The sequence below is a fragment of the Cyprinodon tularosa genome, unplaced genomic scaffold, assembly GCF_016077235.1.
Source record: "Cyprinodon tularosa strain WSP-4 unplaced genomic scaffold, ASM1607723v1 ctg607, whole genome shotgun sequence".
In the NCBI taxonomy this organism is placed as follows: domain Eukaryota; kingdom Metazoa; phylum Chordata; class Actinopteri; order Cyprinodontiformes; family Cyprinodontidae; genus Cyprinodon; species Cyprinodon tularosa.
In genome coordinates, this window is record NW_024039349.1 from 702,251 (window position 1) to 774,339 (window position 72,089).

General features: G+C 38.2%; 2 protein-coding genes across 2 annotated transcripts; one reads left to right on the forward strand and one right to left on the reverse strand.

The window, feature by feature from the left end:
• Window positions 1-292: 292 nt before the first annotated feature.
• LOC119798012 (protein Dok-7-like) lies at window positions 293-33,811 on the forward strand. Its single transcript, XM_038307325.1, has 11 exons — window positions 293-458; window positions 581-626; window positions 1,334-1,416; window positions 5,930-6,080; window positions 7,400-7,600; window positions 20,228-20,347; window positions 25,704-25,814; window positions 26,117-26,967; window positions 30,892-31,045; window positions 31,955-32,149; window positions 32,747-33,811. The coding sequence occupies exons 1-11, from the start codon at window positions 405-407 to the stop codon at window positions 32,881-32,883; spliced, it is 2,103 nt and encodes a 700-aa protein (XP_038163253.1). The 5' UTR covers window positions 293-404; the 3' UTR covers window positions 32,884-33,811.
• A 311-nt stretch (window positions 33,812-34,122) lies between these two features.
• lrpap1 (low density lipoprotein receptor-related protein associated protein 1) lies at window positions 34,123-57,004 on the reverse strand. Its single transcript, XM_038307296.1, has 8 exons — window positions 56,729-57,004; window positions 51,061-51,205; window positions 47,847-47,977; window positions 45,165-45,285; window positions 42,611-42,766; window positions 37,998-38,080; window positions 37,485-37,661; window positions 34,123-34,406 (listed from the first exon to the last, which is right to left on the reverse strand). The coding sequence occupies exons 1-8, from the start codon at window positions 56,984-56,986 to the stop codon at window positions 34,338-34,340; spliced, it is 1,140 nt and encodes a 379-aa protein (XP_038163224.1). The 5' UTR covers window positions 56,987-57,004; the 3' UTR covers window positions 34,123-34,337.
• Window positions 57,005-72,089: the final 15,085 nt, after the last annotated feature.

Below are 72,089 nucleotides of genomic sequence, written 5' to 3' on the forward strand. Positions count from 1 at the left end.
TTTGTCTGTCTATATGTCTCCTGCCAGCTTTAGCAAGTTAACATTTATTCACACAGACAGAGCTGAGCCTCAGCAGATCAGTGCTAGGCTACACAAATCCCTGTCTTACAACCGGCTGAGAAAAAGCAACAGGAGTTAAGTGAAAGGTGTGCAAGTTATGCGCTTTTAATAAAATTAGCTACATTGCAGACAATAAGCACTTTAAGTGGATTGACAACTGTACCAAGTTGGCAGTGGGCTGTTGACTCTCCCTGTCCCGGGGTCTTAATGAGAGGGAGGGAAAGTGTCTGCTGTCTGGACCCTGGGCTGGAAAGGCTATTTTGAAAAGTAGCCCCCTCTTTTTCTCACTCTCTCTTGGACAGAAACACACATGCACACACAGCTGCTCGAAACCATGGTAGAAGATGACGGATACAGTTATCGCAGAGGGTCAAGTCAAGTTTAGAGATGGAAAAAAGGTTAATTCTTCAAGTCTTCATACGTTTATTTATTTATTTTGCTTTGAAATGTCTTCTTCCCCCCCAGCCCACAAGAGGATAAAACGTATTGATTTATTGTTTCTGAACAAACTTCTCCACAGTGGAAGACTCGATGGGTTGTTCTTCAGAAGCCCTCCCCAGTCGCAGGTAGGAGTTAACAGTTGATGTCAATGCAGCAGAATCCACGCATTTTCACACAAACGCAGATCTTTTCATCTGCTTCATCACCCAGCACTGATCTGTTCAAATTTTCTGCAGTTAAATTAAGCACAGCATGCCAATTGATCCCATGATGCATGCCTCGGGATTCAACACTTTAGGATGTTATTCAAGCTAAACTAAGCAACAAACTGATTGGTTTCCATTTTGATTTCAGTCCTTCCAGTTTCACACACTGTTTGTGTTTCTCAGGAATGAACTCAGATTGTTTTTGAAAAATTTTTGATCACTTAATTTGATAAAAATCATAAGCGTGGCTAAAGTGTGAAAGCCAGGTAGGACATTCTTGTAATTGCTTTTGAGTAGAAAATAATTTGGTATGTTATAAGGACTGTCTGAAAATCGTTCAACACAGATAGAAATGTAGCCCTGCATGTGTCCTTGAAGAAACTGGCAAGAGTGGTGGGAAAAACCTGAGCTCCTCTCCACTGCTCTCAGTGTGCATTACGCCATGTGAGCATACTTCTAGCTCAACTTTTATTTTCAGCTGTGCAAGTGGATCAGTTCTGCAGTTTGGGTTTTTTTTCACAACACATCGGTAGACAGGCATGGGCGGCTTTTAGCAAACCAAATGATCGCATTTCATCAGAAAAATCTGTGGCCTTTTTAAGTTTGTTTCTTTATGTTTCCCTTAGACTGCTTGACTTTACTTGTGTGTAAAGAGAAGAAGAAAGGGAAAAGCAACGGACACAAGGAGAGGCTCAATGTAACACTGGAGGTATGTTCAGCATCAGGTCAAAGCTGTACTCCATCTGATCTCTGGCTGAAGATTTCCTTTGTTTTTTCATTTCATTGCAAAAACACTAGAGCTTATTATTCATATTTAAGATACCCTAAATATGTTTATCACAAGGTAGGGAAGGAGGAATAAAGTCCTAGATTATCTTTTATCCAAATAATAAAGCTGACAATAGTTTGAAGGATCCTATGTCACATTTAAATGCTCCTCAGTGTTTATCTGATTGAGGAACAAGATTTCCAATGATTTTAAAGGTGGAAACATAAGAAGCGTGGCATGCACCTGTTTACAGTTCCTCTAGGTCAATTTTTTACAGAGCCAGATTTGCAGTTTCACATCTGGAGTGTTTCATCTGGTTTTAAACATCTATTTGCAAAAAAACAAAACAGCCTTTTCATGATAGATCCTTTCAGATTTGATAGAGAGCTTCTGTGAACATACATTTAAAACCTGAACACAGTAAATTCAATTCAATTCAATTCAGTTTATTTATATAGCGCCAAATTCACAACACATGTCATCTCAAGGCACTTTACAGTTCAACCAGATCATACAGTCAAATTGATACAAAGTTTTCTATCTAAGGAAAACCAGTTGATTGCATTGACTCATTGACTCAAATACAATCCCCCACACTAAGCATGCTTGTAGCGACAGTGGAGAGGAAAAACTCCCTTTTAACAGGAAGAAACCTCCAGCAGAACCAGGCTCAGTGTGAGCGGCCATCTGCCGAGGCCGACTGGGGTTCAAGGAGACAGAAGCAGAGATACAAAAAGCAGCTGTAAAAGGCGGCCCCGTCCAGGAAACACACAGCCAGGCAGACGAGCTCCAAGGCAGCTCCCATGCCAGAGGACGAAGAGAGCACATCCACTCAGTCACGGTCAGAGAAACAGGACCACACTGGAAAACAGGCCGATCTCCAACATCTATTAACAAGGGTGTTGATAGAAGCAGCACAGCTGATGTTTTTTTCCAGGATGACGTCACAGCCAAACAGGAACAGACGAGGCAAAGCTACTCTGAGGAAAAGCAGAGAGAGCAGAAGGTTAGAGATTGAACTAACAGATTCTGCAGAATAGGAGAACAGAGAGAGAATGAAGCAGAATGATGAAATGGGGGTCCCTATGTCCTCCAAAAGTCTAAGCCTATAGCAGCATAACTATAGAGATAGCTCAGGATAACCTGAGCCACCCTAACTATAAGCTTTATCAAAAATGAAAGTTTTAAGCCTAGCCTTAAAAGTAGACAGGGTGTCTGCCTCACAGACTAAAACTGGTAGTTGGTTCCACAGGAGAGGAGCCTGATAACTAAAAGATCTGCCTCCCATTCTACTTTTAGAAATTCTAGGAACCACTAGTAAACCTGCAGATTGAGAGCGAAGTGCTCTGTAAGGAACATAAGGAACAATCAGATCTCTGATATAAGATGGAGCTTGGCCATTTAAGGCTTTATATGTGAGAAGGAGGATTTTAAATTCTATTCTTGATTTAACAGGAAGCCAATGAAGAGAAGCCAGGATAGGAGAGATATGATCTCTCTTTTTCATTTTCATTAGAACTCTGGCTGCAGCATTTTGGATCAGCTGAAGGCTTTTAACTACAGTTTGTGGACTTCCTGATAGTAAAGAATTACAATAGTCCAGCCTTGAAGTAACAAATGCATGGACTAGTTTCTCAGCATCACCCCTGGACAGGATATTTCTAATTTTTGCAATGTTCCTCAGATGAAAGAAGGAAATTCTAGAAACCTCTTTGATATGGGATTTAAATGACAGGTCCTGATCAAAAATAACACCAAGATTTTTTACTTTATTATCTGAAATCAGTTTAATCCCATCCAAATGTAGTGACTGGCTAATCAGTTTCTTTTTCAGAGACTCTGGTCCAAAGACTATAACTTCTGTTTTGTCTGCATTCAGAAGCAGAAAGTTAAGAGTCATCCAGGTTTTTATGTCTTCAAGACATGCCTGTAATCTATGTAATGGGTTAGCTTCATCTGGATTTATAGACAGATATAGCTGGGTATCATCAGCATAACAGTGGAAATTAATCCCATGCTGTCTAATAATTCTACCAATTGGGAGCATGTATAAAGTAAAGAGAATTGGTCCTAGCACTGATCCCTGTGGTACTCCACAGGTAACCTTTGAGCGTGTTGAAGATCTATCATTAACATGAACAAACTGAATTCGATCAGATAGATAAGATTTAAACCAGTCTAGTGCTGTTCCTTTAATTCCAACAAAATATTCAAGTCTTTCTAAAAGAATATTATGGTCAACTGTATCAAATGCAGCACTAAGATCCAACAGGACGAGCACAGATACAAGTCCATTATCTGAGGCCATGAGAATATCATTAGTGACTTTCACCAGAGCTGTTTCAGTGCTATGATGAGCTCTAAAGCCAGACTGAAACTCTTCAAAAAGTTCATTATGGTGGAAGTGATCGCAAACTTGTTTGGCAACTACTTTCTCAAGAATTTTGGATAAGAAAGGAAGATTGGATATAGGTCTATAATTGACCAAGTCATCTGGGTCAAGAGACGGTTTCTTAAGCAGAGGTTTAATTACAGCAATCTTAAAAGCTTTAGGTACATATCCCTGTAACAGAGATAGATTAATCACATCTAAAATGGAGGAGGAGATCAAAGGGAATACCTCCTTAAATAACCTGGTTGGAACTGGATCTAACATACAAGTTGAAGGCTTAGATGAAGACAATAATTTTGCTAATTCAGAGAGTTCAACTGGATCAAAGCAGTCTAAACCCGGTTCAGATTCCATGACTACCTCAGGTACAATCGCGGATAGAGGAGTGCTTATGATCTTATTTTTAATAAGATCAATCTTATTTATAAAGAATCCCATAAAATCCTTGCTGCTAAGAGCAGGTGGAATGGACGGTTCAACAGAGCTATGGCTCTGGGTGAGTTTGGCAACTGTATTAAAAAGAAATCTAGGATTATTCTTATTCTCCTCTATTAATGAGGAGAAGTATGCTGCTCTTGCTTTACAAAGGGTCCTCTTATACAGCAGTAAACCATTTTTCCAGACTAGGAAGGACTCTCGCAGGCCTGTGGAGCGATATTTTCTCTCCAGTTTCCTAGCATTTTGCTTCAAAGTACGCAGCTCTGCATTAAACCAAGGAGCAAGCTTTCTATTTTTAACGGTTTTCATTTTCAAAATCAGTTGTATTTAGGCCCTGACTTTGATTAGGACATTCTACCCCCTGAGTATATATATATATATATATATATATATATATATATATATATATATATATATATATATATATATATATATATATATATATATATATATATATATATATATATATATATATATATATATATATATAAAAACTACTCAATATTGCTGTGGCTGTTTGTTAAGGTAAACCTTAACCCAGTTTTTAATCTTCTGCAGCCTCTAACAGATTGTCTTCCAGTGTTGGGCTGAATTCAAACAGCTCACCTGACCCTGCGTAAGAAAAGCACAAAGCCTAGCATAGGAAGGATTTCCTTTGTTTTCCAAAAAAATAATTTGGATAACATTTTTAATGTAGGTCGGAGGGTTAAAACTTGACTTCCTGAGCATCTTCTTCGACATATTTGGATTGTTCCTTCAGGGCTTATGACAAAGCTAAAAACAAATTTCTTCTGGGTTTCATTTAATAGCATCATTCTCTTTGCTCTACCATGAAGGGTAGATTTATGTAGTGTATAACGGCTGGTTTTCATGTCTTGGATGTCCTGGCAGAGTTTGGATTCCAGAGTTATCAAAAGCCCCGTGGCTGATTATCTGATTAATGCTTTCCTAAACCATCAGCCTACTGTCTTTTTACATTGGCTGTTATTTATAAGGGTTACGCAAGATGCTGGGGGAGAGGAAATATTCAGAAAAACATATAATATCTATATCTGTCAGGGTTCTGCCCTTAGTTAAGGTTTATTTTTAATTTTATTTTTATTTTGTGTCTTTGAAGATGCTTTCTGGCAGTGTTGTGTTTTCGTGTTACTCTCTGTTGCCCCCTTGTGCCAGCTTCCTTTCCCCTTGGCTTCCTTCTAGTTACTTCTATCCACACCTGCTCCCCATCAGCTCATTAGCCCATTCTCTGTTCTGTTCCACATATATACACCACCTCTGCACTTCCTCATTGCTGGTTTCTTGTTCCTTTGTTGTAACTCGGCTCACTGTGTGTGTTTCTCCCTGGCATCTCCTGGTTTTTTGCTTTTCTGTATTTTGCTTTTGGATTTTTGCCTCTGTTGCCTCTGGAACTTTGAATTAAATCTGCAAACTCATCTCTGAATTTGGTCCTCAAAAACCTCTACCAAGACAACATCATGTTAGAAACGTAGCTGTTTGAGGACACCAGGGGAATAATTGGTTGTGATTTCAATTATATCACCACCACACCAAAACACACACAACTCCAAGGGTGATGTGGTCAACCTGCTCTGAATCTTTTGTGTCATTTACTTCTGCTTTCAGGGGATTTGTGGTGTAGAGCCAGGGCCTGGGTACGATGGTGTACCCTACACTCTGTCCATCCTCTGCCAGGCAAGAACACTCATCCTGGGCTTTAGAAACAGAGACGCAATGCTGGCCTGGGATGCCAGGATCCGCTACAGCTTAGGCGAAGGTCAGTGGCTCAGCCTCATGTTCATAACACAGTCCCAAAGTTATTCTAAGTCTCTGTCTGTCTGTCTGTCTGTCTGTCTGTCTGTCTGTCTGTCTGTCTGTCTGTCTGTGAGACTAAAAGGTTTGAGACCATTGGGATTATTCTTTAATATTCATGAACACGTTTGTGAAACTCATCAATACCTAGCTCTTTAAATATGGCAGATTTCCATACAATAAATGTAGATAGATTTTTCTACCCATAGTATCATGTTATAAGATATAAATTATAATGTTATATTTAATCCTCCTCAGGAGTCAAATTGTTTGAAGCTGAAATCCCTTTTTGTTTTGATAAAAGTAATCATCTTCACTGTGTAAGTCACAGTGTCAGGGAAATAGAATGGGAACATGTGGCGTAACCTAAATAGATATAATAGTTTATATAGATACTAGATAATAAACAGGGCCAGGATGACAAAAGGGAAACATCTTCAGTCGTAACTGGAAGAGCAGAAGGCTGCTTAAAGCAAAACTGGACTTTTAGCATAATGACACACCCTATCAGATCAACCTATTGATCAGATAGACAAACACGCTGTGAAAGACATGTTAACAGATATCACTATAACAAACTGCTAAATTAGTAGTTTTTTGGCTTACATTGATTATTTTTTATGCCAGGGAAAACCTCTGACAAATGTTTATTTCGTATGCCTAAATTAGATAAAATTATCAAAGTTTAAGACCTGTTTAAGGACAATATACAGTAAAAATAAGTGTTACTGGTATAAAGAGTGGTTGCAATGAATGAAGCAATTCAAAAAAGGAAAGTAAATAAACAGTACCAACAATATTAGTTCCTTGATGAATCTAAACACGAAGTAAAAATGTCTTTATGAGACATAGGTAAGCATTAATTAGGTTTATCTCTGCATAAGCTATGTCAATAAAAGGGGTTGCTCTTAGAATAGGGTATTTTTATGACAAATGCACGGTGGGGGAAATGTTAGCAATGTAAACAGTGTAACCATGGTATAAAGTTGATCTCTAGCATGATAATGATTACCTATGTGGTGACATAGGAGACCCATATTATGGATTTGCAGGAGGAAACCTGCCTTTATTCTTAAACAAAAAGGAGAAAATGTTCCTGGAACCAATGTATGACATCGTCTGTTTTCATCTCCATCTGAGGTTTTATGTAGGTCCTTTTCTTAAAGGTTAATGACTCATTAGTTACCAAAAGCCTTTTGTGACTTGATGACAAGGTGAAACTCTTAGGTTTTTTTTTTATTTTTATTTTTTATTATTATTTTAAATTCCTTCTGGTCTCCTTAGTCCACAGATTCCTTGTCAGTGTGGAACCAGGCACCCAGCTGGATAGTGGTCCTGCCAACCTTCATCTTTGCAACAACCAGTTGGTCCTCAGCAGAGGCCTGCCTCCGGTTGTTATCGGTTACTGGCTGCTTTCGGCGCTGCGTCGTTATGGAGCTGTACCAAATGGCTTTGTGTTTGAAGGAGGGACACGCTGTGGAATCTGTAAGTGAACACTAACTAGGAAACTTTCACTACTAACCTTTAACGGTGGCTAATAGTACAGAAGGAGAAGAGTTAGAGCAACTGGATTTAAAGTCTGATGATAATACGGGTAAACTAAAACTTGCAAACTTCTGTTTCTAAGAACATCAGTAAAGATTGTCATTCAGGCTTGGTTTACGTTAACCAAGATAAGGAATTCAGTTGATTACTTACACCTTGCTTGACAAAGCCACACCTGTGGAGCCTGGTTGGGTGTTGGTGGACAAATGAAGCTTGGACACACTCCTCATGCTAGGTCAAGCCTGCCCTCAATCCTGCAATATCTGAGTTCAGCTTTTGTAAAATAGGCTTCTGATTTCAGATTACTGGGCAGCTGTGAAAACAACACCATGTCATTTTATTTCATTACTAGTTTTGGACTTGAAACCTCAGCCTAACCATTGAATTACCTCTGTCACCTGTTTCTAATGATACTACATCCATGTTTGAAAAACAGGACTTATGATAGAATCATGGTGCTGATTTATCCTTATTTCAAAGATAGTTTCAGTCAGTACTATCCTTTAGATGTATTTGGGAAAACCACACCAACTGTCAAATTAAAGAGGGACTTTGAGTAAAAGAAAAAACAAAACAAAGTATTTTCTTTACATTGTTAAGAAGTAAAACCTAAGAACAAGAGTCCTCTTCATTGTTGGAATACAATTTTTGTTATGTTGACAAATGAAAGCCCATTTAATATCTGTTTAGCTCTCATAGAACTGTCACACCAGCACCAATAAACTGTTATTTATTGCAGCCCTTTTTATAGTTGTATATTTCAGGAGTGTCTTTGTGTGTCTACCAAAGCCTGTGGTGATTGTCGTTTTTGCCAGGGTTCAGGAATCTCCTGAATGTCAAACTGATGGTGGGCATGAATGTGAAGAATGTCAAACAGCTTCATATATTTAGAGAAGGGACTGGAGCATGGCTGAAATGTCAAATTAAGGAGAAACTTAAGTTACTAACAGCTGCCAACCCTACTTTCTTTGGTCCCTTGACAGAATAGGACTATTCTTCTCGCTGTAAGATGAATCTAGAGATTTAGAAACTCTTTTTGCCATGCCAGTCACTTTTGCCATGTCACTTTTGCCATGCCAGTCTTTTCCAGCGGGTGAGTTCAGGTGTGAGAGGACACGAGAATAACCATGATGTTTTCAGGCTTGGGTTACAATGTTCTCATGAGAGACAACTATAAATATCAGAGCTGGACCTTCAGCCAATCACAAACAGCCTTGTGGCTCCGTAAACAACCGCAGAGTCCTTCTTCATTTCATCAGAATATTCCCCAGCAGAGATTAGGGGGAGAGGGCAGACAGACCTCAGCGTGGCGGCAGAAGCCAAAGTGAAAGAATCAGAAAGGTTTAGTTGGAATTTAAATGTGACATTCCTTGCATGACTTTTAGGCTGAGTGTTAGTTGAAATGTTTATTTGCATATCTGGAGTCATGATGTCACATTCCAAATGTAATAAATTGCTTAAGAAAGGAAAATTAAATGCTTAACAAGATGTGGACATGACTAAATCTTTTGCATTTCTCAAATTACGGTAATAAAAAAGTATGCTGTTAACATAGCACCAACACACAACAATTGCATTTAGCCTGAAAGCAGTAGCAGAGAAATTACTTCACCCAACTCAATCTAAAGTCATGTCTATATCTCTCTTTTCTTAAATATTTAATAAAATAGTTTGCTGATAAGTGTTTCTCTTTGTTTTTACACCAATTAGTCTAAAAACTGAGAAATAAACTGGCTCAGTAATTCCTTATTATACGTTTTATTTCACAGCTGTTTAATCTCCTTTGAGACCTCATTTGCTCCAACAAACCAGTTGGTAAATCTGTCATTGCTGTACTTTGCATTTGCAGCTGGTCCCTTCTTTTTTATTTTTTTTAATGCTAAATAAAACCAACAGCAGCTCCCCTTCATGTTGTAGTTTCTTTATGCAGATAAAGATGATGCCAATGATACATCGATATCACTTTTATTGCTATGGAGACATGCAAACACATACATACACAGCGAGTCATCCCATCCTTTGTGACAGCTGGGTGCTATACTGTACACTAGATGGCAAACACTTCAGTTCAGGGTTGCTCTGTAAACTGTATCTAATATTTCCTTCTGGGTGTGTTGATACATCCAAATACTCTTTAGAGATACAGTATCTATACAATCGTTAAAATCAAGTCATGATACATATTTATTGGCATTTATTGGGCTTTAGCCTGAAACATTCAATTGAAAAACTATTTTGAAAAAAATGTTTTTTAATTCATCTTCCTGTCTCCCTGAGTTCACACCAGCTGCCATTAATTCAGATAAACCTGAAATACAATCCAAATCCTACTGTAGCAATTTCCTGCCAAAATTGTACATTTTCCTGGTTCAGCTAAAGCCTGCAGAGAGGCTCTAAATACGTGACAAACAGAGTCTGAGATAACAGTCAGAAGATTAAGAAAGTTTCACAGCATCAGTCTCTCTGAATCACCCTGAGTAATCAGTAGATTTTTTTCCAACCAGGTTTCCCTGTATAGGTGCTACTCTGCCTCTCACCCAACAACTGCTAAAGATTGACATCAGCCTTTAACACCCATGCAAAGAAAAACATTTGTTTAGACAATGCAGGGGTGTATGCCATAAAAAACAAAAAAACTGATTTCACCAAATGAAAACCATGTTTGTATAGCACTCATTCACAATAGGTACAGCAAAGCTTAATTATTTGTAGGCCTATTGCACATTTTAGTAATCGGGCGTTTTAAAGTGCTGCACATAAACAGAATATAGAAAAACAAAACACAGGAAAGTAAATTGCAGTGGCATAATGAAGGCAGTAAAAATTTAAATGGACTACAATGGACACTTTACATAAAACGTTCAGTGTAGGGTTTCAGCACTTAAAAAAAAAAAAAAAAGGTTATAAGAAAATGGATTTGACTCCTTTGTATGGATCCAAACCAACAGAACTAAAGCTTCTAATCTAAACTAAATCAGATGGAGATCATAGCAAAATTACTCATAAAACCATAGGGGTCACAGTTTGAGATATAGGGATAGATGTTGCTACTTTATTAATTTTACATTCCATTGCTTAGTTTAGTAGCTTATTTGCATGTATATATCACATCAAAAACAGAACATCCATGTACCGTTCCTCCATCCGGCTCACAGGGACTGATATCTACAGTATCTCCAGCCGTCTATGGGTGAAGGGTAAAGTACATCCTGGAAAGGTCAACAGTCCATTGCAGCACAATGCACAAACTCCTGAGGTCAATTTAGAGACACCATTCATCCTAGCAGTCATGTTTTTTTATGACTGTGGGAGGAAGCCTGGGAGGAAGCCGGGGTATCCAGAAAGGACCCATGCATGCATGTAAAGCACAGGCCAGAGAAAGCTCTCGACAATTCCACAAAATTCAGCAATACCGACCAATACTATTAGCCTGGAGGGCTCACGCTATGCTGTACCAACAGAAAGAAGGAACCCAGCAGTAACAGTCGCGGTGGTGGGCTCTGTGTTTACATCAACAACAGCTGGTGTAAAAATGCTAGATCGGTCGCCAGCTTCTGCTCTCCAGATATTGAGTTTCTGACTGTTAACTGCAGACCTTTCTATCTGCACAGAGAGTTCAGTGTGGTTAGCTTTACTGCTGTTTATGTGCCCCCCCAGTGCTAACACTAAAGAGGCCATGAGGACTCTACAGGTGCTGGTCATAAAATTAGAATATCATGAAAAAGTAGATTGATTTCAGTAATTCCATTTAAAAAGTGAAACTTGTATATTATATTCATACATTACATACAAACTCATATATTTCAGATGTTTATTTTGTTTAATTTTGATGATTACAAATGACAACAAATGAAAATCTCAAATTCATCATATCAGAAAATTAGAATATTGTGAAAAGGTTCAAAATTGATGGCCCCTGGTGCCACACTCTAATCAGCTAATTAACTCAAACCACCTGCAAAAGCCTTTAAATGGTCTTTCAGTCTAGTTCTATTGGCTACACAATCATGGGGAAGACTGCTGACTTGACAGTTGTCCAAAAGACGACCATCGACACCTTGCACAAGGAGGGCAAGACACAAAAGGTCATCGCTAAAGAGGCTGGCTGTTCACAGAGCTCAGTGTCCAAGCACATTAATAGAGAGGCGAAGGGAAGGAAAAGATGTGGTCGAAAAAAGTGTACAAGCAAGAGAGATAACCGCACCCTGGAGAGGATTGTGAAACAAAACCCATTCAAAAATGTGGGGGAGATTCACAAAGAGTGGACTGCAGCTGGAGTGAGTGCTTCAAGAACCACCACACACAGACGTATGAAAGACATGGGTTTCTGCTGTCGCATTCCTTGTGTCAAGCCACTCTTGAACCACAGACAGCGTCAGAAGCGTCTTGCCTGGGCTAAAGAGAAACAGGACTGGACTGCTGGTGAGTGGTCCAAAGTCATGTTCTCTGATGAAAGTAAATTTTGCATTTCCTTTGGAAATCAAGGTCCCAGAGTCTGGAGGAAAAGAAGAGAGGCACTTCATCCACGTTGCTTGAAGTCCAGTGTAAAGTTTCCACAGTCAGTGATGGTTTGGGGTGCCATGTCATCTGCTGGTGTTGGTCCATTGTGTTTTCTGAGGTCCAGGGTCAACGCAGCCACATACCAGGAAGTTTTAGAGCACTTCATGCTTCCTGCAGCTGACCAACTTTTTGGAGATGCAGATTTCATTTTCCAACAGGACTTGGCACCTGCACACAGTGCCAAAGCTACCAGTACCTGGTTGAAGGACCATGGTATCCCTGTTCTTAATTGGCCAGCAAACTCTCCTGACCTTAACCCCATAGAAAATCTATGGGGTATTGTGAAGAAGAAGATGCAATACACCAGACCCAACAATTCAGAAGAGCTAAAAGCCACTATTAGAGCAACCTGGGCTATCATAACACCTGAGCAGTGCCACAGACTGATCGACTCCATGCCACGCCGCATTGCTGCAGTAATACAGGCCAAAGGAGGCCCAACTAAATACTGAGTGCTGTACATGCTCATACTTTTCATGTTCATACTTTTCAGTTGGCCAACATTTCTATAAATCCTTTGTTTTTATTGGTCTTCAGTAATATTCTAATTTTCTGATATGATGAATTTGAGATTTTCATTTGTTGTCATTTGTAATCATCAAAATTAAACAAAATAAACATCTGAAATATATGAGTTTGTATGTAATGTATGAATATAATATACAAGTTTCACTTTTTAAATGGAATTACTGAAATCAATCTACTTTTTCATGATATTCTAATTTTATGACCAGCACCTGTATACCAGGCTATCTCTGAGCTCCAATCTGAACACTCAGAGGGCATTTTCATAATTGCTGGGGATTTTAACCTGGCTTACTTGAAGGCTGTGCTCCCTCATTTCTACCAACATGTGGACTTTGTAACTCTGCCTTCGCAAGGCAAACGGGCGATCACAGACTACAACACCCCTCCCCCTGGTAGATGCAGCAAATGCTGACTTCCTGAATGAACTAAACCTCCTCAGAAGATTTGAGGCACTAAACAGCACTCCAGCAGTGAAAGCTGTACCAAACCAGGGGGAGGAGGTTCTCAAGCTTGACGTAGCTGAAGTGAGGAAAACTCTGAGTAAAGTCAACCCAAGAAAGGCCCCTGGCCCAGATAACATACCTGGGCGGGTGTACAAGGAGCATGTAGATAAGCTGGCTGGTGTCCTCACAGACATTATTATCACCTCGGTGGACCAATCAGGTCACCTCACTAAGTGATTCCTGGCCTGTCGCACTGACTCCTATCATGATGAAGTGCTTTGAAAGGCTGGTTAAAGAACACATCATCTCCAGTCTCCCCCCAACATTTGACCCGTTCCAGTTTGCCTATTGACTGAAAATGCCATCTCCTCTGCTCTTCATCTGAGCCTAGAACACCTGGAGGAGAGAAACACCGACATGCAGATGCTGATTCTAGACCTAAGCTTTCAACACCATTATCCCAAAACATCTGATAGACTTAGTTAGTCCGGGTTGGACAGAACACCTCTGATGTCATCAGTCTAAGCACAGGCTCCCCTCAGGGCTGTGTCCTGAACCCCTGCTCCCTGATGACACATGATTGCGTCCTCAGGTTCACCACATATAACACTGTGCAGTTTGCAAACAACACCATGGTGGTTGGCCTCATCAGAGAGGACAACGACCAGGACTACATAGAGGAAGTGGAGCAGCTGGTGGAGTGGTGCAGAGACAACAACCTGATCCTGAATGTGGAGAAGACGAAGGAGATCATTGTTGACTTTAGGAAGAACCGTCCTAACCAGGCTCCACTGGTCATCAACAGCTCAGCTGCAGAGGTGGTCAGCAGCATCAAATTCCTGGGGGTGCACATCACAGACAACCTCACCTGGACTGTAAACACCACCTCACAAAAGGGCACAAAGCGCATGGAATTCCTGCAGAGGATAAGGAGAGCCCACCTGCCTCCACCCATCCTCAAGACCTTCTACAGAAGTACCATAGAGAGCCTTCTGACCAGCTGTCTCGCTATGTGGTGTGGAGGCTGCAGCGCCGCAAACTGGAAGAAGGTGAGGAGAGTAGTGAGAACAGCAGAGAAGGTCATTGGGGCTCCTCTTCCCTTCATTAAAGACATTTCATCCCAGCACTGCCTGTCCCGGGCCCGTAACATTATCAATGAACCTCACACCCCCACCATGGACTGTTCTCCCTGCTTCCCTCTAGGAAGAGGCTTCACAGCATTTAATGCACGTCCGACAGATTCCAAAACAGCTTCTCCTGCACCAACATCAGACAGTTGAATGTTGAAAATAATTTTTACGAAAAAACTGAAAAAAGACTGAATGTTGAAAAAACTAAACCATGTCACATTCTCTGCATTAAACTGACCACATTAATGTTTTTTTGCACCATGTTTATTTTCTCCCAGTGTTTACATTTGATCACTGCTGCACTTTAAGAAATGGAAAAATGGAAATGTCATGAGATCTGTACAAAATTAAATTTCGTTTTGTGTACACTCTGTGTATACAAAATGATTATAAAGTTTGTCTAAGTCTAAGTCATAAACACGGAGAACATGCAAACTCCATGCAGAAAGACTGCAGGCTTGAAATTGAACTACGGACGTTCTTGCTTCAAGGCAAATGTGCTACAAACTGCACCACCATGCAGCCCCAAAAGCAGGACATATTTTCAATCAATGTCCAATTTGTTCCTTTGTTTTTCCATTATACCTGAGCCAATGGCTGCAGATTTTGATTGCCTCTCAGATGTTTTCAGGTCAGTGTTCTACAATGACCCGATAAAGATTTTCTGGGTTATGGGGTCCACATGTTCTCATTTCAACCCGCATAAACGTTTTTAGAACTCACATGGTGACCTAGTAGTAATCCTCCACAGAATCTGGTCATCAATCAAGTTCCTTGCTCCAAATAAAAGATGTTTAAAGCTTCCAAGCAGAGTTGGCAGGCTTTCTGTGACCCTCAGCAGCTGTAAAACACACATGCCTCCTTTGGTAGTACAATGTTGCACGTGTGAGACCGTTCCTCTTGGGTGTTGTGTATATTTGTGTATATATATGTGTATATATATTTAGCATCATTTAGATGGCATCTACAAGCTTAATCCAACTAAGCCCCACTTTTGCCAGGTCATATTAAAGTGTGAGTGACCCACAGAGATTGCAATGTCTGACTATCCGCCTGGTTCTAGCTCGAATGGTGAAGCAAACTAGATACTAAAGTTTAGGTTGGAGAAGATGGAAATGAAAGAGAGAAAATTAATAAAGAAAACCTTTCAGGGTTCTTTTGGGGTGTTTTTTCCTCCAATTCCACTGCTCTTATGAGACAAATGTATCATTTCTTCTCCACAGACAAGTTAGGCAAATGCCTGACATTGAGGAAAAAACATTGAAGTGCTTAATATTGAATCTATATATATTACAAGATGATAAAACTTGGAGGTTTCTGACGTTTCTTGATAGTTTGGCTTTTATATTCTTTAATACTGAGTTCTCATTTCCAGCATTTTTACATTGCTCCTCCCTAATAAAGCTTTTGTATGTAAGCAGGTTGTTCTTAAAATTAATACAAATATTTCACAATTAAATTCATAGTTTTTTACAGACTTTTTTCAAAAAGGTTTAAACTAAAATTTTCTTACATACAGTAGTTTACATCTTAGCGGAAATTACATCTTTGGTTTTAAACAGTACTAATCGTCTGTAAAAAAAAAAACCCCATTCTAATCCATTGAGGGGAGAATTCTGCCAGGTTTTAGTGTTCATGCTGGCTTTGGCTCCATGGAGAGTGTAGAATGGACAACCTGCTGTGTCCTCCCACTCAGCGTACTTATAGGTTGCATCATTATCTCAGCTAAAAGTATGATTCACAGAGTCTTCAACATTTATTGGAACTCTTGGTAAAGATGTAAAAAAAAAACTGGAAAATTAAATTAGTATCTTCTTGCAGTTAAATCTAACTACATCTCCAGAACAGCAAGTCTATCTAAGAAGAAAAATACCCCTTCCTTTAGAAATGTTTTCTAGTATAAATAATATACTATTGTGAAGTGGTTTTAATCTTTGACTCAAATGTGAGCTCTGGTTAAATCACAAGGGACATCCAGCATAAAAATGCTGCTAATACCCCTTTCCCACTGGCTTAAAAAACCTGTTTAAACCTGCAAACAATTGGCTTTTAGTGGCAGTGGGAACAGCTCATTGACGCGTGTCTTCCCAGTTCATTCTGTTTTCCTGTTACTGCCTCATATTTTTTTCATGAGAAACATTCATATATCCAAACTGACTGGTAGAAAAGTAGACTTAAGCCTGGAAGTCTATGCTAATAAATCACAACCATAATACAGAAAAACAACTTTTAACTCTACTTAAAACACGTAACTATCTGAAGATATAAACTAAAGGTCCCCAATCAGTTCTTAAAACATCTTTAGATGTTCTTGTTAATCCCTTGAGAACCACCGAACCAGATAAGCACTTTACAAGAAGTTTTCAATCATTCCTTTTATCTAAGCCTATTTACTCGTGCCAGCTGCAGCCAATGCTCTGTCTTACTTTGTGTTGATCAGCTTGGATTATATTACATTTCTTGTCCTCATCTAAAACAAAAATACATCAAAGCGCAATTTTTTTATTAACCTTGGCACGGGCCAAACAAAAACATTTATCACAATGATCAGGCCAATCCAAATCAAATGAACCGATTAACCCACTCATCATAACACAGAACGGCTGCGATCATTTGTGGTAACAAACTTCTTAGTTTTTTTTTAAAAGTGGTGCGCTCTGCTCATGTTAACGTATAGACTGCTTATCTATATGTTAACAGCTGTTTCTGCATGCAACATGCTCAGGCGCACTTTCTACCTTAATAGCAGTCTACATGAAACATTTCCCCGCTCATTCATAAAATGGTAAAATCAGGAACATTTCTGTGGACAGTTTTAGCCAGTGACAGATGGTTCAAAATGGGGACTGTCCCTGGAAATTGGGGACATCTGATCACCGTACACCAGACATGCAATGGTTGGGGGGACATAGGGCCACGCAGCTCTGCAACAAGGGGTTAGATGCAGCTTTTTTTGCTAATGCAAGGGGTTCCAAAGGCCGATTATTAGCGGGCCGACCTATGTTTGAAAACACAAGTTAACACGAGTATTTTTAGTGGAAAAGACGCTAAGTCTGGCAATCTCTGCATGAGGGAGAAGAAAATCCTCCCTCATGCAGAAGGACAAAAACACTTAATAACTAGGTTATTTATTCACCCAAGACCTGAATTTGGTTTGGAAACTGATATCAATGATTATTCAATTGCTTGTCTGCCTTCTCAGGACCTTCTGAACACCTCTTGGCTTCTGCTGCTCCTCTGCTGATCGAGGGGCTCTCTTCTTCTCATTTCGCAAAGCGTATGTTTTCAGCTTGTTGCGGTGTAAAAAAAACAAAACATATATATATATATATATATATATATATATATATATATATATATATATATATATATATATATATATATATATATATATATATATATATATATATATATTTATATATATATATATATATATATATATATATATATATATATATATATATATATATATATATATATATATATATATATATATATTTTTTTTTTTATGTCATTGTTTATTAATGATTCAGAAATATTACATATTTTCTCTAATTAAATTTTCTCTAAACTAAATAAAAATGCTTGAATTAAATCAGAATTAGAACTTGAGTAAAACTGATTAATTTAGCTCCAAAAAATTATAGTAACTTATCAAAGTTGGTTTAATTAAGTTTTTATTTTTATTTAACAGAAGTTAATAAGGTTAGTGATTCAGGCAGTGTTTCGGTGAGGAGCAAAGTGCTCTTCCCATACAGTGGGAAACTAAATGAATCCATATAATTTCAGTTTCTCAGACCTGTTTCATTGGCAGAAGAAAATGTGCTGATTATGAATAATTTGTAGACTTTGAATGCCTTCACAATTTTATGTAATCGTGAGAGTAAATCTCTGACTTTGCTGGATGAGAGCTGACTTTTCTTACAGATACACTTATTTTTTTTCCTTTCAGATTTTGTACTGTGCCTTTGTTTAAAATGTCTCAGTGACATTAACATGAAATTATTCAGACACAGAGCATTGTATTTAAACAAAAGCTATAGTAATCAGACGACGGGCGCCTCCCTGAGACTTATTACTAGAGCGTTTGAAATTTTTTTTATTGCTCATAAGCCTATTGATGTATTAGTCTGTAAATGTCAAAATGATCACATTAAAAAGGCCAACATCATATATGAGTCTTTTATTGCAGCTAAAACACTGAAACTGTATGATCACCAAATCTTCAGTATGAGGCATTGAGTCTTCCCATGATGCTGGGCAGCTTCCCTATTTCAATAAACTGATCAGCTAATGAATCCATCAGATTTTGTTCAAATTAAAGCAATGCCAAAATTTCACCTTCAGGCAGGCGATTCAGGTCTATACGGACCAGAACAAACAGACTCAGGGATAGCTTCTTTCCTAAAGCTGTCACCATACTCAACCTATGTTCGGACTTGCACTAATGTATTGTATATGTATGTATGTGTTATTTATGTGTGCACTTTTACAGAGCTGCTCTACAAATTTCATTGTATTGTGTACAATGACAATAAAGATTTTTAATTCAATTAAATTCCTTCCATCCATCCATCCATCCATCCATCCATCCATCCATCCATCCATCCATCCATCCATCCATCCATCCATCCATCCATCCATCCATCCATCCATCCATCCATCCATCCATCCATCCATCCATCTTCTTCCGCTTATCGTATATCAGGTCGTGGGGGTAACGGCTTTAGTAGGGAGGCACAGACGTCCCTCTCCCCATCCACTTGAGCCAGCTCCTCAGGGGGAATCCCAAGGCATTCCCAGACCAGCTGAGAAACATAGTCCCTCCAGCGTGCCCTGGGTCTCCCTCTGGGCCTCCTCCCCGTGGGACATGCCTGGAACACCTCACCAGGCAGACGTCCAGGAGGCATCCTAATTAGATGCCCGAGCCTCCTCAACTGGCTCTTCTCGATGAGGAGGAGAAGCGGCTCTACTCTGAGTCCTCCCTGGATGACTGACCTCCTCACCCTATCTCTAAGGGAGAGCCCAGACACACTGCGGAGAAACTCATTTCATGCGCTTGTATCCAGGATCTCGTTCTTTCGGTCATGACCCAAAGCTCATGAACATAGATGATGGTAGAAACGTATATCAACTGGTGGCAGCCCTCCATGGGCTCCCACCTTATCAAGGGGTTTGAGTGTCCCAATGACCTTAGGAGCAGCCCAAAGACCCCATATGACAAGCAAAATAAATGGACATAGTGTTCCCTTGCCTGGACGCGGGTCACCGGGCGCCCAACTCTGGAGCCAGGCCTGGGGATGGGGCATGCTGGCAAGCGCCTGGTGGCCGGGCTTTTCCCCATGGAGCCCGGCCGGGCACAGCCCAAAGAGGAAACATGGGTCCCCCTTCCAATAGACTCACCACCTGAAGGAGGGGTCAGAGGGGTCGGGTGCAATGTGTGATGGGTGGCAGTCGAGGGCGGGGACCTTGGCGTTCTGATCCGAAATTTCAGTAACTTGATTATTGAACTCTAACTTGTTATATTTTGCTTTGAAAACATATTTAATTAGCCTTTGTGTGAAATAAAGTAGAATAGATGCAAACATCAGTAAGAGCTGACTTTGTTGCTCCCTCTTTGGTTTATTTGATGCAATACTTTCTAGCGTGATGATTTATATTTTACTCTCGCTCTTTCTACTATTAGTTTTTGCTGCTCTTTTCCACAACAAATAGTGCTGTATAGGCCTCAGCAGCCTGAGAAAAAGCATTAGGAGAAAGGCTTGTTTGTGGCTCAAAGAACAGAATGGCATTCACAACAGCCTCTGCAGCTTAGTGATGATTTAGCCTTGTTGAAACATTAAGGAATGTTAAATCACTATATTTCATTTACCACTCTTTGTCTCTGTCCCTCTGTGTTTCCAAAGGGGCCGGTGTTTTCTTCCTATCATGTTCAGAAGGGGAGCAGATCAGCTTCTTGTTTGATTGCATTGTTCGTGGAATCACCCCCAGCCGGGCCTTGTATGGCGTACCACCTAACCAGCCAGGTAAGCGTTAGCTTAACTCCTGCAAAAAACCCACAGGCTAACGACAGGATGGAATTAAATTGGTTTGTCTACACAAAATCGCAGATGTCAAAGATGAGCTCAACTGTATTAAAATACCAGTATTGTTTTTTTCTTTTTTTTGAGGTTCTTTGAGGTGAAAACATTGGTAAAATGTAAGCTTTTTCTAAGTTGTTATGTAATTAAGTTTAATGACATAGAAGAGAACAAACAACCAACTACATCATTTCATCAGTGCACAGACATAGACTAATAAAATGACATGCCAAAGAACTGATTACACAATTTTGGTAATCTTAAAATCATGACATTTTATTTAAATTTCACACTTTCTGTCTCACCAAGACTTACCTTTAACACTAGGACACGCACTTTTTCACCAAAAACCTTCAGTCACTTTGGTATGTGACTTCTTGCTTCCTGTGACTAAGATTTACTGCCTGTTTAGTGCACTCATGTAGCAATTGTATCGAGGCGCCATGTAAATGGAAACACAACATGCCTGCACCCCCCGTATGTCAGCAGGGAGATTAAAGGGTCACACTTCAGTATGTGACCGATACGCAGTAAGATATTGTTGATTTCAGAGGAGATGAATGACACCAGCAACACACCAAGGAGCTCCATGATAACGCCGTCATAGATTTAGCATTATGTTTCACACAGGAGGAAGTTTACTGTATTTGTTTTTAGTGCTAAAAATGTTCTGATCAAATGTAATGGAGCAAAAAAAAACAAAACAAAAAACAGATGGTTTATTCTGCTGGTAGTGTCTCAGAAGATATTTGATGTGGTTTTGTTATTGTCTAAATCTGAACAACTGAATAGCAAAAGAGGAGGTACCAGCACTGTTTTTTTTTTTTTTTACTGTTCTGATGACTTTTAGGTTTTCTATATTTTCAGATGTAAAAATCCTGCTTATCATCTCTCAATGAAAATCAATCCATATTTTCTGAGGTGGGTTTGTGAAAGAAGGAACAAACTATGGTCATGAAAGACCATAGTAACATCCACTTCAAGTCAGCCCTACTGCCAGAATATTATGTTTTTATACTCTTAACAATATATTATAAATTTGCTCCCAAAATGCAAAAAGAAAAGTTCAAGAAAGGAAAAGTTGTTTTGTGATTCTTACAATACATTTATTTAATATAGTCTAGTACAAACACAAAACCTACTAGACTTAAGAAGAATGTATTATATAAACAGAATATCTGATGTGGTTAGATTAGCCTTAATTATGGATAGAGGAGATAGACGAGACTCACTCAGTGGCAGAAAGTGTTGATAGGGGTGACATATGTGCTCTGATGAGTGGCCGATTCTGAAAAGAGCCAAACCAGTTTTGGACAGTCTACACTAATCAAACTCTAACAACAGCAGAATGAACATGCAAAACATCCATATTTTTTAAAATAAATTACAGAAGACAAAATAGACACACATATCTATACATGTATGCTGTCTAAATTAAGAACCAGTTATGTTTCTGCATCATATATACATTGAATAGGATGAGCAGAGGTTCTTTATCTCTAATAAAAAAAAAAGACTTCTTCAAAACTGCAGAGAAACAGGACTTTCCCTTATTAAAAATAAAGCATAAACATTTCTGAAAAGAAAAAAAATGAAAAATCAGATCAATTACGAAATTCTACCTGAGAGTATTACTACTGCCACCCTTTGTCTAGGAGGGGAACTGCTGGTTTCAGAGGAGGTGGGTTATGTTCTTAAAGGGATAGTTCAGGATTTTTGACATGAATCTGTATGGCATCCCCATCACCAGTGTCATGCAATCACACTGACTTACCCCTGGCAGCATCCTGTGAGCAGAGTTCTCGTCCAGCTTTGGTCAAGCCGAAAGTAGTCCGGCAGGTTTGCTAGACCCAGCGAAATAAAACGTTTCTCTTCCCAAAACACTATGTGTTCAAAAGAGCGATATTTTTGCATCCCAAAAACATTGTAGTGGAAAAAGTCACACGTCGTTATCACTTGGTCCTATTTTCTCTCTGTTCGTATCAGTGCGCGCGACACCATGACCTGACAGCTAGGGCCTACTAACCTGACAACAGCCAGATGCATGTCTCGCTCCGCCTAGCTCCTAGCTAAAATATCGCTCTTTTGAACACATAGTGTTTTGGGAAGAGAAACGTTTTATTTCGCTGGGTCTAGCAAACCTGCCGGACTACTTTCGGCTTGACCAAAGCTGGACGAGAACTCTGCTCACAGGATGCTGCCAGGGGTAAGTCAGTGTGATTGCATGACACTGGTGATGGGGATGCCATACAGATTCATGTCAAAAATCCCGAATTATCCCTTTAAGGAAAAGTCAAATTACCCTGCAAAACTGGCCCCCCTTCTAGCTCCGCCCATGAACCATGAAGCAAAAATAAAAAACCGATAAAATGTCACCATATCAATAGGATATTCTTGACTCATTTAGATGAATTCTGTTTTTAAACTATGGTAAAATCTGTAGGTTGCTTTAATTTCTATATTTTCCCCAGATTATTATAACCAGTAGGCCTCCTTCAACTTAAAACTCATTGTCTGACTGAAAATATGACACTTCTTTATACTTGAAGGTCAAAATCATGCTTTCATCAAAAATATTCCATGTATATATATCTAACATTTTTATTCTTTCTTTACTCAGCAAGTTTACCTTGACATAAATCTGGACCAAATGAGGCAAAATTTGAGCTATTTTCTTATTTAAGTCATTATTTAGTTCCCATGCTCCTTTTCTTTAAGTGTTAGCCCACCTGCACAGTTTTTTCTCTGAATCCTGAATCACTCTGTGCTGAGAAGAAGCTATAATTAGCAAAAGGCAGCAGAGTTAGAAGATGTTACCTGAACCCCGGCATAGCGTAGTGGAGAAACTTGGCATCTAACTTCAGCAGTAGCTGCAGCCCAGAGGCACTGATCCAGGAGTTCAGCTGTTGAAGCACACACACACATACACACTCACACTCGTTCTGCCATTACATTGAGGACCATGTGTTGACTTCAATTGACTTCAGTTGATTTTCAGTCATTTTCAACCCTTTCTATGCCCTAACCCTAAAACTAACCCTAAACCTAACCATTACCAATACATACCTCACCCTAACCCAATTGACATCTTAGCCCTAAACCTAACCATTAGCAAAATAGCATGTGAGGACTGTCAAAATGTCATCACTTTGCAACAACTGGTCCTTAATTTGATGGTGAAATTGTAAAAATGGTCCTCACTCTGACGGCTAGACAGGTTCACTCGCACACACACACACTGACCGACCATAGCATGAGCTCAGAGGCACACACACACTTCAGCAAGTGTTTGTATGTTTACCAGAGATTAGATGTGTAATTAGCTGGGGTTTACTCGATATTGTGCTCTAAATTAGCTTGTTATTAGCCATGGCACCTGGGAGATGTCACATGTACACTTAGAGCACCAATTATACGCTTGCACACAAACATATTACAAGACATTTCTAATTAACACCACAAATGTAGTGTTTTCCTGGTTTTTTTTAGATACTTAACATAAGTTGCAGCAATTGATTCCCTTCCAAAAGAAGGTAAAGCTGTATGTGAAATCACTGCAGTGTATAGATGATGCCACAAAGGTTTAACATTAATCATCAGAGAAAGGAGGGTTCTAGTAGTGCCACAGTACAAAGGGGGGAGATAGAAAGTATTTCAGCAAAATAAACATAATAAATGTAATATAATAAAACTTAAAAGTATGTTTAGGTCTCAACCATTGGTCTTTTCTTGGTTCCTCAGGATGAACCACTTTTCACAAATCCCCACAGATTATGGAGCCATTTTCAAAAAGTTGAAATACAGCAAATGCTTCTTTACATTGACTTTTTAAGAGCATTTCACAGGTTTAGAAATATAAGAAACCTACATTTTATTTGCCCCTCTATTTTGTGAAGCATCAACTACATTGATGGATGTAAAAGATGGAGGTTGTTATGGTTAAACTCATTGAAAGGTGTTAAACTGTGAACTGGTGTTAATGGTGGCTGTTTTGTTACCAGTGTTAGATATGTTGTTGCTATGGTAACATTTTGCAAGAATCTTTGAAAGCATTAAGCTAAACATTTTTTTTTCTTAATGGGTTAGCCGTTGTGTGTGAGTTTGGTGAAGCACTCATGCATACCTACAGAAACGTTTTTTATATTTTGAAAATGTTATAATATGTTATAATAGTTTTATTTGAATTAATTTTTTTTAAGTGTCTTGATTCTTTGTATACAGTAACTGTGAAGTAGAAGATAAAGAAGCATTCATTTTTAAATAATCTATTAGAGTTCTGCTCCCCTGAGTCAACACTTGGGTTGTGCATCTACCAGCTTGAGACATTTAGAGACAGAAATATTTGTCCATTGTTCTTTAGCATGATGGAGATGAGATTAGATGGAGAATTAACATGAATTTTCTGTTCCACCACAGATTATTGGAATGATTTACATATAAACATAGTTTGTGTTATTCCTATATATGGCAATGCTGTCATTTAAGCCCAATCCTTTAAGATTGTTTCTATAGGATTACAGGAAAGTGAACCTCCTCTTAATTTTTAAGTCTTTATTATTTTTCTAAGCCTGCAGCCCTTCTATTCAGGGTCCGTTGTTCTGCATCGTTTAGATAAATCTCTGCCCACACACATTAATCAAATGGCTTTATTAACTTCTCTACATGTAATAACGCTATGCTGAGGCTGCTAGCACTAAAGGATCAGAGTATCCCCAAAGCATAATGCTGCAACCACCATGCTTAGGTCAGGACATCTTCTTCAACATATTTGTGTCTCCAATGTGGGCTGTTGCATACCTTAAACAGGATGGCTCATAGCTCTCTGACATTGGTGGCTTTCTCTTTGCCATTCTGCCATAGTGGCCCTTTTTTCTTAAATGAGGAACTGTAGAGAATCACTGCAGTGAATATGTGAAAGCACGGATCCAGACTCTGTTAGGTCCTAAATTGATTTATCATCTAGAGCAGTGGTTCTTAATCCTGGTGCTTGCATACCTCTGTCCTGTTAGTATTAGGTGTCTCTTTGGTACTACACACCTGAATTATATGAAGGAATGATAAACAGGCTTCTGCAGCACTTAATGGATGCTGAGGAGCTCATGAAATTATTTGAAGCAGGTCTGCTGCAACACAGAGACATCTGAAACATGCAGAGCAGTGGTACTTCAGGACCAGGCTTGAGAACCATTGATGTCTACATTTTTTTATCAATTACAAGAATTTCTATTATTGTTTTGTTTAAAAGCTACTCAGATCAAATATAACATGTTCCTTATGTATTTCTTCTTTCTCTACATAAGCACAGATCCAGATGCAGACCCTGCATCAGCAGAGAAACGCATCAGTCAGGAGACGTCTGACCTGGAGAAGAGGCTCAGCATGTTGTCTCAGTGCAGTCTGGCCAGTAGCTCATGTAAGTCTTGCTACAAACTGTCCCTTTGGGTTATCCTCAGCCAGCACATCACTAATGAACATTGTAGTTTAGGATGTTAGGCCATTTTCAGCAGTGTTATATTTGCATTAGTCAGGAATTTAAAGAAGTCCAACGTTAAATTAATGCTGACTGGCTCCATAGGCATCCTTGCACCAGATGACAGTAATTAAACCTTGTTCTCCTGCATCAGTTGTCTGTAAAGATTACTGTTCTTTTTACTGCCAGCTGTTTTGATTACTAATCTCTTTATCCAGATCAGTTGACTTTCTCCTCCTCTCCAGCCTCCACCTATAGCTGCAGCACTTCTGTTGCCGGGGACGACCACAGCTTCTCCAGCTCCTCATCCAGTCAGTCAGATGCAAGTTATGGAGGCCGGTTTCCGTTTTGGGTGGAGCCATTGGCCCGATTGCATCTTTCCAATGAGATGGCATCAAGTTCCTCCACACTGAAGGCTTTGACCCGGTCAGATGACAGATTGTATGGGGCTTTAAGGGAGGGCTTAGTGGGCCGTCAATCTTCGATGCAGTCCCAGCCTCGTGGGCTCAATGACTGCGACCGGCAGACCTCTTTAGACAGTGGGATTGGAATAGCGGCAGGCAGTCAGTCGTCTTATTCAGGGAGCTATTCCTCATGCAATGGGAGTCTGGACATGGCCAGTCAAGCAGGAGGAGAAGATCGTGATGGTGCAGCCGTCCCTCCTACTCTATTCAATCCCCCGTTTTCACCTCCATCTACACCACCTGCCTCACCTTTTCAGCTCCTGATTACTCAGGAGCACAACTGCCAATCCAGATGTGCCTCCCAAACATCTCGCAAGCGCAGTGAGGAGTACCAGATCCCAGACCTACTCAGACGGTGGTACGATACACCCAGGAGTCTCCTCCAGGCCCTGACTCTTAGGGAGCCGTCTGCTAAGAAAGGCACAACAGACCTGGGCAGCAACACCAGCACAGATAGAGGCTGTAGTCAGGAACAGATGTTAAGGAACGGCCCCAGAAACCGCAGGGCTCAGTGTCAGCTGATGATGCAGGGCTCACTCTCCTGGGGCAGTGAGCGGGCGCCCCCTGTGGACAGTGAGGGAAGGTCCACACCCACGGCTCAGGCAGCCCCTGCTGGCTCTGGAAAACAGCAGGTACCTGATGGTGTGTGTGTGTGTGTGTGTGTGTGTGTGCTTTCTGATTTCCTCTTATTGAAATTGCTCTAATATTCCTGTTAAACTAAACATTGCAACAAAACCATCTGTTTATTGATTAGAACATTAATAAAAAAAGGGACTTTATGTAAGTTGTATATTAGTTCCCAAGAGATATTAAGAAATTCAAACAAATAAGCAAGGATACACAATGTTGGTGAGAGTTGACACAAGACACAGACTTATAAGGCTCAAATTCCCGACCTATAACCAGAGCTAACTAGGCTTTTTAATGATAAATGTCACTGTTTTACATGCAAAAAATCTAAATCCTCAAACTGAACCCCAGAATTGATTCACTGCATCCTTCCTGATATTTTAACATTATTTGATAAGTAGGAAAAATTATTAAAGCTGAAGTATTTAAAGAAACACTTATGAAGACCCTTGTTTGCATTTTCTGTGGTATATATTTAAGCTCCATATGAGTCATCTTTAAACAGATGCTTAATACCTGTGGAAAGCAAAAAAGTTAATGTGAGACTAATAATCTTCAAGGTGTTCAAAAGTATATTTAGCTTGAAAAACATTCAGTTGGAGTTTGAAGTTAGAGCATTGCTGCAAGATGACAAAACACTAAACTTGTTTATCTTCTGTGTGGGAAAAGGAAGCAACTTATCAGTCTTATTTCAGTCTGGATAAATATGAAGAAAGATGAGTGAAAAAAAAACTGCATTTCCAGATGCGATACTTTAGACAGCTTTTCTGTCTGTCTCTGTCTTTTCTTTCAACAGTTTTTCTGTCTCTGTATGTCACTTTCCATCCATCCATCCATCCATCCATCCATCCATCCATCCATCCATCCATCCATCCATCCATCCATCCATCCATCCATCCATCCATCCATCCATCCATCCATCCATCCATCCATCCATCCATCCATCATCCTGCTTATTCCATCAGATTACCAGAAGGCTGGCATCTTTCTAAAATATTGATGTGAAATACACTCAGAGACCCTGGTCATGTTAGATGTTTCCGAATTGTCTTCAGCAATGAATCGGTTTATTCTCTCACTACCAAAAGTTTGGGCATGTAGCTGTCTGGTCAAAATGACTTTGGATGTCTTTGGTCAGAGAACCACAGGATAGGGAGGCATGCTGAGGAGATTCAAACACCGAACTGAGGTGACAGTAAAACAAAGCCAGCCCTTTTGTGTGCTTTGCAGTAACACTGCAGAAGCATAGAAGTAAGAGGCCAGTTATCATTATATGTGCCCATCATCATCCTGCTTGCAGGCCTGGTTTTCTTTTCCCTTTGATACTTTTCTCTAAAACCTGAAAAGTCCCCAGAAGACGTCCCTGCGCTGTCTAATTAATTTTCCACTGGGTTTGTGAACAGACACTTCCTTTTGTCTGTATTAAAAAAATGATCAAAGCAAAACAAGTTTTTAACCTTTTTTTTTTTTCATTTTACCATGTATATCAGCGAGCGTTTGTGTTCGTTAAGCAGAATGTGTGTGAGGAAACAGAAGGTGACTGATGGAGCAAACGAGCGGTGATGAAACCAACAGAAAGTCCTGCTGGATGAAATACTAATTAATTTTCTTTATTTTACAATCCTCAAGTTTCAGCACTTTAATTGAATAAAACAAACCTGTGTGTGACTCCATGAGCACTGTGATGTCTGTATAGATAAACTACGTGACACAGGATTTGGTTGAAGACCTGGCTGGTTTTCTTATTGTGGTTGTGGGAGGACAAAAGGATGAAATTGGCTCGCTGTCAGACAGTTGTCCAGGAGAAGCTCGCTACCCTTTTGTCTCATGTCTGCCACCTCTAAAGCCGTCAGTGCTGCTTTTCAAGTCTGCAGCATCCTCTTCTCTTTACCTTCTGCCCTTTTCCTCCGCCTCATCACTTCTAGCCCCTATTAATTCATTCTGAAGCCCCTTTGTCTACAGCTGATCTCTCCCTCTGATAGTCCCAGTAAACTAAGTATGAGACAAAGAGCGAAAAAAGAAAGGATTTAGTGCTTCAACTACAGCTGTTGCCTTCCTAGTTGGTGCCTTATGTTTTATATCACTAAATTACACCATAGAATCAAACACTGGGAAAAATATACTGCAGTACTGTAGGAAATCTCCCTAAATTATGATGAAAGACTTTATTTAACTGGCTTTACTCAGAGCTACTGAATACCACCATACCTATGGACAAAATAAGTACATACAAATAAATATACAGTATCCAAGTAAATGGTTTCATTACTGACAGTTTTTTTTTTTAACTAATATAATTCTAAAAAGTTCCCTGCTTTAGGACACTAATTTGAAGAGTTCTCACTTGAAATATATGTTCAGGGTCTATATTATTTTTCCTCTTCTAGAGACTTAATTTACCTCAAAATGGGATGGATTGAACATTTAGTTCTAAACATTGATTAATTTATTCAAAAATAAATGTTTTATACTAAAACATAGGTTCTGTTTTGGCTTTTTCCATCTTCCCAATCCCAGCTGTATGAGGCTGTCATCTCCATGTTTCATCGTTGGTGATCTGCTGAAGCTTTTTATATTAGCTTTTAAAATTTTCTTTTCGTTTCTGGAGCATCTTTTTCAAAGTGTTTACTGCATATCCTAGACTATTTGCATCAAAAATTCAAAAATAATTCTCGATACTTCTCCATTACGAGCAAATTTGTGAAGTACACAAATGAAAACAGATTTTCTTACCTTTCTTACCTTACCTGTGGAACTCCTCCAGTGTCACCCTCCTGCTTCTTGGCTACATTTCTCATTAATTCCCACCAGATTGGATTGATATTTTTGTTTCAACTAGAAGACACTTTCTTTCAGTGTGATGCTGCCTTTCCCTGTGTGTGCCACCTTTTTTATGACATTGGTGTATCATGCAACTTTTGAGATTAGGCTCATCTTTAAAAAAGCTGAACAAAATCCTATAACTCTCACAGCCAAAAAACTGTTTTAGTAATTAGGCATTTGCTGAAAAAAGGAACAGTTGCTGTCACTGTGCAGATTAGCTGCAAGAAGAGCTTTGAACTTAAATAATTGCATTCTACCTCACATCACTGTTTCTGATCTGAGAGAAATGATAGTTTGTTTACATGGCAGATTTAGGAAAGTCCAGGTAGCTGCTTCCCGGAGGCAGCTGCTGCTCTGTGGGCAGGATTCAGTAAGATTACTCAGACATGCATGAACCAATCCTAATACAACTTATTTTCCCAAAAGATCTTTGGGTTTACACCCATTTGGACTTTTTTTTACTGATTAGATTACTTCAGAAGATTTTTAGCTTCTCTGGATTTAAGGGTATCAGAGCAAAGGGGTTAAATACACATCAACACCACACTTTTCAATTTATTGCTTATATTTTGGAAATTATGCACATTTTTTTTTCCAAATAAACAACCCAGACTTACTTTGTGATGGTTTATTATGTACCACGTAAGTTAAATATGTTGGAATTTGTTTTTAACTGACTGTAGCTGGTTAAATGGGATTATTGTTCCAGAATAAAGGGGACTTAATACAAATGTACTTTAAACTTTTGAGGTATTTATTTGTTAAAATGTGGTTTCATTTTTTTCCCTATTCACAGCAAAAAGCACTTAAAAGCACATGTTACAATAAAGTTTTTCTCTTTGTCTCATATCTAGGGTAACGGCTCTTCATTAACAGATCTTTCTCCTTCCTTTTCTATAAAAACACAAGGTACAAACCTTTTTTAATTTGTTTATTATATTTAGACAGTTCAATAATAATTCATTAAAATCTGTTTTTTATTTGAATAGAATTTTTCATGTTTTTGGATTTCTTCAGAAACCATAACATTTGAACCTGGAATAGAAAAGAAGAGCTATTTTTGTTTTTTATTTTGACATTTTCTAATGTGATAAAATATTCTCTTGACCGACTCCTGTACAAAAGAGAAACTCTGGGGTAGTGAGGATGTTGTTAAACTCAAAGATCAGAGGAGGATGCTGTCATGTTCACCACCCTCAGTTCCCCCTCCGCCTCCTCCTCTAACGCTGGGTTCTCTCAGAACATCGTCAGCATTTTGTAAGAAATAATCATCTTTGGTTCAATAAAAGTAATGGACTCCATCTGAATACCTCAAATCAGTAAAGACGTTCTATCTAGTAAGGAAGGAAGGAGCTAGAAGGAAGCAGGATGCTTCCTAGCACCAATAATCAAGCATAGGGATCTCCTGATGTTCCCAGCTGTATGGTTGCCCTTAACCTTTTCCATGACAGGAAGTATAGACACAGCCCCTCTGATGAACAGAAATGAAAGATTACTTCATGATGTACACACCTTCTTATGTTCTGGGTTTTATAAAGGAAAGCTTTAGCTGTTAGCTACAGTGTGCCCCAAATTTGACCACTGAATTCATGGGTAATGATGTCCATAATGTTAAACGGTGTCCAGATTCAGCAGAGCAGTCCAAAGTTCCTTTGTTACCCAGGATAGATCTCTTACTGTTGACCCTAAAGGTGAAATGATAGGAATTAGGAGCTACAATTTGAAGCATCAGGATAGAGCCTTGGTTTTGTCAGTTTTCTGAAACAAATTGTCCCACTACCTTTATAGATCTGGAGGTTTATGGACATGTCCCCTGATGTATTTTGTGGGAGTGTTGTAGGAGTGTAGGGTACTTTATTTTAAAGGCTTTCTAGTACTTGTTGACAAAAAGGAAAAGCTGTGTTCGAATTGTGGGCGCAAAGTTCCATTAGTCCAGTGCTGGTTGAACTCTGCAATGAGAGAACATGGAAAACATCTCCCTTAAAGTCAGGATAAACCTTCACATCTCCTGGAATAGGTTGGAGAGGACGGCTTAGGAGAAGATTGTCACTGAGCTAAGATCTTTCCTCCTGGTCTAATTACTGTACAGCCTGATCATAGATAAGAAAACAATGAATTAATGGAAAATACTCAAACATTAACCTTTGATATATACCTTTCCTTCAGCTTTCATCCCATCTGTTCAAGAATCTCATCGGTCTCCATCCTCTGACCTTCACACAGATTATAGTTATAACTACGTTAGAATCCCAAACTCTGCCCTTGAACACACGACCAAAGAGCTGAAACTACACAGCTCCACTCATCAGTCTGGTCCATACGAAGCTGAGAGACATGGCGTCCTGCAGCTCTACAGACACAGTAAGAACAAACACCAGACCAATGCTTTACATCAGTTGCTTTTTCCAGTTCCTAGAAGCACATTTTTCCTCCCCTATCTTCTCTTGTACAGCAATACAGCATGTGAAGGTTATTTGTTTATTGATTTGTTTGAAAATGTCAGGTTCAGTCAAACAGAGCGAGCAACTCAGCAGCTATTTTCCATCCATATTGTAAACTCTGATTATTTTCTAAATCTTTTATATATGACTAGATGATTCACACTGTGTACATTAGTTTGTTGATATAAAGGGTTAAATTACCGCTTAAATATTACTCTGCAAGGGAGATAAAACACAAAATAAGCAGGACACAAACAAAGATATTTAATACTGTTTAATAGCAAAAGTGAAAATGACGCCATTTAAAAATGTAAAAAAAAAAAATTTAAATTTCAAACCAAATGTTTAGGAATAAAACATATCAAAAAATCAATGCATAAATGGAAAAATGCATTTCAGTTACCAGAACAGAAGTGAAGAGTAATTCATCAGAAATAATGTGGCTAAAAAATGTTGCTGTCAGTGAGTTAAAGCATGATGTGAATTAACGCCCGAAATACTCTTCCCCCCCAATCAGAGGATGACTCCATCAGGTACGCCCACCTCGACGTTGCTCCCATGGAAACGGCTCAAAGTGTGGGGGTGGAGCATGTTCAGGGCAGAGAGGACAGGCTGACTCAGCTGGAGAGCAGGTGGCGGGGGCCACCAAGCTGACTCTGCCACGCCAAACTCCAAAAGCACTTCAGAGCAGTTTCCTACTGCAGCTTCCCTCCCGTCCCCTCCTCCGAATGAGCAAGAAAAGCTGCCTGCAATCGGCCATTTGAACCTCTGCTGTAATCAAACACACCCACAGGTTCTCCAGCGTGCTGTCATTTCCACAAGCAATCCATTCCACTGCAAGTATGATAGTGTGTGGGTCGTCTTTATGCTGCTGCTATCTTGTTAAATGTAATTTGTTTATTAATTAGTGTTTGTCTTGGACAGAATGCACTTATAACTGTGTTTTTACATGACTGGTGCTTCAGTAAAAACTGACTTGATTAGGAAGGAATGGCACCAAAGTCATGGTTGATTTAGACAACAAACAGCTGTTTGGAAATTATTTAGACATTTACAAACAGCCATTGTTTGGGTTTGTAGCAAGATGTGATCTCAAGATCAACCCCCCTATGTTTAGTGAAACCAACAGTTGAGTGTAATAGTCCCATCTCATAGAGCTATAATTCCACATCAAAGCAGCAAAGCGCTCTGTTGAAATAAGCGGCTTAGAGTTGGATCTCCATTGCAAATGACATTAATCTGAGCCCGTGTGGGCTGAGCAGGACACAGCCGAGTTATCAGCCGGCCGCTGACATTATTCATCTTAGAAATCAATGCTTCTGCTGCAGCGGCTCTCTGAGGGAAGGCGCCAACGATGGAAAAGGACAATTTGAGCTCCAGCTTCTAAAATTTCAAACATCATTAGACAAACTTTAAGCTATTTAATATTTTACAGCTTCAGTTTTCTACCTAATGTATCTGAGGAAGAGAAGACAAGAAAACAAGTCATGAAAATGTAACACTATACCAATTATATGCTGTTAATATTTTTTTTTTTACTGTAATGCATGTAAATAACGAATTCACTTTATCAAAAAAAAAACAGTTCTTCACATACATTAAATATGTTTAGGACCTCATCTATGTGTACTGCTGGCTTCTTTATTTATGAAAATTAAATGTTGGGACTTTATGTTCTTGTCTGTATTAACCCCTTGTTTCCTTTTATTTACATCTTGTTAATCAAATCAGTTATTTCAGTAGACCATCTTATAATAAGTGCCAGTGATGGTAGCAAAATGTAAATAGAAATATTCTACTGAATAACAAGTATAATGTGGCCCTAAGTGCTAAAATTGCTTTTTTGCATTACTTATTTTATCTTACTAATCACAATAGATTCTATTGGTATGATTGTTTTCCATTAGTAACTTGTTTTATTTGATCATTTAGTTGAACAAAGAATGTGAATCTGATTTGCAAACTGTGTAAAATTATTCATTCATTTACTCATAAAAAATAGGAACCTGTGCATGTTTTTTTTTCTTCAGTAGTTGAGAGGAATGTCTTTCCACAGTTCAAACAGGCTGTTTTAGGTTCAACTGCTCTTTTATGAGCCTTCGGGTCCCTCACAGCTCGTTGTGCTGCAGACCCTGACGCGAAATCTTATTGGACAAGTCCTGCAGGTGTTTCTTCATCTGAAATCACAAAGAGACAGGCACGGGTTAGTGAGAGAGTTTTATCCCTGCAGCACTGAGATTTACAGGGACCTTAAATATCACTTTAGTTTCTACTGTGTTACAACACAGAATGATATATAGATAGAGGGTAAGAGACCACTTGAGATTGTTTTATTCCCCTGGTTTTACTCAGCAAATTGACATTATGTTTAATGATAAAAAAAATGTAATTTTAAACATTTTCTCTGGAACTGACTAAAGCTCTAAATAACAAAAAAGTATTCAGTCCTCAGAGCAAAGAGATCATGTCCGCATTTATTGTTGCACAAAAATTGTACCAATGTTTTTATGTAGAAAGAGTTGCTCAGTATTTGGTAAAATTATGCATAATTCCTTTCAAACCTCAAAGTCGGACTTTGTGACCTGGAAAACCCTAGAAAGGGGAAATTATGCACCAAAAGCCTGACCAGCACAGACAAACCCACCTTCCACATTCAAGATGGCTGCTACACCTATCAGCAGAAGTAAAAGTTCTGAGAGGGGTCTGGCTGCAGACCTGCACAGTTTACTACAGCACTATTTCAACCACTAATTCCTATTTGTGCTATTTTTTTAATTGTTATATGAACAAATATTGTAACACATGGGGTAGCATTTTAGTTATTGTAACAGTGGCTGTAGGGACCAGCTTTAAGTAATGCAGATTGTGGGCCTCCATGTTTTGTTTTTGAACTTTACAAAAGCAGTGAAGTGGGGGATGCCATCACCTAGGAGATTATGTCACTCTGACTTCCTGGCTCTGAAGTAAATGGAAAGCAGCTTAAGCCCCACTTGTAATTACAGCGTTTGGGTTCAGATGATCATCTAATCAGTACAGCATGAAGCAGAACAATGTGAAATACAACATAATGGAATTTCACCCACTGGCTCTTTCTTTTCCCCCAAATGGAGCAGAGTACGAGTACAAAAGAGAGATCTCAGAGGGTAGTCTTAGCCTGCTTTACTCATAACATCCATCCTTACTATGCCACCAAGGAGGCGCCTCCTTTGGTGGCAAAGTAAGTCCAACTGCTGCCTTTATAAATCATCTTAAAACAAGTTAATGGTTGAAAGTAGAAAATCTTTTAAAGCAGTCAACAGATCAAAGAGTAACATGATGTTAAGCCCATAAAAACTCTAATTTAAGAAAAAACAATTATTCAAAAAGCATAAAAAAGAGCCACATTGATCTACCTTTTTTCATTTCAACAACTGACCAGTAACCCGGGCAACACTCTGATGGTGTCTCTAGTGGTAAGATGGATGCTGGGCTGAAGCTGCTAAACATGGGTTAATTTTATATCATGTAACAAATTAAATCCCTAATTGGTGAAAACGTTAATTGATACTAATGAAAATTAGATGTAAAAAATCATGTATGTGTGTTTTAATAGCAGGCTACTCAAGTGTTTTACCACAATGTGTGTAGTGCTCAGTTCCTGCAGAATACAGGAGCCTGGATTTCAGAAACTACCTTCATTTAAAAGGTTGGATGGTTTGTTGGTTCAGACTGCAGAGATTAGATTCTATGACTTTGGGGGCACAAAGGCAGGGTTTCAATGCAGCCTTGAGACTAGAGAAATGTTTGGAGTTTTCCCTTTTTTTAGTTTTTCAGATAAATTTGGTAAATGTTTTCATTTCTTATTTATTCATTCAACCCCTATGGTTAAAAAGATTAAGATGAAACACAAATGTATGCTTTGAAAAAATATTGATTAGTTAAACAAATCCACGTCATAATTGTGACTTAATTGTGATCAAAAAACACTTCAGGAACTAAAATTAAACAGAGACTACAAGAATGTCTTATATAGTCCTAAATTTGAGCGAAACCCCCATAAGACTTGGCCTGGATCTACTTTGTTAAATCTGAATATTGTACTTTAAATAATCTAAATTTGCTAATGCTATTTCAAATGTAAACAGGCTGTTACAGATGGAATTTACCTAGAGAGTAATATTTAGATTAAACCAGAGCCTTATGCCATACAGCTCGATGGGAAGCGTACTACAGCATTGTTTTGTTTCTGGATTCAAAGAGCAACGAAAACATAAAGCCATTCCACACTGCAGTGATTTCTGCAAGCAGAACGGGGAGCTCACTGCTGTGCATTTCAGATGAACACGTTTTCAACACAGAAAACAATCTGCAGTTCACAAACAATAACAGGTAAAGAGTGACATAACAAACTGCTACAACATGTTCTCAGAACACAACTTCTGAATCAGCCTGGGGTGACCATCAATTTTTGTAAAAGTAGACCACTTTGGTTCATGCAGAGCTGCTTCTGGATGCCGTATTGATACTTCCTTGTATCTAGCTGGGTAGAGAGCACCAGTACTGGGGAGAGGCAGTGGCTGACTGGTGTTTGTGCTGAAGGTAAATCAGGTGGACGAGCAGTACTTCTACAGCTAAATTAAAACAGCTTTTTTAAAAGCCACCTAAAAGCCTCTTCAGAGCATTCCGTATTTCACACTTTGTGAACATTATTTCCTTTATATTCCATCCTGACTGGGAAAAAGCTTTGTATCGGCTGCACTTCGTTAACCTATGTCACAACCACAACCAGTCCCTGATTGGTTGCTGTAACGTAATTTAACAGAAAAGTGGAGATTTTAAAACCTCAGCATTCGGCATTCTCTTCTCTCCACGCGGTGCCGCTGTTTGACAACACTTTAGATCTCACTTGATACTGGTGAGAGCGGTCGCTGTTTCGCATGAAGGCTCTTTAATGGGGCACTGCCTACCTTAGAAACACTGCTATATGTAATAAAAAAAAACAATGCCTCTATTCAACAATATTAAGAACTTCAGAAAAATGTTTATCCAGACTTGAGAAATAATAAAACAGTTTTCAGGAGCCCGACTGAACCCAGCGTAGATAATTAATCTCTTGTTAAAACATACAATAATCAGTATGTTTTAAATATAAGGTTTAAAAAGTTCGTATTTGGGCTTGAAAAAATTTCTGCTTTGTTACAAAGGCTCTAACTGGAGTTTCAGAGTAACTCTTTTTCTTTCTTCTTTTATTAAATGAAATGTCCTTTCTTTTTTACCTTGTAGCCCATCTCCCTTGTCTTCTCAGCGAGGGTGTTGTACTTCTCCTGGTTCCTCTTGATGTGCTCTTTGTCACCCAGAGACTCGACATGTTGCAGCTTCTGGTGAGACAGCTGCAGCTGCTCCTGGTAATGGCTGTGCTTCTCCACCTTGGTCTCAAAGTGACGCAGCTCTTCCTGAGTGAACACAGAAAAGAAGGCTATGAACCGAGCGAGGCGAGTTCAACCTCATTACATGCACGGTGCAGCTGAAAAACACTTGATGTATGAATAAAGCAGAAATGCTGGTGTAAACTCCAGCTGAATGTGGCCCTGTGATCCATCTGATCTTGGCTTCGATACCAAGTGGAGGGCAAAGTAATACATTTGATACGGCTTCCACTAAAAGAGCCCTTGAGTTATACGTTTCTAAGCTGAACCTCTTGAGTTAAAATGTGCTAATATAAAACTGTTTCCTAGAGGCAGACTGACACAGAATCATCCCAAACCAGCTAAAAGTGCTGTGAGCCTCACCTTGAGAGACTCCAGCTCATCTTTGCTGAGGTTTGCCCTCTTTGCAGCCTCCCACAGTTCAATCACACGCGGCTCCCGAAACTCTGCAGAGCAACGGTAGAGAGGCAGAAAGATGAAGAGATAATATAGAGAGAGGGTTTAAAACAGCTTTAAAATGGGCACAAAGCTCTGAGCACAGTCAGTGGATGTTTTACTGTGTTTACATTTATTCTGCACATAAATTATGGATGATCAGTGTTCCCAAATATTTTCACAGTCAAAACTTTTAATAACTTCTTGGCTAATATTTAAAGATTTGTTGTTTAGCTTTCCCATCCCACATACAGCATTTACTTTTAATTCACCAGACATACTCATACAACACTGTGGATAAGATTAGAAGCAAATATAAATTGAAAGGTAAAGCAGTACCTATTTGATGAATTTGTTCATTCTGTCTGTTAGAAGGAAAACACGGCAAGATTCTGATTAGGCTTTTCCTGACAGACCGTTTAGGTTTTTAATTTTCCCCCTAAGCAGTAGAAGCAGACATTCTCATTACTGTGATTAAATGTAAGACACAGTGACCATCATAGTGAATCTGTCCTGTAGGTAGTTTAGCAGAGGTTGTCATTTTGAATCCAACAGAATAAGCAGGAACAATGGAATAATGTCCAAGTCAAAGCCAACTGCACTAAGTGGTTTGATAAGTGTAGACCCAACACTGATGAGTTTTTAGTTGCATTTCTTTTAATTGACAAGAAACAAAAAAAAAAAAACTGTCTCTTGGTACCGTGTACTTAACTGATAACAAGTAATTTAATATTCCAATTACTTGTTAACGGATCAGTGGCTTTCTAGTAAAATATAAATAACTATACATATATTAAAGGGTTGGGTTGGATAAAGAATGACAGATTACACAAAATCCATCTAGCAAATGCCAAAGAGTTTACATCTAAACAACACCAGACATCCCAAGGCTCCCAGAAGTTCCAGGAGTCTCCCTGATATAGATATTGTTCACAGATGCCCATGAGTCGGATAAATTATCCCGGATTTTAGATTATGTGAGGTGGTGCTTTTTTAATACGAGTGAGAGCGTGCAGGCAATACAATAATTTGTACATCATGTGTGATAAGCATCTCCATGAAATGAGTTTTAGGAATTTGGTATGTGTCTGCTACACATAAAACAGGAACATTATACCACTGGTGTCCCATTTACATGCAGAGCAAACAGCGAGTGGCAGCAGCTAGAGCTGCACTGTCCAATGATACTGCCTGGATTCAACTAAGCAAATAGGTAGGAGCCTCCTATTGGATAATTACTGCATGGGTGATTATCTTTCAGCTGGCAACAAGTTATTTAACCCCAACTGATGCAATGACTTGCTTCTCATTTCCTAAACAACCATGTCAAAAGACACATCCCGTGGTCGTGGAAAAGATGTTAGTCTGTTTGAGAAGAGTCAAATCATTGGCATGCATCAAGCAGAGAAAACATCTAAAGAGATTGCAGAAACTACTAAAATTGGGTTAAGAACTGTCCAACGCATTATTAAAAACTGGAAGGATAGTGGGGACCCATCATCTTCAAGGAAGAAATGTGGCCGGAAAAAAATCCTGAATGATCGTGATCGGCGATCACTTAAACGTGTGGTGAGATCAAATCGAAGAAAAACAACAGTAGAACTAAGGGCTATGTTTAATACTGAAAGTAAGAGCATTTCCACACGCACAATGCGAAGGGAACTCAAGGGATTGGGAATGAACAGCTGTGTAGCCTTAAGAAAGCCACTAATCAGTGTGGCTAACCGGAAAAAAAGGCTTCAATTTCCAAGAGAGCATAAAGATTGGACTGTGGAGCAATGGAAGAAGGTCATGTGGTCTGATGAGTCCAGATTTACCCTGTTCCAGAGTGATGGGCCAATCAGGGTAAGAAGAGAGGCAGGTGAAGTGATGCACCCACCATGCCTAGTGCCTACTGTACAACCCTGGGGGGGCGGTGTTATGATCTGGGATTGCTGCAGTTGGTCAGGTCTATGTTCAGCAACAGTATGTGCTCAAAGAATGAGGTCGACTGACTACCTGAATATACTGAATGACCAGGTTATTCCATCAATGGACTTTTTCTTCCCTGATGGCACAGGCATATTCCAAGATGACAATGCCAGGATTCATCAGGCTCAGATTGTGAAAGACTGGTTCAGGGAGCATGACACATCATTTTCACACATGGATTGGCCACCACAGAGTCCAGACCTCAACCCCATTGAGAATCTTTGGGATGTGCTAGCGAGGGCTTTGCGCAGTGGTCAGACTCTACCATCATCAATGCAAGATCTTGGTGAAAAATGAATGCAACACTGGATGGAAATAAATCTTTTGACATTGCAGAAGCTTATCGAAACAATGCCACAACAAATGCCGTAATCAAAGCTAAAGGCGGTCTAACAAAGTATTAGAGTGAATGACCTTTTTTTGGTGGCAACTTTTTTTTTTGGCCAGGCAGTGTATCTTTAGGAAAATGCAAATCCTTTGATTACCAGGGAGACTGATCAATTAAATAAGACTTGGCTGAAGATGTTACCAAAAAACCTATGAATCCCCATCACAGAGGAGGACCACCTAGTATGAGCAGAACATGGACCGTTTTCTTGGCAACACAAAAATGAGCAAAGATCCAGTAAAGAAGAATCTCAGATTGAAGGAAAGGAAAAATAAGCAGCTTGATAAGAACATAAACGGTTTATCCCACTGCTACTCTGCTCTCACAGTGACTCAGCAGGCAGACCATTTAGGGCCTTTTTTGACTTTTGTACCCCTTTAGGCATGTTGTCTTACCGTTGGTTTGGGGTGCTGGTTTTGATGCGGGTCACAGTTGAAAGTAAACTCAAAGAAAAACCTACTTTTTGGTTGATAAAATCTTTTTAAATTTGTTTTAATTTTCCCAACAAAGCAGAACAGATCCAAGCCCTATTTTATTTTACTGCCTAAGAAGATATTTTCATGTACCTCTTGCAATACCCCTGCGGACCACTAGGGGCACACATACCCCTGGGTGGAAAACACTGATTTAGGGAACCATGATGCGGTTTGGGAGCATAAAGTTTCTGATGCTGGAAATTTTGTCATTTAGGATTTTTTTTTTCCATCTTATGCATCTTCTGCCAATACAAAATACCTGCTGATGGCCTTTATATTAAGTCAATCGACCTCTGCTGGCCCCTGCATGTTTACTAATTATCTGCTGCAACAGTGACTGTCAGATGCAAACAGGTGAGACTTTCAGCTGCTTCCATTCACTGCAGCCAAGCTTTACAAAACTGATACACGGCTCACTGATAGGATTCCAGAGATAAAGCTCTTTGGAAAAAAGTGTGCTGATATGAACAAATAAAAACCTTGGAACCAACTGTAGCCGAAATTATGTCTGCCTGCAAGTTGGCAGCTTTAGTTTCTTAAATCACGGTTTTTGCCATGTGCAGTCATTTCTACTTTAGGGAACTAGAAGCAGACAGCTACTCGCCACAGGAGGTTCATCTCGTTAGCTCCATTAGGCTCCTAGGCTATTGCTCTCTGGTGATATTGCTCCTGACTTCCTCCTCCTCACTGGATAAAGCATCATAGATTCCCACCTTATGAGAAACACAATATACCATCACTACCCTCTTAAAAGGGCCATGCTTTTTGTTTTGTTTTTTTCTTGATACCAGAGGTTTTCTTCCTTTAATGCATTTTTATATATTTTTTTCCATATTTAGCTGAAAGCCTCGACAACTGAAAAGGAAAATTGGCCAACTTGTTTATCACAGTAGAGCTGAAACAATTAATCAGATTAGTCAATTATTGAAATAATCATCAAATAATTTAGTAATAGATTTAGTATTAACTGTGGTAAGAAGACTTAAACACAACTTTAGCTGATAGAGAAACCCACTCAGAACACTAAATGTACCAAAATTGTAAAAGAAGATATAAACATTTTCTATTTAAAAGTAATACAAAAAAAAAAAAAAAGATTTCTTCTGAGAAATGCTCAATGCTTAACTCCTCAAGTGGAAATGTTTTAGTTTCATTTTCTCACACAGTTTTTCATTATTTATTTATCCTGGTGTGCTTCTCTTGTATGCCTACTTGGAAACCCTGCATCAAATGCTTGGGTTAAGATTTCTAAAAACACATCCTCTCTTCCACAAATGAGGAGAAGAAAGATAAAAACTACTAAAATGCTTTCAAAGAGGACAGTAGTCCAGAACTACAACAAAAAAAGTCTTCACCTAAATTATCCATCTGGCAACTGAAGCCTACAAAGAAAAGAAAAAAGCACAAAAGATGGATTCTATCAGGCAAGGACAGATAAAAAGGCAGCCAATCTATAGCAAAATATTAAAAAGGGTAAAACTATTAAATGGAAAGGACAAACCGATTTACGTCAACACTAGAACTTAACTTTGAAAGCAGCTTTAAATAACCTCTAGCATTTCCCAATAGCAACGTAATTGAATTTCCACTAAAACATTTGTGTTATGCCTCCAGCATTACCTCCCAGCAGAGTATTACTGTATTTACACATTACCGTGAACAGAGTTCAGGTAAATGAGGAGTGAGATGTGTTTCTCTTTCCTCACCGCTGTCTTGAGAGAAGCCCTCATGGCTGATTTTACGGAGGCGCTCGAAGCCGTGGTTGAGGTCTCTCATCTTCTCCTTCAGCTCAGTGTGCTTCTGCTGCAGCACATGCTCTTTGGCATCGCCCTCTATCGAGGAGATGACGTTCTTGTGAATCTCTAAAAAGAGAGCAGGAGACAAGGGGATGAAAGGAGGTGTTTGGGAATAAGACAAAGAGAGGGCAAGGAAGGAATAAAGAAAAGGAAATGGATGGAAGAAAAAGCAAACAAGTGCTTAATAAAGAGTTTAATAGATGCTCTGAAATATCTTTAAAGGACAATTGGTCTGATCTTCTGTTATTTAAATCTGTTCCTTTGTGAGAACCGTCTGAGCTTACTGGCTAACAGCATCCGGTGATGATATTCCAGTCTGTCTCATCTTTAAGGCGGAAAAAAACTCAAACAAAGGCCGCTTGGCTGAATAATACCAACTGACATTTAGATCAAAAGTAAAAAAAAGATGAAAACCAGTGAATAGAGAGACAGCGAGCAGAAGAAGAGGTGATGTGCTGGAGGTAAACAGAGAGCAACCCCCCCTCCCCCTACAGGCACCATGTGATTGGCTCAATATTTAAATGTGTTGGACAACCAGAAAAATACCCCTGGCTTCTCTTGCAGTGACACGGATGCTGTGAAGTATATATTAAAAAAAAAGTTTAGGCAGGAAACAGATGCTGAGAACCAGTTTGGTCTGAAAGAGACATCCATCCCCCCATGTCCATGTGAAACACTGGTGAGGTCCTGTCAGCTCTGCTTAACTCTCACTATTTGATGTGATGAGCAGTGACAGAGCAAAGAGCATTGGATGGGAAGATGTCCCTTCTGATACCTGCTACCTGACCTTAGAACTGAACGGTAAACTCAGAACTCCTCAGACTTCTGACCGATAAGATTGGTGCTATGCAGCCACACCAGGGGCTCTTAAAAACCTTGACAGCACATCCCAGTCTGTTGATCAATCTGTGCTCCCAAAGAGAAAAAAAAACACTTAAGACTGCTGCTTTAGAGATATATCCTTTGGAAAAAACTTTATGTTCATCTAAATATGTCAATAGTAAACTTTGACCATCAAGAGTAAGCAATAGCTACACCCTGCAGTGAGAGATGGAAAAAAATCTAATTATGAAAGGATCCCATGAATTAAGTTGAATCATGTGGTGTTTAAGGGTGTGCAAAATAATTGTCATGACGATGCATCGCAATTCTAATTTTTGTGATCTACTGCATCGATTCTTGAAGGCAAAAATCGGTTATAAAAAAAAAGAAAAGAACAAATAAAATACATTAATGGTTGGCGCACATCAGCCAAACCAAGTGGAATACAACTTCCAGTCCAGCAGATGTCGCTGCGGATGAGTTGACGCCCGCTGCTTTGTGTCACAAGCATGTCCAGCCGTAGGATACTGCGACGAGTCATATGAAATAAACAGGGAGGACACTGAAAATTCGCCCCGCGGTTCCATCACATTTCAAGTCAGATGCTTGGATGCATTCTGGCTTTAAAAACAAAGAAGGTAAAAACGAAATTGATATGATGCACGTAATTTGCAAAAGGAGAAATAAACATTTGAATGTTATAATTTCATTGGTTTAAAGGACCACTGAGGCCATGTAAACGGCACTGATTATCCTTATTTTGTTATTTTAAGTTTGAGGAATCCTAAGATCTTTTTGTCAGTGTCCACGCCAGTAATTGTAATATTTCTGTCCAGTATTTGTTTTCATGGCAACACCTCCAAAAGTCGTTTTAATAAATACAGCTATGTATGAATTCAGTTGCTTTCAGTTATGTATCAATTGAAGACACTATCCAGGTCATACACAGCCAGTCAGCCACTGGTAAGGGCTGTATCTTTTTCTTACAGTGTTCAGTGAAAATATCGCAATATTTCAAGTATCGTGAAGCATCCTGATAGAATCGCATCGTGGCATGTGAATCGTGATTCAAATCGAATCATGACTTCTTTGCCAATACCCACCCCTAGTGGTGTTATAAATAAGATACACACCAAATGTTTTAAAAATTTACAGTTAACTTCTAAAATACACAATCCAATGGTTTCAACCTTTTAAAGTGGTTCTACTGATTGTAGGAGCACAGAACAGTTTAAAGCAGCAGTCTCACCTTTAACTGTGCACTGCTGATCAGCTGGCAGAACTACAACTACTGCTCTAATCGTGAACTTAAACAATAAACAAATTTGGCTTATTTCAAGTATTTCTGTTTGCTAAAAACACATAGGCAGAGGCAACAGGGAAAGTGTTGATATAAGAACAGCTGCTGGAACGTTAAAGGTTGTACGTTTGCTAGCAGCCTACCGTGGAAGAATGAAGACGGATAGCCCAAATAAATCACTAGCAATCATCAGCTTGTGCTACTCTATAAAGAATAGCTGGATTCATGATTGTAGCTCAAGTCTATGAATTAAAAGGATACAATTTTATAAATTATATTATTACAGTTGCACAGACTTATTCTATTTTAGCTCCAGAGGAAATATTTCTCTTGGTGGCTTACCTTCTGTCCTGCTGACCGTATCCATCAGGAGGTTGTACTCATGGATCTTGTCCTTGTGGTGCTGAAACTCTCTTTTTAAGCTCTGCAGCTCATCATTGGAAAACTTCCCAGAGGTTTTGGCCTGTTGGCAAAATACAACAGAGAAGAGTTCAATTCAAAAGTAACAGGTTATCAAGAACATTTAGAAATAACACATAGCTACTACAGGCATTGACAACTTAAAGCTGATTTAAACTTCGAAACTAGGTTGTCCGCGTAGGTGTCGCAGTGAACAAAAAGATGTCCCCGCCCGCTCCGCAGACACTCTGCTGCACCTCTCCCAAATTGTAGGTGACCGCAGACAGTCCGGCAGACAGGAGGCCGGCTTGTTTTGTTTTTATGACCACAATTGCGGAAAATAAACTTGTGAAGTTTGACCAGATGGAAGGGCAAGGCGGCAAGAACGCTGGGACCCTTTTCCCACCTGGATCCCCGCTCTTTTTCGCCCTCATGTCCCGCCGTTGTCGCACAAACTTGCCCCCACTTCCTCACCGCCTCGGCGGTATCTAGACCTACAGTTATTTCCTGATTCTCTTGAGTTGTGGCGCAGATCACGCTTCAAAATTGAGCATAAACCAAAAATGTATGCGTCAAGCTCACTGCGACACACTTAAGTTTAAATACCATTAGGTCATGTAAACTTTTAGTACAAAGGATGTAAATGCTGAGGCCATGGTACCCACATTAGGGATGAATACAGATTCTGATTCCGATACCAGTATTGGAAATGTCTTGGATACTGCCGAAAATGCTGCCATCGGTATTGAAGTCCAGGCTTTGATACCGATGGCAAATAGTGATTTAAAACAGGGATTAAAATAGGAATCTATTTACTGGTTAGTTCTGTTATTTCTGACACAGTTCTTCTTCGCAGCTTTTAAAACAGTTGGCCTCTGATTCAACCTGCTGTTTTAGACGGGTGAAGAGCTGATCACCACACACCTGTCTCGAGCTTGCTACTATTACTATCACTGTTTTTTGTATTTTATACTTAAATTTTGTTGTATTCTTTCAAGTTTCCATTCAAGGGCTTAACCTCAGCCAGACCTTACCAAAATAATAATCTTTTCACAATATTATTAAGTATCATTATGTATATTTTAAGTATCGGTACTCAATATCAGCCAATACTCAAAGCACAAGCATTGGAATCGTATCAGAAGTTCTCTAATACAAAAGATCTACTAATTGTCCATTTATGATTTATTATATACAAAATTGTTCTATCCGATTAATTGACAGTCTGCTTCAAAGGAATGCTTTTCTGTTTTGTAATGTTACTACCGTCTTCTAGAGGGCGCCGCCATTTATTCTTAAGCAGAACCTCAAGTGGATTAATGCCACAGCAGAGGAAGGCATGAATTGATTGGAAGTACCATCCAGGATTATTTCCACTATTCAATGGCAAAAAGGATGCAGAATGCAATTTATTCAGCTTGATCAACTCATTAAGTTTTCAGCTATGTAGTACCAACTACATTGCTTCATAATGCAGCTGTGCTACAAAACCAAGAATTCTATTTTCTCTAATTTAATGTTTTTCCTTTCATTGTTTTTTACCTTTGAATACTCTATAAACTTAGTGTGTAGGTCCTTAAACGTCTACAATTACCTCATAGACCACAGATTGCAAGTACCACTAAAGCCTTACTTTTATATTGTTTATCGATATAATGTGGTAGAAGACTATGTGTAAAGACGTAACACTGCTAACGTTTGTTAGTTAAAGGCACACCGCAGACTTTGTAACCTAAAGTGTTATTGCATATGAGTTATTTTAAATGATTCATCAAGCCAATATACAGCTCTTGATGGTCAGGCAGTAATTGGCCTGGTCATGTGACCTGGAAGAACGTATGGCTTTATGGCTGCAGGCTCCTATATAGTCATGGAGCTAAGGCTTTTGCTATACTATTTGCCAGCCTTCTCGACTACTGGTCATGGCTGAGGCAAGGAAAAAGTTAATACCTTCTGAGAAAACGTGAAAGGGACTGTGTGGAAGGAATAGCTTTTTTCCCTCCCTCTCTCCTGCAGGTGGCTGCTGATTAGCAGGGAGGTCAGTTGTAGTGCGCAGGTGATTCGGAGCACCTTCCGTGAATTACAGATCTCTGCCGAGCCGATCAGCCTCTGGTCCACTCCGCAGCCTCTCAGAGTTTCAACACTTTGTCACTTGCTGCTCATCAGTCGAGCCCTGCCTAACCCTCCACCGATCGAGCCTCCGCCCACTTGGCAGCCAACTTCCCCACTGCAAGCTCCTGCATTTCCCGCTTACAGACCTCCGTGGCCTTGCTCACTTCCCCCAGTGGATTGTTCATGTCTCACGCGGTAAGCCTTTTAGTGTCGTTCTCATCGTACACATACTCCCATTAACTCTCGCTCTAGTGTGCCTCACCGGACTTCATTTCCAGGCACCCTGAAGACACTCCTTATGTCGTTCTTGATTTTAAATCTGCCCTACCCTTCTCCTCAGTGTGTTCGCATGTGGGTCAGAAAACTAGAGACCATGACAGATGTTAAGTAGAAGCAAAATACAGGCAGTTAGAGGTCCAGCATCCCTAATGAACAAAAGTTACACAGTGTTCCTTTAAACACACAAATATGCACCAAGTGAACAACTTAACCAACATCTGAACACACACACACCTTGTTCCAGAGCTTGTCCAGTTTGGGATCATCGAATGCGTCCCCGTCTTTGGCCTCATGGTCTTTTAGTGAGTTGCTCTCCATTGGCCGCATGTCCCGCTTCCCGTCCATGCCATACTTAGCCAGGATCACTGCAGAATATACCCATGACAGTATAATTACATTTGTTGATACACAATCATGCCTTAAGCAGTTTTTTGTAGTACATAAAGTGAGTCACACCTGGAGATTCATTGTTCAACCCTCTTGACAGAAAGTCATCAAATACACACATTTTAAAAAGAAAAGCAAAGAACAGTGTTTTGCGAGGGCCATCAACGTGTTAAAGCGGATTTTAGTGATTACATTAAAGACACCTGGGGTGGTGATGCTGGGCTGAAACATTTTTTTTTTTACATGGTACATTAGAAACTACATAAAATGTTACATTATGATGAGAAAAACATCCATTTACCTGAACATTCATTGAGGAAACCTCACTTAAACCAATAATGCATGAAAAAACATCATTTTTTGTTCTGTTCTGTATGTAAGAAATAGAGTTGCCACATGTTTTATAATCCTACCACTCATAAAGTTGGACTTAGCCCCTCAGAAAATCTGCACTCACTATTCTGTTCCAGTAAACCGATTTTCAGCAGCTTATTCAGCAACACTTTGGCCCTCTTGTAAGGCATCACTGTGACAGATTAACCCGTGTCTCAGGTGAGTATATAGGGCTGCTTTCCAATAAACAGGCTACCACAAGTAGCAAAAGGTTTTATGGTGTTTTCTGTTGCAGCTCCAAAACTCTGGAATGCATTGCCGCTGCACATTAGACAGGCCACCTCTCTGTCTCATTTTAAAACTCTTCTTAAAACCCACCTCTTTTCTTTGGCTTTTAACACTATGTAGAGTGTTGATTTTATGTACACATGTTGATTTTATGTACACATGTTGATTTTATGTATACACATGCATATTTTTATCCTGTGCGGGCAGTGCTTTTATTTTATTTTATTACTTTTATTTATTTTAGTTATTTTATCTTTTTGTGCAGCACTTTGGAAACCTTGTGTTTATTTAAACCGTGCTATATAAATAAAGTGGATTGGATTGGATTGGATTTTATGGGACTGATGGACTTCTGTGAGACAATGTTTCTGGCATAAATGATGATCTACGATGAGCGCAGACAGTGAAACAAGATTATTCGCACTGAGTTCTATAAGAAGTAATGTAAAGAAAACCAAAGAGAGCAAAGAAATTTTTCTAAACAAACAAAAAAGAACTGATTACAAGAAGGTATTTCTGGTATTAAGACGAACCTTTGATTCACAGAGATCAAATGGAAAACTAATTCAATGAGGTCTTTAATGCATTTCAGCCAACAAAAGGGGCAGAGAATGAGGTGAAAGTAGCTCTGCTAGATGCAGGAATGCTTCTCCATTACTAGAGAGCAAAGAGAGGCTCAGATAACGACCCTCACCGATCGACTAGGTCACTCATTTCTATTTACAACAGTTTACAATATTGGAAATGCTAGAGTTGTTCTTTAAAAACTGCTTACACACTTAAAAACATTTTCCAGAGCTGACAAGAAATCAGTAAAACCTCTTAGATTTGTACAAATAAGCAATAAAGAAATCTGTATTAGGTCTATATTTTATTCTTTAGTCTACCACAACATTCATCTCTTCTTTACTTGCCTGAAAAAGATGCAGCGACTTAAAACTATATCTAGAGAAAAACAAAGATGAGTTTCATAATGCCCTGTCTCTTTCTCCTGTGGGTTTTCTACAGTAATTGCCAAACTTCTGAATCAGACGGTTACAAACATCCCTTCTGTGTGAAAACACAGAAACCATAATAGAAAACACTGCTCATTAAGTTGAACTTCAAACCCAGCCCAAAGCATCACCGATTAACCTTTTATCAGAAGTCCAGCCAAATCCCTAAAGAAAGGGCCATAACAGATTAAAGCAATCTGTGCACATATGTGGTTATATCCAGAGCCCCTCCTGTAAGTACTTTAGTTTGTAAGGTAAAAGATGTTAGCTGATCTTACAGCAGGACCATATTTTGTTCTTACTTCCATGTTTACAGACTGGCGAATATAGTGAAATGTATTTGCAGTCATCTAACGTATTATTCTCATGTAAGACTAAAATGATTTGGGTAGTTTTTCTTTATTACTTTTATGCAATAATAAAGTGAGTATGTTAGTTTTTGTACATTGGCGTATAATAAAATAAAGTTGACATGTGCTAAATGTATGATATATGTTTGAATAAGTAAAAATAAACAGTACTGGAGGAGAGATTGACTGAGCTCTGAGTCTGCAAAAAACCACAAAGGGTTCAGCAAAGAAGCTTTTGACTATCAGTATATGACAAAAACTGATCAGTTTAGTGGTGAATTCTTAATACTGGATAATTGCCTGATGGGTTTTAAAAATACTATTATAAAATATAATAGTTCCAAATATTATATGTAAAAGAAATAAAAAAAAAAAAATCAAAACAACCAGTGCCTTATTACAATAGATAGAGACTGGCTACACTCAACATTTCTAAATTTTGTTTGTTTCCATGTCGTCTAATGCTTTGAAGACCTCCATTTATAGTTTGGGTGATTTATATGCATGTAACTGGTGTTAACTGGGATCATTTGGGAAGGTATGGTGCCTTGTTTATGAACTGTTGCCAGGGGTGCTACAGGGAAGAGGGCATCCACCTGCTGCGTGTGGCAGAAAGCATCAGATACTTGTGTGGGTGGCTGCATCATCGCCTGCAGTTTAGAAGGAGAACATGCCTTCGTGCACTCACACACCACCTCCTGTTTTTATCATAATGTTATCAAGCATATTTTGGTTCATTTAAATGTTCTTCATGCTTAAACCCCCCTGCACAGGATCATCTCTATGTAAACTGTTCACAGTGTTTGTTGGTTTTTGATACTTTGAAGAAATCGTAAATATTACTTAGTATCAGAATACTTAAGCATTAATATTAATTAAAATATCTTTATAATAAAGCCAAAATCAATATAACTTTTTGATCCTGCAACCCTTGCAACTTCAAATCTCTCAAACTAAACTGTTTGCTGTGAGGTTTGATTCAATGATTAGTTTTAGATAATAAATGGCTTTAGAAACGGGGCGGGTCAAGGCGCCCCAGAACAATTTAACAACCCTGTTCAAACTCTTCTAAACTATGGGAAGGTTTGGTCTTACCATTAAAATTGCGTCTTAGCTGAGCCTCCTTCTCTCCGTTCTCATCGAGGCCTTCCACCTTCATTTTCTTCCACTGCAGCTCGTCTTTTTCCTGAATCTTGAGGTCACTGTGCAGCTCAGCCTGTCGTACTGGAGACAGCTGCATCTGTTAACAGAAAGAGAGGGTTAGTTTGCACAATCTGTATGCAGTGCTTTAGCTCCAGTAAAAATGTTTAAGTTTCTTCGAGTTGAGAAGCAAAACTAAAATGAGAAAGATATAGCAAACAAATGGTATTACAGATAACTGATATAACTACCTGCTTCCTACTGAATATAATATAATATGATTAACCTAAAGATCCATTTGGTTAACAGACCAAACCATCACCTCACCTCTGACTCACAGAATCACAACACTGGGCTGGCATGATGAGCCCAGCCTTCCAGAAGGCATGCAACACTAGTCATCAATTAATTGAAAAAATAATCAAGATGAATCGATTTACAAAATTCTTGCAACCCTATTGGTACCCCTCGTTTAATGACAGAAAAATACACAATGGTCACAAAAATTACTTGAATCTGACAAAAGTAATAATAATTAAAACTTCTATGAAATGAAAAAAAACTGAAAGTAAGACATTGCTTTTCAACTATATGTCAGCTGATGATTTTAAAAACGTATATATTTCAAACTCATGAAAACCTGAGACGAACTGGCAGCCGGTCCAGGATGTACCCTGACTTTCACCTCTAACTGAACAATTAAACCTTGTAATCATCAGTGGGCCTATATATAGAGCTTATGGTAGTCATTGTTTGATGACGTGGTGTGTACTGCACTCAACACGGACCAGAGGAAGTGAAGGAAAAAGTTGTCTCAGGAGATATATAGATTATAGAGATGCATGTCAAGATAAAGGTTACACAAACGTCTCCATGCAGCTTGATGTGCCCTGAATACAGCTGCACATATAGCTCCATGGGAATGTAGCCAAACTCCCCGGACACGGCTGGAAGAGGAAAATTGATGACAAATGAAAGAGCTCAGTGATATGGATGGTAAGAAAAGAGCCCAGAAAAACTTCTAAAGCGATGAAAGGTGAATGTCAAGCTCCAGAATCAGTGTTAGATCACACAATCTGTTGTGGTTTAAGCCAAAGTGGACTAAGACACGATTTTGCATCAGATTGACAAAAATAATCTTGTTCTACAAGGTTGTGGCTCTTAGCACTTAGTGAGAGTAAACAACCGACATGATTTTCTGCAAGGGCACTTGCATAGCATTGACCAAGATAGAGCCCAAGTCTATTTTAATCAGACTATAAAGAAATTCAGCAGCAATTTACAGGTATGACAGGAAGAGAGACACAGATGCAAAGTAAAACACATCCGCTTTGGGGGAAATACAAAATAAATTCTCTCAGTCACAAGGGAAAACAGTCAGGTTTGGAGTCACACAAAGCATATATAGTAAATTCAGTCATAATCATTAAAACATAAAAAAACTAAACAAAACAGAATACTTTACCTATAATAGGAGTTCAGAAGGACAGAAATCAGATAAAGTAAAACAGAGATCCTCTTTCAGCCTTAAAATAACAAAACATCGCAGAAGAGTAAAGTGTAGCTCATTACTGTCCTCTTTATGAAAAATAAACCCAAATAAATAAACTTAAGGAAACTTCACAGATCACTCTCTGGATATCACCTCTGATTGCCTCACCCAGTACCTACATAAACCGCCCTACAGCCTTTATCGACTTCACTTTTCTTTAAATGTAGTTCATACTATGTCTTGTATATATTTAACACCTCTATTTGTTCTGGCCAAGCTGGTCATGAACTGAGGCTTTGCTTTGTAGCCGAGCTGCCTGTTTGTTTTTAGAGCTGAAACAATTAATCGGATTAATTGTGATTAATCAATTATTGAAATAATCTTCAATTAATTTAGTAATGGATTAATCTTAAACTAGAGTATAGAGACTGTAAAATATAACTTTAGCTGACAGAGCAACCCACTTAAAACAGTTATATCAAAATTGTAAAAAAAAAAAAAAAATAAATAAACATTTTGCTTTTATATATTAAAAGAACTTTTAGTCTCTCAATATGCTTGATCAAGAACTCCTCAAGTGGAAAAGTTTTAGTTTCACCTAGTTTAATTTCATAACAAAATCTTCTTTAAGGAACCTTTTGCTGGTTATTAATCGATTCATCTAAAATATATATATATATATATATATATATATATATATATATATATATATATATATATATATATATATATATATATATATATATATAAAATCAGATTAATCAATTTTCAAAATAATTGTTACTTGCAGCCCCAGTTTTTCTTGTTTTTTTTTTGTACATTTATTAATCTGACCCAGTCAAATGTGTGGCACTGTTAATCTCAAGTGAGAAAAATCTGTACAGAACAGGATCTGCTATCCTATGTGAAGCAGGAGCCTCTCTATACACACTGCAGTCAGTGTGACATGGAAAAACTTTATGAGAAATTTGAAATGGAAAAAGTCGGATACAACCATGGGACCCAGGCTTTAATGGGAGATGACCAGGGAAGATTAAAAAAAGCCACACCTAAATATGCCAAACTTCTGAGAGAATATCCTATGGACAGATGAGACAATATTTAACTTTTTGCTGAGGCAAATCTGCTTTATGTTCACAGAAGGAAAAATTATGCATATCAAGAAAAAAACAAAACAAAAAAACACACTGGGCAACAAGCATTTGAACAAATTAATTTGTTCATAAATCATTCTCATGAGTGATTTAGGAGAAAATGTTGCATTCACCATTTTTCTCTTATTTCTAACCTTCTCTCAGGTTTGAACAAATATTAACAAGTGCTCAAAGCTTGACGTACAAGTCATGTGCAATCAGTGAGCTGCTATCCAAACCTGGTTTTTCACTTAATTACCACTTTCATTGTTACTTAGAAGCAATGGTCCATTTTATTAGGCTACATTGTTACATTTAGGGCTGCAACTAACGATTATTTTGAAAATCGATGAATCGGCCGATTATTTTTTCGATTAATCGATGAATCGGACACAAAATATTTTTTTTATATTAACCTCTTTATTCCAAAATAAACATTTTAGACAGAACAAACAAGCACACAAGTACAGGTTTCTCATTTACTGTACTGGTGCAATATGAAAAATAAATGTTTGTTTTAAAACTACGCAAACTTACATGAGAAATGTAGCTGTACATCCACAAAATATAGGGTACTTTGTTTCATAAAGCGCAAAAAGAGACAGGCATTTTTGTTTTTAAAAGCCCCTAAGGGGTTCAAACAATAGGTCCCCCCATTTCAACAAATGAGGTTTTTTTTAGACTAGAAGAGTTCTGCCTTTTAAGACAGGAAAGTATAGCAGTTAAAGTTGCTACTTGAGAAAATACTGAACCATAGAGATAAAAATAGCCCTGTGATTCAAATTATAAACTGTATTTGGAATAAAAATGAGAGAACTAGGGGTGCTAAAAAACACATCCTCCAAAGACAGATATTTACATGGGAATGTGGCATATACTTAATTGACATATTACTGATCTTGCTGGATTTTATTCTGCTTTACTTCCATAAATTGCAGGATCTTCTTTACTTTATCTTTGCCAGAAGATTTAAACTTTAAAAGCCTTGCCCTCATAATTTGCAAATTAATTTATTTATAAAGAAAATATAAACGCTGCTTAAGCTAATTCAAATTAAATTAAAAGTAAAATAAGTAGCCAACCTTATCACTGTCTGTAACCTACTAACACGGTAAGGAAAGCATCAGATGAGCTACCTGAGAAACTAACGTTACGTTTCCCCACTTTAAAACCAAACAAACATGGTTACTCATCCTGCTGATCAGCTCTCTTCACTGCCATTGAAGGCTCCAACATGTTTTCTTTTCAGATGCTGCGTCATAACAGTGGTGCTTCCGTGCCATGTTTATTTGTTTTTACAAAAGTCGCGTGTTACGACTTTTTTCACTTTACAAAGCGCAGGCTATTTTAATTATTGTGATCAATTTGCGCCGTCAATCCCGGGGCATGCGCGCTTCATTTGCAGTCTGGACGCTGAGGTTAAACTCCTCACTAAAATCCTGCGGCTCGGACTGCAGCGCTGAGAGGGATTCTTGTGGGAGAGGGAGAAAGGCGTTGGGATGGGGGAGGCGCCCCACGGCAGCAGCTGCCGCTGGAGGACAAGAGTAGGAACGATACATGCTTTCACGTAAGAGTCTCCAAAAGCCGCCAGTGACACCGTAAAAAGTCGCCAGATTTGTCGCTAGTCGCTTTTTAAAAAAAAAATAGTCGCTGGAGGGGTCTGAAAAGTCGCTGAGTTGGCAACACTGCAACTGCGGCGCTGACTCGCTCCGCCATATTTTTTTTTCTTCCCCGGGATGACGGCGGCGGCGGATGACGCATTAATCGCGCGACACAACTAATCGATGATTAAATTCGTTGCCAACGCTTTTAAAAGTCGATTTTTATCGATTTTATCGATTCGTTGTTGCAGCCCTAGTTACATTTATACATTATGTAACTGCAATAATAAATTACAGTTTTATTCATGACAGAACTGATGTGACCCAAACACACCAGCTAGAAATGTTAGTAAATATAGCTCAGAGGAAAACATTGAACTACTCTGAAGTGACCCTATACTCTGATCTAACTCTACTGAACATCTTTGGAAGGAGATAAAACATAACCTTCAAATCTGAGAACAGGAGCAGTTTGCTCATGAGGAGTGGGCCAAAATACCTGCAGAGAGGAGCAGAACCATCACTGACAGTTACAGGAATCATTTGATTGCAGTGATTTGCAACAAAACATTAAGTTAAGGATGCCATGATTTTTGTTCAGGATTTTGTTTCAGATTTTTTTTTTTCCACAATCATTTTTTTAAGCATGGTTAAAAGCCAAATCTGACTTTAATTTGTTCATTTTTAATTGAATTTTTAAATACAATTTAAAGTTTAGTTTAGGAAGTGTGAAGTAAAAACAAAAACAAACATAAGAAAAACACACAAATAAACTCCCCCAAGAAGATTCGGATTAAAGGGTTTTTCATTTCATATTTTTATTTTCTTAAATTTATTTTAACTTCTATAGCAGTGTAACCAGGTATTTTCTTTTACAGTTCTTGCAGTTTAATTTCAACTTCTTTAATCCTGCTGCTCAGCTCTCAGTCATCAGATCCTTGAGCTTTGAACCAGTAAAGTTTTGCTTCTTCAGCTTCATTGCCATTTCTGTGAATGAACAGCTCATTACCAGTGAGGGGAGTCATAGCCTTCCCATTTATATATAGCCTCATATAACATTACTGCATCATGTTTATAAGCTTTATTTACGATCATAGAACAACTGTTGAAACTGAGGAGGAGAAAAAGTAGAAATGCATGAGGCCCCATCCTCGAAAATAAACCCTTAAATCAAGCTGCGAATATGACGCTAATTTTAACATCATCTTCCTTCAATTCATTTTATTAATAAATAGTAGGATTATAATAACCCTAATAAACCAAGAGCGCGATTTTCACCTGAAAATCGGACTTTTCCTCTACGTCGTCTTTTGTTTGCATGTGAAGGAAATAACTAGCACTGCGCAGATATAACTTACACCTGTTTAAAAGATATAAAGGGTTTTCAAAGTACATACCCGTTTAGCTTTCTCCCAGACCTGGTTGAGTTTAGCTATCCTGAACTCCACCGTCTGCCCATCGCTGCCACCCTGAGATGGCTCATTCACCTCCCGAGAGTATTTCCCTGCCATGACGCCCACACCGAGACACACCGCCGTCACCACACACAGCAGCCTCATTTTAACAAAGCTATTACAGGAATAGAAAGCGAGCTGAAACTGTAGAAACAGCACAATAACAGAAAAGGTTGGCAGCTCCCTCAAACGAAGAGTCATGTGCTCAACTAGGGGAGGGCTTTGTTATGAACCTTGGAATTCTGGGATATGTAGTCTAACTCTAGTAGTTCCATGGCTTGGGAGAAACAGATTTGACCACAACTCCCAAGATGCCGCGGGGTGCAGTTACCAAGCAACGAAGCAGCTTAAACCCTTTAAGCGAATGAAAAGGTTCCACGCGTTTACAGCGCTGGATGCTTCTCGCATCTTTCCAAGGACAATACAGAGCTTGTTCCTGACACTAACTTTAAAAAGAAGGCAGTATATGTATTTTACATCAATCCAAAGGACACATGAAATATGAAATGTGACCAATTACACAAAACTTTACAATTTCCTTTTATTTCGAGACACATTTCATGTCAAAAACATACATACTCCAAATAAGTAAGTGCATATATATATATATATATATATATATATATATATATATATATATATATATATATATATATATATATATATATATATATATATATATATATATATATATATATATATATATATATCTGAAAAAAATATCAAAAAACACAAATAACTTCATGAATCAAAATTTACCAGATAAAACAGACCCCTGGTTTGTGAGATAGAAGGGTCAAGTGTCTTATCAGTTAGTCAGAAGCAGAAGCACACACGCTGGACCTTACTCTCACCACTGCTTTTCACCTTATACACCTCTGACTTCCAGAACAAGACAGAACACATTCTCTGACCCATCATATTGTGACTCATGTTGTTTTTAGAATTAGGTTTGCTATCTTCTAACCCTAACTTTATAGAATTCATATCGAATGACAAACACTTTTTCGAAGAGAATAAAACAATAAGAATTGAATATTAGGTCTGGGAACGAAATAATAAATCGGACTTGATATATAGTTTAAAACAATAAATCAGTTGGTTAAAACCTTTTCATATTGACAAATACTTATAACCCTCTATATAATCAATGTAAGATAAAAGAGCCTGAGAACGGTTGCAACACTTCATTTCTCTCAACTACTACACTTTCCTCTTAACATTAAATCACGGCTGTCTGCTAATTGCCCATACCAGTTCAATATAATAACATAGTAAAGTTTTATTCAGAATAAAAAAAAACAAAAAAACAATTCAACTGTTGCACCATGTCATGAATCCTTACACTTAGACAACTTTTAATTTGAAAAATTTCCTTTAGTAAAGCTTTTCAGACAAATTAACTTTGGTTTTCTGTCTTATTAAGAGGATTATTTTGAGAATATGTATAGTAAAACTTAATTAACAAATATAATGCAACCATGGGCTCTGAAAATTGCACTTACACATTTTAAAAATCAAAAATATAAAATTGGGATATCTTTTTTAAATTCTGAGATTTCCAGAGCAACATTCCAAACACAAAATATTCCAAAAAGCCACCTGGTTGGAACCATCTCTTTTTGCAACTGTCCCTTCCCTCCCAATATTTCTGGCATTACTGCATTCAACCTCGTACTGTATATGTGCTGTTCAGCCTTTTCTATGCTTCCCATGGTATTTGGATTATTTAACTTTAATGATGATCTTTATGTTTCCAAGACTAGAATGCTTCATTTTCATCACCATAATCTTTAGCTCCCTCCAAAGACTATTTGAGATTCAAGTCAGGTCTTGATTCGGTGAAGAAGAATTGTCTTTAAGTTAACAAGGGAAAGTCTGTTTAGTTAAAAACATTAAAATCCTAAAATCCCTTTGAGAGTTCAGCATTTCTCAACAGAAAAAAAGTTTCAAATTCACTCCAGCACATGATTTTGTATTGCTTTGCTCAATTTCTCTTTATCTTGTAGAGTAATGCAATTTTAAATGGTAAAAAATGTTTTTTTTTTTTTTTTTTTTTTTCACATTTGCATTATGAAACACATTCTTTTTTCTTCTTCTAAAAAAATCCTATTTTCTGTTCAGTAAAAAAAAAGGTTCAAAGTGTTTGCACACAGATAAGCTGGGATGAAGAATTGCTAAGCCATCATAAATCTTGAACGGCTGTATGGACGATATAATTTAATATATTCACATGATTGATTGACTGATCGTTCATTTTTCATCGGAGACAACCAAAATAATTAAATCTACAGTGAAACAAAATGACAGAAATTCTTTTATAACTGGTGATCTTCACAGAATTGTGTATACAGCATGTATGCCAATACGCCATGGTCCTCAATACAAGGTTTAACCCAGTTAAACCTTATATTAAACTGGAAAAATGAGGGTAAGGAAGACAGACATGCAGAGGGAATATGCTATATTGCCCTCTTCTGCTTTGATGAAATTGTATTAGAAATGTAATACCAAAGAATCAGTTTCAACTCAAGCTGTATCAAGCTGAGGTGTGTGTGAGGAAGAGATAAGTAGAAGGTGATTAATGGATCTGTAGGAGAGTATGATGCAGCAATTTACTTAAACCCCTTAACAAAAGACCAAAACAAATCACATAATCATTTTAAGTGGTTTGAATTTAGCAATCCTCCATTAATCACAAAACATCCAGATCTACTTAAAGATGAAGATCTTATGACTGTTGTTGAAAAGAGAGTGACCTTAACATAGATTTTTTTAAGGACATTACTGTCACTATCTGGTCTTATCATTAAGACTTAACATTCACAGCTTTATAAAAAGTGGAAGCAAAGACTAAGCCATGCCCATGAAATATTAACAGGTGTTTATTTTAGAAAAGAGTTCATTTGTACTCAGCCTTATCCCTGCTCTTGGTTCTTTATCGCCTGTTTTAATAGCGAGGTTCAATTGAATGTGTAAACAGATCCAGATGCTATCTCGGCCTTCTTGATCTTTCCAAACCCACATCCTTCCTATCTGTCTCTGTTTTTGTTCCATCTCTGTTTACTGCTTCTTTGTGAAAGCAGGCCCTGGCTTTAATGAGCAACAGCGTCGGGCAGAGCTCTGCGTCTGATGGAGCCATGCCTAATGAATGTGTCTGTCTGCCAACTAGGACAGCAGGCGAGCATGAAAGGTCAAAATAACCTGAGAAAAACAATGAATTGTCTCAGATTCTGGCAAACATGTAGTTAACATGTGCGCATGCACACATTTATTTATTTATTATTAGTTACTTGTCGCCATTATTAGTTGCACAGTAAAATGCAAAAATTAAGTACCAGCTTTTGACAGGGCTATTTATTAATTTATGTTTACAGCAAAATAACCTTTTATTGTAGTAGAATAATCACTTTCATAGTTTTAGCTCAATATCTAGTAAATTTTTTTAGGTGAAAAGAAAATCTAATTTGAAAGATTATTAAACACATCAAGTTTCTTAATTTCTTTTTGTATCTCTCTAGGTCATGCAAAGTCCTCGGTCACCTCCTTGCTCCACACACAGGTTCATTATTGTGTTTAGATCTGTGGTCATTGGTTGCTTTGTCTCATGAACCATTTCCTTGTTCATTTGTCCATATGTTTTTGATCACTGTCTAGTTAATGGCCTAATTTCCATCACTGATAATTTAGATTTTTCTTTATCAAGCGACACTACATTTATATATAATATTTCCAGATGTTTAAAACAAACCATCGACACCGTGGAGTTGAACTTGTTCCTATAACTGGATTGCTTCAATAAATAATTTAAGTAAAAAATTACAAAAAACTTCAAAAATGCATCTAAGAGTTAGATAACTAACAAAGGGAAATCCATTATTAGTTTAACTTGATAATTACAGATATTAATCAAAGTTTTAATAATTGATTATTCCTTTTGGAACAGAAACACAGCCAGAGCTGCAGCCATGTTTAAGTTAAGCTTTAGCAATCATTTTATGTTTGTGATGGTATGAGAGAATTTTTTTTTTTGCAATATTGATACTAAAGAGAGGAGATATTCATGGGTACTTTTCTACATTAAAATTTAAAATAGAGGGCTGCACAGTGGGCAGCACTGCTGCCTTGCAGCAAGAAGGTTCTGGGTTCAACAGGATTAATCATGTGTAGAGTGGCAATGGTGGAAATGAAGGTGGTGTCAGCTACTACAAATGGAAAAAAAAAATCTGTTTGTCATCCAAGATTTTCTCTATGAACTAAATCAGTGCACTCTGAATAACAGTTGGTTTCCTCTTGTTTTGTTTCAATTTGAAATTAAGCACCTGTTCCTTTTACACAGCTTTACCGGGCACTGCAGTAAACATAAAGATTGTTATAGTCATCACTTCTGGTACTCCTAATCTTAGAGATATTTTTAAATATTAATATGATACCCATGATAAATAAAGCACACAGAAAGAAGAAAGAAAGAAAGAAAGAAAGAAAGAAAGAAAGAAAGAAAGTAAGAAAGAAAGAAAGAAAGAAAGAAAGAAAGAAAGAAAGAAAGAAAGTGTTAAGAATCCAGTTTGTGTGGGTTGTGTTTTTGTTTGTTTTCTCTCCACCACCAGGTGGCGCCTGGTTCTCGTTGGCCCCCTCACACACCTGCGGATGATTGCCTCATTACCTGAGGACTCTTAAGCTGCTGACTGCCACTACCTCGACGCCAGAGTGTTTGCCCGTTTTGGGTACTCTAGCCAAGCTGAATTTTTCTGAGTCAAACTGAGTTTTTGTCGACCCAAGTCTTAACCTTGTTTTTGTCGTTGCCTCTTGGCAGGAAGTCATCCTGCAAACTGGATGTTTGGACCTTCTCCCCCCAGAAGGATCGTCTTGAGCTTCAAACTGAGCTTGGGATTAAAACTGGAGGTTTGGATCTAATTTCCCCCAAGGGATTATTTGAGCTTCACACTGAGTAGGGGATTTCCAAAGGACATCTAAGTGGCAGTCAGCTCCTCCGCTCCTCAAGGAAACACCTTAACCTTGGTAAACCCTGTCCTCCCTCCAATGAGCAAACCAATTTCTGGAACAACCCACTGCGACTGTATTCAGGGAAAGACACCTTTTCTGGAAATGTTAGTCCTGTTGCCTTTTCTTCCTTTTGCAAGTCGAAGCTCAAATTCCCCACGGAGCCTGAACTAAACACAGAAACTTCCCCTTCACTTTTCAGTTCCGGTTCGCCAGCGTTTAGAGCAACACTGGACCCATCTCTTCTAGTTTTCAATAAACCCGTTAAACCTTCCCCTGGTTCTTCTGGTTGGTTTTCTGCATGTGGGTCAGATCTTTGAATAAAATCATGACAGAAAGAAAGAAAGAAAACTAGTGTAGAAGTGAATGTGTGAATTACTGAATGTAGTGTAAAATGCTTTGCTCATGTCCTCTGACAGGGTATTTACCATTTTCATATAATTGAAAATGCATGGACAAAAAGTCTGACATCACTTGGGAATGAGCTTGTCTTGAATAAGCTTGTCTTTAAAAGCATTTTACATTTTCAGAAAGCCATCAGCACATAACACAATACACCTTTGCTTTCACAATACGTGCAACAATACAATAAATTCCTGTAAGTATGCCTTTTTCAGGCTGCTTACACTTCATACCTTTTGTCATGAATAACCTTTTGTTAATTAGTCAGGTGGCATTTTTGACTTCTGAATGGTAAAGGCTTGAAATCCCAAATGATCTTAACTTGAAACATGTAAGCATGTAGCGCAGTGGTTTCCATCCCCTCCCCTAGATATAGAGAATGTTAGAGCTCAATGAACCTGTCTAAGATTCAATTCTTGACCTTGGGACTTTTGCTGCTGGTCATGCATCATTTTCCTCCTGCTTATCCACACCAAATTGCAACTATTGCAAAAAGATCTTAAGAAATGTTTAGGTATAACAACACAGACAAGTGATATAACAAAAGCAATTGCAAAGAAAATGTTTTCTATCAAATTATTCCATGTCAACAACTCGCTTTACAAAAGAACTGCCTAAATAAGGGAAGTAATAAATGATTTAATACTAATTTAATAAAAAATGTTACTCTCCACTGTGAGAATAATAACAATTTCACCAAATAAAAAGTATTGATACCCATGAATGTTTTCATACATTATCACTCACAGGTCAACATAAAAAAAAAGAATTGTGGTTTAGAATACATAATTTATCGTTTGATTTTGAAGTGAAAGCAAAAGGGCAATGATTTTTAAAACATTTTTCAAATTAAAAATCTTAAAAGTGTGATTTTCTTTTGTATTTAACATTTTACTTTAAGTCGGGGCATTTTCTTACTAGTCTCAATTCTTCCACAGCCTCTAACAGGTTTTTCTCTGCATACCCTTATTTTTTTGGCTTCATCCATCTTCTCATAAACTCTAATAGATGACTTGACCTTTCTTAGAAAAGATTCCTCAGTATGATCCTTTTCCAATCCATGTTTGCACATGATAGTGATTTGGTCAAGGTGACATGAAGTATTGGATTTCTATTCTACATTCACTGTAGACCAAAAAACATTTTGGTCTTATCTTTCCAGGGCACCTTGTTTGTCATGTTTGCTGTTTTCTTATTAATAATAAAAAAAACTTTCTTCTTGCCACTCTTCTACAATGGTTTGATTTTTGTAACCCATTAACTGGTTCCTGTCCGCAGGATGTATGTGGTGCTCCCAAATTTGCAGCCTGATACCTCCCCAATAAGGCTGGTGTCTGCTATTAATATTTAGGCTAGGCCCTCCCAGTTGATTAAATTTATGTTTTTTTGTGATGATTATGGTGTGGTCAGTTAACAGGATAAAATGCAGTGGATTTACAACGGATCCTTTCACCCATGATATGGATCTCTCTGCAGCTCTGCCAATGTGGGATTCTTGGCTGCATCTCTGGGTAATGCTCTTCTTCACCATTTGGCAAGTTAAGAACATGGCCACTGTCCATGTCTTGGTAGGGTTTGCATTCATGCCACTGTCTTTGTACTTTTGGATGATAGTGGGATCACTGAACATTGTTTGATGAAATGTAGGAGAATTTGGTTATATTTCACACTTCAAAATGTTGAAGTGTGAAATATAATGTAGAAAAGTTGTTGTTCTTGCAGTGTTTGAATTACACACAAGGGGTTCTATTCATTAAATTAGCATAATCTGTAAGCCTAGATTGGAGTGGATCTTATTCATAGGTATCACAGGAAGGTGGACAGAAAATAAGAACTTTAGACATTTGACTCTAAATTTATTATAGTTCCCAAGAAAAAAAAAATTTTTTTTTCTCCCTTCCATTTCATTTAACAACTCTGGACTGGATTATATCATTAGACGGCTATAAAACACATTTAAATGTGTGTTTGTAATTTAGCAAAACATAAAAAAGTAATAATAGAGTAAAATAGTGTTTACTTTTTCAATACCCTGTCTAGTATATATAGGTAAGTCTAAATTAAACAAGAATGTGTACTTACTGCAGCAGATACAATATTTCCATTGCCATTGTTCTTCAAACAGTTCCTCCTTAATAGGCTTTCAGGGCAGTGTAAGGACACAGTAATTATGATAGGAACAAAGAAGAAAACAAAGTAATGTCATTACACAGCATGGTGATATAAAGGGAAATGGCATCATATGGCCATTTTGTTCCAATGCACAGGTGCAGCAAGGCAAAACAAACACAAACAGAGCCATTAGTGTTTCCCCTGAAGGAATGGCAAATGGTTTCCTCATCTCTGACCTGTATCATCTCTCATGGGACATTGACAGTAGAGAAAGCTAACCCAGTTTCATCTCATATTGAATGGTTAATTAAGGAGACCTCTGTATAAATAATAAGCATTTTATTAGAAACTATTTAAGTGCCTTCTTTTGACATGTGATGAGCTTTCAATATTGCTGAGGGCATCAAAATTGCAATGTTGAACTGTCTGAATTTCTGTCTGATAAGATGCTTAAAATTATTAACTTTTCATAGATAAACCAGAATCCCATCATATCAAAAGTAAAAAAGAATAAGTTTAGATATGTTTCTATCTGTGCCAGGGACTCCAAATTTCCAGACGTTTGCCAAAGATTTCCAGTTTACTCTACCATTAACATTTCTGAAAAATATGATACATTATTTTATTAATCTGAAAATATATAAAATAAATGGAATATTTCTATACATTATTTAAAACACATTTTGTTTAAGACCAGTAATCTAATCTGCCTCTGCTTTCTGCAGTATAAATTCTTTGCAGAGCACCGCAGTGATCCTGATATGTTCTTGCCTGAAATCCCACGCCTGGATTGTCTCAGTGACCATCTGCTGTAGCAAATCAAATCCTTGAGCCATAAGGCAAGCCTGACATGTACGAGGTCGACCTTCATAGAGCTGTCAATAACTTGATTTGTGGCCTCAAGACATAAAAGTGGCCAGTGGCATTTTAGTTCAACCCTGAAGTGTTCTTTTGGATACACAACATATTGAAAAGAACAAATATAGGCAAAACTCTCATATTTTACACAATTATCCTGTCATAATTAGACCTCTACTTTTTTTCTATTGCAGCAATAGTTTTCCTTAGAAATAAATAATGAATCCACATAAGAAGGAACAATAGAAGTAAAGTTTATACTGTGGCAATAAAACTATAAAAGTGTAAAGTGAATTGCAATTGATTCATTCCTAGAAGCTAGAACTGGTTGTGTCCAATGTTCTGCCAGTTAAATGTCACACTGCAGCTTGCTGTGAGTTTCTTCTCTTTCATTAAACTTAATGAGATCCTGATGAGACAAGTTGAGCTCTGTGCTGTAACAACAGAAAGGTGTGTGGCTCGTTTAGAGTAAAATGCACAGAGAATATCCTTAGATATTTTACTGTTAATAAGAATAATTGAAGATGTGGATTTTTTTTAACAATTATTCCTGAAGCAACAACAAGTCTTGGCTTTTACTTGTATTCATATGTTTTTGTTTTTTATCTATTCATGTCTTTTGTTTTATTCTTAATAATGTACGACGTGTGATAGAATGTGTGTCCATCATAATCAGACCACCCTCTGGTTCTGTGTTGCTCTGTAGGCTGACAAATGAAAAGAGCAGCTCATTTCTAAAAGATCCTTCTGCAGGAAACCATTATGATAAATTACAGTGAGTGACATTTAACTCTTTTTATTTTCTGTTTCCAGTCTTTCATTGATTCTTCTTAATAGTTATTGAGTAACAAAGCTCTTTAATACTGACAACACTATGTGAAAGCTGAAAAAAGAATTTTGAAGTTGCTTTATTCTTTCTTTTGTATTGAATATAGAACATATCCACAAATACCTCTATCGTAATTTGAGTAGCAGTGTCATAATTGTGCATATTCTGTATGTTAAACTAAAAACAACGTTCAAAGGAGGCATTTAGTGTAACCTAACCCTGACAAAAGTAAAATCTATAACATTATATAATCATAGAAAACACAATGAAAAAGCGTAACTCAAGAAACAAAAACGTCCATGTATTGTTATGAAGTTATGAAATGCAGAAAACACAGAAATGTATTGTGGAAAACCGAGAAAATTAAAAATGTACTAATCTCTCAAAATTGTGTATCTGATGTATATTTGAAATTACAACGCAAAGATAGAATATCAATATGATATTTAGGTTTGATACTAAATGTAATAATATACATATTTTAAAAAAAGTTATAGGTTTTTGTTGTATTCTTTATGGTATGAGTTCCTTTTAATTAATTGCATAATGATTTAGTAATTACTTTTGTTTCTTCGTTATATGTTCTTCCAAATTAGTAAATTAGAATTTTCCCTCTCCAGAAAAAGCAGTTGAAGTTGGAGCACAAATACTGATGTCTGAAGATTTATCTTAAACAGGAATAGGTGATTGGTGTAGGCTATTACATTTTTTATCTCTTCTGAAGGAATACTTCTTCTTAAAATTTGATTCAATAAAGGCGTCAGATTTTAATATTTTGAGCAAAAACTAAATAAGATTAATGTAGGAGCATTTGCATGTTAATATTATAGTATGACATATTAGCAGTGCAAAGATGGCCTACTGCACATTTGATTTTTTGGGAAATAAAATCCTTAATTTCTGCCTCTTTCTGCCAGACACATTCAATGTACACTAAACAAATGCATGGTGTGTAAAATGTAAAAAACTGAAAAAAAAAAAAACATTTCAATGTTAAATTTCTACCATCTAACAAACTTTTCTCATATATCTCATGCATTTTTCTAGATCTAAATGTTATATCCATGTTCAATTCTTAAATTATTTCCACATCGTATAGCCAATATGCATTTCCTACTAAATTTATATCTAAATCTATGTCTTATATCTAAATCTTACATCTGAATATAATCTTAAAAAAATTTCAGATGTAATGAATTAATGAAGATATATCTTATATTTGTTGGGATCTGGAGATTCTCCACCTTCTCCAGCAGAGTGCGCTGTGGATCCTCCTAGGCTGGAGCCCTCCAGCACAGCTGACACTCATCAGCTCATCAGGAGACCGGCCTTTATAAGCAGCTGCCAGACCTTGCTTCGACGCCGCAGCCAAGTTTGGTTAGCGAACCTGAGCCTCTGAATTTACTACAGTTATCTTCCTAGAGAAACCTTATTCTAATTGCCTCTGTCTTCCCGCTCCTAGGAAACCAGTCTCTCGAGAGAAGCTCTGGATGAGCTTAACCTGAATCTGCCTGCCTGCCCTAGAGAGCCACACCTGAAGACTACATTCTGGAATCCACCTGCTGCTCTTGGGAAAGAGCTAATCACTTCAACCAAGGTCTGTTCACTGGAAGTCAGAAGTAAGACGCTGCTGCTGCCTAAGCACTCTGCTGAACCAACAGTCTCTGGACCCAACCGGTTCCCTCTCTCGGAACAAACCTGGACCTCTTCAAGGTATCCACTGAAATATCTGAAAACCCATTTAACTTATCTGCATACCCAGCTAACCAACTATCCGTCTCTGCAGACGCCAGAGAATCCTGCCCGGACCAGAACTTGAATCTTGTCTTGTTTGTGTGAAACTTTAATAAACTCTGTTAAACCTTTTACCAAGTCTCAGTGGTGTTCTGCATGTGGGTTTATCTCTAAACCGATCATGACAATATTGAATTAGAAAAGTGCTCTGAGAGCACAGACCTCCGCCAAGCAGCAAATTTTGCCCCAAATTGTGACTTACACTTATAGCTAAAACTCAAATATGATTTGGATCTTTACTAAATTTTAATGAATTGTTCCTTGGCATGAGACTCACCTCTGGTAACAATTTCCTTAAAATTCTTTGTGTCCTGCAGCCTCTGGTGTCTGTTCTGCTCTCACCTACTTCATTCACTCTGCTTTCTTTTATGATAGACAGGTCAAGACATTGCGCTAGGCATGGTTCACCTTTCCTGTGTGTTTGTCTTCAGTTTAATACTAGCGTGAAAAAAGCTATCTGGTATGAAAACGTTTATCATACAGCCTTTGTTACAACATTCATACAAGAGTTACATCTTACCAATAACATTAGGAAATCATTGGGAATATGGAATTATTGAAGAATCCCTCCTTGATCTAGTTTCTATGGCCAAGACAGTTATCAAGATGTGCATATATGTAATGTAAATCCCTTTATTGTCCTACAATGGGGAAATGTACTTTCTGCATTTTAACCCATCCCCTTGGGGAGCAGTCTTTTAATGTAAGATATACACTCATGATGGTGCAGCAAACTGTGGCTGTGCTAAGATTTTAGCAAAAGGCATGGTTCTGTTCTGTCCAGTGCTGAATCCTAGGACCCAGTAGTCTGTATAGGAAGCAGATGTCATCTCCAGAAAAGCAGGAATATTGAGGCAGGTAATTCTTGGAAAAAAAAATCAAATGTTCATCATTTCTCTATTCCCTTTAAAACAGCAATAAGTGCCTTTCTGTCTCAAACGTAAAAAATCATTTGTATTTAAAAACACATTCAACAGTAACAATATCTATGTGTTCAATTTTAAAGGTGCTAATGGTACCGGCTGCCAAAGTTATGTTTTGGAAAAGGCTAGTTGCACCAAATAAATAACGCCAGTAACTTTTGTTTTACTGTTTTAATAAAAAGCGAGTTGCAGCTTAAGTTGGACCAGATATCCAGGCTATCCTGACTTAATTATTTATCCCCTTTTTTGTGAAACAGGGCCTGGTTTCTTTATATACCGGGCAGATCCTGTTGCTTGCCTTACACTATGTGATGCTGAACAGAACCATCCAGAGTCAGGAGTCATAAGAGAAAAACTTTTAAACAAACTGATTCTAATAAACTGTTGACAGATAGTGAAAAAAGCCATTGAAAGTTTGTTCCTCTTCTGTCACTTTTTGTCCGTCATCTTTCTGTTTAAATATAAGAAATACAAATTCATTGAATCTCAGTGTAACATTGTCTTTACCAAGATTTCTTCATATCTAAAGAAGATATTTACATCCTTTACTCATTAAAAACTTTTGAAAAAACATGAAAAGTGTGATCAAAGTTTCCACAAGTGCTTATATTTATATGATCAAACAAAGCATAGCTTATAGATAAAATGTGTGAAGAAAATGAATGAACAGGAAAAGTTATTTTACCACTGTTATCTCCAGTCTAGGTTTAAAACCCTGCCAGGGCCCATCTGCATAGACTTATCATGTTCTCCCTTTAAATGCATTGAGTCATTTTGGGTACTCTAGAGTCCTCGCAAAATCAAAAAAATTGCAAGTTAGATTAATTTGGCCTTGTCAAATTCCATTTACTGTACTGTAGGTGGGAGTTTTAATCTCTGTGAAGGATTTTGTGCTACATTTGATTGTATCAAAAGGGATCTATATATTAGATGTGATTGTTTTGTTGTTTATGTAATAATTTCTGTGATAGACTGGTAATCTGTCCAGGTTGTTCACTGGTTCTCTGGGAATGATTGCCAGAGGTGTGCACCTGATGAATAGATGTGAATAAATAATAAAACGATAAAACATAAAAGTGCAGATAGGCAACTTAAGTAAGTAAATCTAATGATTCTGTTTGTAAAAGTGCAATTAAAAATGTGTATTCTCTTTATTTCATCTAAACCTCATGTCTCCAATTGTCTGACCCTTCTGCTACAATTGTTTCCAATTGCACACACGTTTTTTTCTCATTGTCTGCCTTTCATTCTTTTTTTCCTTATCTCACTGCCATTCACAGTCACCCTGACTTCATTTTTAAGTGTCTCACAAGTCCAGACTCAGATGTCCTCCAGCAGGCTGCTCTGTCAGAAGGGCACCACACTGACTCACAAAGTCCAGGGGGCAACATTCTGCATTAATAGCTCAATATGAATAATTTTAATTATGTATTTGTGTGAAGGAGTATGCTAATCAGGCATGCATATCTGCAAAGATTAACATTTCCATAGACTCACCGCCTCACAGGTGTAACTGAAGAATGCAGCAACCAATGAGAATTACCTTGTGAGTCCCCTGTAGATATTAGACCTGGATTGAGTAAAACATACTTAAACATCAAAATCAAATCATGGAAAGTCAAATTCCCTACATAAAAATCTCAGACATGAAAATATTGAACAAGCCGATAAATAAATAAATAATTTTACTTCCTTCCTTATTTTAATTTGCACATTTTGATGTTGCTGTTACTCTATTTCGTTATTAACGTTTATTTAAAAAAGGCTGAAAATAAATATGACTTTTTTTAATGAGAAGAGAGATGAAAAAAGAAAAAACATAAAGAAGTTAGTTAGTTAAGACCAAGTAAGGATTTGCATAATCAACACACTTAAATCATTAAACTTAGACCATCTTTTCAGTCTGTTAAATGCTTCTATATTAAGATTGTTATAGAATGAGCATGCAGAGCAGCACTATTGCCTTTTTCTCCAAGATAAATGACTAAGCATTCATGGAATAATTGAATACTGCTTTCTTTGTTTGATTGCACCTGCACAACCTTTTATATCTTTCCCGTGACCATTAAGTCATTGTGATTGTGAACGTATTTAACCAAAATATTGTTTGTGAATGAATGCAGACCATGCTCTTGGAATGTGAAAGGAGGAGAATAAAGGCAGGCATGAAAAATGGAATACAAAAATTCAAAGGAACCTGCCACCCTCGAAGAATTAATTCGTTTGACGATCAGATTGGATAATAGAATCCGTGCCAGAAACAGTTCTAAATCAAGAAATCAGGGGACACTTTCCTCTGCCTCACATAACGTGACTGTTTGTTCTTCCCCCACAGAGCAGCTGCCCATACAGTGACCTAAGGCCCAGTCTCTCCCTCTGCCTATTCAGGCCATCATTCTGGTGAAAGAGATGTCGAACCCATGCAGGTGGGACACACCAGGCTCACCCCTGAGGAAAGACAAAGACGTTTTCTGAGTAAATTATGCATTTACTGTGGTGAGAGTGGACACTTCATCGCTTCCTGCCCGGCTAAATCAAAAAGCCTGGACCCGCCAGAGGATCTGAGGAGTCTGGCGGGCCAAATAAACACTAAAAAATCTCCTCGAGTGTTGCTTCCAGCCACGTTGTTTTGTGCTGACCTAAGCGTCTCTTATTCTGCATTCATCGATTCAGGCTGTGAACGGAATTTAATCGATTCGAACCTCGTCCAACAACTTCAGATAGAAACCATTCCTCTGACTCAATCTCTTAGTGTTTCTGCCATTGACGGGAAAAGACTCCACCAAGTTACCCATCAAACTCAACCCCTCGACCTACTTCTTTCAGGTAACCACCGAGAGACAATAACATTTTTTGTGTTTCCATCTGCATGCTCTCCCCTGGTGCTTGGTTTCGAATGGTTGGAGAAGCATAATCCACACATAAATTGGACTGATCGTCACCTGGAATCATGGTCTACTGCATGCCATGAAACATGCCTCCGTTCGGCTGCCCCCTTGGTGGGGCCTCCTAGAGGTGGGGGGGAGATGGACTCTCCTGACCTTTCTTTCGTTCCTTCCGAGTACCATGACCTGGCTCCTGTCTTCAGTAAGGTCAGTGCTACGTCCCTACCTCCACACAGACCATATGACTGCGCCATTGAGCTATTACCTGGAGCACCACTACCTAGCAGCAGATTGTACAACATTTCCAAACCTGAACGAGAGACCATGGAGAAGTACATAAATGAATCCTTAGCTGCTGGAATAATCCCCCCATCTTCCTCTCCATTGGGCGCCGGGTTCTTCTTTGTTGGTAAGAAGGACGGTTCCCTCAGACCATGTATTGATTACAGAGGTTTGAACCAAATTACAATAAAGAATAAGTACCCACTTCCTCTACTCGC

Coding starts and splice junctions, on each gene's coding strand:
- LOC119798012 (XM_038307325.1), top strand. CDS start 405: ATGACGGATACAGTTATCGCAGAGGGTCAAGTCAAGTTTAGAGATGGA. Junction 6,081..7,399: donor CCGCTACAGCTTAGGCGAAG/GTCAGTGGCTCA, acceptor TGGTCTCCTTAG/TCCACAGATTCCTTGTCAGT. Junction 20,348..25,703: donor CGTACCACCTAACCAGCCAG/GTAAGCGTTAGC, acceptor TCTACATAAGCA/CAGATCCAGATGCAGACCCT.
- lrpap1 (XM_038307296.1), bottom strand. CDS start 56,986: ATGACTCTTCGTTTGAGGGAGCTGCCAACCTTTTCTGTTATTGTGCTG. Junction 42,767..45,164: donor TACGGTCAGCAGGACAGAAG/GTAAGCCACCAA, acceptor CTCTCTTTTTAG/AGATTCACAAGAACGTCATC. Junction 34,407..37,484: donor CAAGGGAGATGGGCTACAAG/GTAAAAAAGAAA, acceptor TTGTGATTTCAG/ATGAAGAAACACCTGCAGGA.